This window comes from Myotis daubentonii, chromosome 3 (assembly GCF_963259705.1).
Source record: "Myotis daubentonii chromosome 3, mMyoDau2.1, whole genome shotgun sequence".
Lineage (NCBI taxonomy): Eukaryota > Metazoa > Chordata > Mammalia > Chiroptera > Vespertilionidae > Myotis > Myotis daubentonii.
The window spans coordinates 5,020,460-5,077,972 of record NC_081842.1 but is presented as its reverse complement, the minus strand read 5'-3'; the positions used below and the strand labels follow the sequence as shown (position 1 = coordinate 5,077,972).

At 53.7% G+C, this 57,513-nt stretch overlaps 1 protein-coding gene and 1 long non-coding RNA gene across 6 annotated transcripts; one reads left to right on the top strand and one right to left on the bottom strand.

Annotated features, from left to right (window-relative positions):
• Positions 1 to 8,282: 8,282 nt before the first annotated feature.
• ETS2 (ETS proto-oncogene 2, transcription factor) lies at positions 8,283 to 26,144 on the bottom strand. 4 transcript variants are annotated; one of them, XM_059686469.1, is made up of 10 exons: positions 26,011 to 26,144; positions 21,807 to 21,878; positions 19,185 to 19,296; positions 17,970 to 18,089; positions 17,460 to 17,660; positions 15,646 to 15,729; positions 14,478 to 14,690; positions 13,304 to 13,564; positions 11,286 to 11,404; positions 8,283 to 10,425 (listed from the first exon to the last, which is right to left on the bottom strand). In XM_059686469.1, the coding sequence occupies exons 2-10, from the start codon at positions 21,876 to 21,878 to the stop codon at positions 10,210 to 10,212; spliced, it is 1,398 nt and encodes a 465-aa protein (XP_059542452.1). In that variant the 5' UTR covers positions 26,011 to 26,144; the 3' UTR covers positions 8,283 to 10,209. The 4 variants fall into 4 exon arrangements, with proteins under 4 accessions (XP_059542452.1, XP_059542454.1, XP_059542455.1 ...); XM_059686471.1 differs by lacking the exon at positions 26,011 to 26,144 and adding an exon at positions 24,245 to 24,452; XM_059686472.1 differs by lacking the exons at positions 17,460 to 17,660; positions 17,970 to 18,089; positions 19,185 to 19,296; positions 21,807 to 21,878; positions 26,011 to 26,144 and adding an exon at positions 16,336 to 16,374.
• A 236-nt stretch (positions 26,145 to 26,380) lies between these two features.
• LOC132229881 (uncharacterized) lies at positions 26,381 to 47,373 on the top strand. Of its 2 annotated transcripts, none has more exons than XR_009451745.1 (4): positions 26,381 to 27,406; positions 28,072 to 28,697; positions 29,857 to 29,972; positions 44,570 to 47,373. It is a non-coding gene; the product is annotated as an uncharacterized LOC132229881 (long non-coding RNA). The 2 variants fall into 2 exon arrangements; XR_009451744.1 differs by lacking the exon at positions 44,570 to 47,373 and adding an exon at positions 40,654 to 41,254.
• Positions 47,374 to 57,513: the final 10,140 nt, after the last annotated feature.

Genomic DNA, 57,513 nt, shown 5'->3' with positions numbered 1-57,513 from the left:
GCATGCACTACTGTGAAGCTGCAATGCTGTGTCTGCTAAGGGTGGTTGTGGCATGAATGTAGAGATAGCCAAACCGGAGAGAGGTCAGTCAGAGTCACTGGAGCAGAAACACAGGCCGGGCTGTGCCTGGTGGTGGGTGCTCAGGACCCAGCTGCCAGGGATGCTGAGTCACACCTGCAGGTGACCCCGATTCCTGAGCTCTCCCCCCAGGACCCTCCTCCTTCCTGGGGGACCCATGACCCAGGGGAGGGTCTGGCGCTGCAGGGCCTCTGTGGGCGGCAGGGGGAGCAGCAGGAGCAGCAGGGCCACCTGGGGACGGCTGGGACTTGGACTTGACCTCGGCCAGCCTTTGCCTGTGGATCATTTTCTCTCCTCAGGTCCTGGAACTTCCTCTCCGTGACCTGGGCTGCCCTCAGCTCCTCTCTGCTGGCCTGGGCTCATTGTCATCGTAGAAGGTGCTTCGTCCCAGCTGCTCCTTCATGTCTCAGGCATCTCCCTGTGCACATCCAGAACCCGACTCACGGAGTTCCTGCTTCTCCAGACGTTGAAGTTTCTCCTCCATCTCGAAGCCACCATTTCCGCCTCAAACAGTTGTTTCTGAAGTTGAGTGACAGGATCTCCGTGTGCATCGGGCAGACGTGGGAGCTCCAGCTGCAGCCCTGGAATCTCATCGCTCAGGTGTGACTTTCCACGCGGCAAAGATGCTTCCTCGGTTCGCAGACTCCTTCCTGCGGCCGGCTCTTCCTTCATTCGCTTTTGCTCCCACATTGCCTGGCTGTTTCCCGATTTTCCTCATGGGCACTTTGATGGCCCTCAGTGATGCCAGCATCATGAGGGACGCCCTGGAGAGCAACTTCCGACCCATGGAGAGTGGATCCCCACCCCCTGCTCCCCTCTTTGGTGGGAATTCCAAGTCCCCATCACCCACGTGACCTTCGACGGCCCCTGCCTTCGTTTCTCCTCCTGCTCCTGGGTTTTCTGCTTCCATCCCGTCACTTCTCCTTGGCGCAGCTCTGGACTCTGGATAATGAGTGCTTTTGGTCAAATCACCCACTGGGTTCTCCCGAGGTTGTTCCCCGTCAATCCCCGATGCGTCTGAGACGGGGTGTCCATCAGTCACGTGGGGACGTGGAGGAGGTTGGCTCTTGTGCCGTATTCAGGTGGTCATCCACGTTCCCAAGTGGCAACCTGCTCAGGTGCGTGGTCAGTGCCCACAAGTACAAGGTCTGTAACAGGAGAGGCCCGGCCTCCGCCCCAGGTGACCTGAGGGCGCCCTCGGCTTCTGCCATTGGCCCCACAGTCTCACATTTGGCACAGACCTCATGGCGGGCAGAACACCTTTCACCCGGCCCTTCGCACTTCCTGGAGTGTGTGGTCTCTGTGCTCTCACAGACACCACCACCAGGGTGCCCACCGGGATCCCCCAGGGGAACGTGGGGAATCTTAGGACATTTCTCAGGTTCTCAGAAGCCACCAGCAGCGCCCCCACAGGTGCTCCAGGATCACATGGACGGTGGACGCGATGGCCGGCAGCAGGCCCTCCATGGCTGGCCGGGCTGTGCCCCTGACTGCCAGGGCCCTGCACGGTGTTCTGTCTCTAAGGTAACCAGGTGCCTAGCAACCAGGTGATCAGTTGGGCTGGGGGAGGGGAAGCCGGTAGGTCTAGAAAGCAGTCCCGAACTTGGCTCTGAAATAGGTTGGGGTTGCGCTGCTACAGGCCCAGAGGCAGGAGGAGAGCGCTGATCTCGGCCTGGAGACCCGCCACTCCTGGCCAGGGGTGGGGAACCCTTCTCATTGCCAAGGGCCATTTGGATATTTATAACATCATTCTTGGGCCACTCAAAATTATCAACTTAAAAATTTGCCTGCTTTATTCGGTCAAACATTTAATTAACTCACCCCTGATGCCCTGGCAGGGCCAGACCCAATGATTTCATGGGCCTCCTATGGCCCGCAGGCCCACCTGGCTCCCCAGCAAGCCTGGGGAGTCAAAGCAGGGCCGGCCGCGCCCCTTTCTGTGCACAGAGCCAGTCGGGGCAGACGTGGGCTGGCCCCGGATGAGGCCCATGCCCCTGATTTAACGTTTCCTTCTGCTGCGGGTCGCCCAGTGCTGCCCACGAAGGCCCCGGGGCTGTCCCTTCTCCGAGGCTCCCCCTCCTTGGGTGTGATCACTGCGGGCAGGGGCCCAGGACTCAAGGGGTCCCCACAGGCTTTAACTAAAGGGCCTGGATGCCAGCCCTAGCATCTCAGGAGGAACCCATGGAGGCTGGGCCAGCAGGTTCCCTTAAGGGGGTGACCCTGCTCCCGGTGACCCCGTGACCTGGGTCCTTCCCAGGGTGCCCCTGCTGTCACCGCCCACACCTCCCAGGTGGCCCCGGGAAGGGTCTCAGTCCACGGAGCCATCTTTACACGTGGCCTTGGGGAGGGGTGTGTCCTTCCTTTGGCTCAATTTGGCATCTTTCGTGTCATGAAACTCATGTCATTCCCCAGCACCTCTGTCCAGCCTTTAGTCTGTCCCCTGGGGTCTGTGTGACAGGATGTCCCAGTCTTTTTACCCGAGAGGAAAAGGAGCCAGCAGCAGTGAGGCCAGTCTGGGGTCCCCAGGAGGGCAGGGGTCCCCCTGAGAGGAGAGAACAGGGGATTGGTGGTGACAGGGGGAGGTAGCTGTGGTCTGAAGTGAGATTGTTTTCTTTTTCTTTTTCTTTTTTTTTCTTCTTCTTTTTTTAAATATATTTTATTGATTTTTTACAGAGAGGAAGGGAGAGAGATAGAGAGTTAGAAACATCGATGAGAGAGAAACATCGATCAGCTGCCTCCTGCACATCCCCTACTGGGGATGTGCCCGCAACCCAGGTACGTGCCCTTGACCGGAATCGAACCTGGGACCTTTCAGTCCACAGGCCGACGCTCTATCCACTGAGCCAAACCGGTTTTGGCTCTTTTTCTTTTTAATTAGACTTTATTTCTTAGAGCAATGTGAAGATTAAAGAAAAATAAGTCTTGCCCTAGCCAGTTTGGCTCAGTGGATAGGGTGTCGGCCTGTGGACTGAAGGGTTCCGGGTTCGATTCCGGTCAAGGGCACGTACCTTGGTTGCAGGCTCTTCCCTGGCCCTGGTCCTGGTCCAGGCGTGTGCAGGAGGCAACCCATCGATGTGCTTCTCTCACATCAATGTTTCTCTGTCTTCTCTCTCTCTTCCACTCTCCCTAAAAAATCAATAGAAAAAATATCCTCGGGTGAGGATTAACAGAAAATAAAATAATAAAGAAAAGAAAAATACATCTTCAGTGGAAAGTACAGAGCTCACCTGTGCCCCTGACATCCCACATGCAGAAGCCAGTGCTGTGGACACCTGGCCTGGCTGGGGTCCGGCCGCAGGGTCAGCGGATGAACCGATAGTGTGCATCGCTGTCAGCTACAGTCCCTTTACCTCAGGTTCCTACTTTGTGTTGTACATGCTGAGGTTTTTGACAAATGCGTGATGCCTCTACGCACCCCTGCAGTCCCAGGGAATAGCTCCCCTGCCCTAAAAATCCCTCGTGCTCCAGCAAGTCCCTGGCCACTTTTCTTGCTCTCTACTCTGCGATGTCTGATATCAACACAGAGATTCCAGCTTTTTAAAAATAGTGTCACATGGTGGCTCGTGTCCACCCCTCTGCTCTTACCTCACTGTGCCTTATAGTGAAGGGGTTTCTTAAAGGCAACACTATAGCTGGGTCTTGTTTTCTAATCCACTCAGACAGTCTCTGTCTTTCAAGTAAGGAATCTAGGCCATTGACATTTAAAGTGGTATTGAGATATTTGAATTCATACTGACCATATTCATTATGGCTTTCTCTTTCTTGCCTTTGTTCTGTTTATTTTATTTATGGGGTTGGAGTTGCACATGTTTCTGTTTCTGTTTATCTCCTCTCTCGGCATGATCATCCTACTTCTCTTTAAACATGTTAGGAGTTGCTCCTGAGTTTGCCCTGTACCTTTTCAGGAGAGCCACACGCACTCAGGCGACTGGTGTCTCCAGGGCCCGCTTTTGCTGATTTTGAGTTATCTAGTGTTGGGACATGAACCGTGTTCTTCCAGAATTCATACGTTGTCGCCTTAAAGCCCAGTAACTCAGCATGTCACCTTATTCACGGAGGCCCCATCTGTAACATGGGCACAATAAAACCAACCTCCCAGGGCCCCAGGGAGATGACCGACGCCAGGGAGCCTTGCAAATGGTACCACATTTCACTCTTAGTAATTACGGCTCTGCATTTTGATGAATGCGATTCGGTGGAGGTGGCCCCCATACATGGAGAAGGACCACAGCTGTGCTTGTCGCCCCCTCACTGCCATGTTCTATTCCCCAGCCAGAGCAGCCACGGGCTCCCACGGAGCTGCATTTCTGGCCTCATGCCATGCAAACACACATGTGCGTGCTGAGCCCTGCTTACATACATCAGAGCGTGTAGCCGCAGACACAGCCACGGCTGGCGGGGGCAGATGTGGCAATCCCGGGCTGTTCTGCCATCTGAACATGACTTTGGGAGTCGAGGCGGGGCCGTTACTCAGAGCACGTGGACAGAGGCCGCGTCAGTCCCAGTCACGGAGTCATCACACCAGCTCTGACCAAAAATGGTCTTCCCCCGCCGGGAGGTGCCAAGCAGCATCACATGCGCGGACACGGCCCCGCCAGGAGTTACAGAAGTTCCACGCAGGGGTTCCCCCTGGCCAGGCACACCCTTCTGTTTGGCTCCTACAGAAAAGAAAGATTAACATCTGGCCCAGATGACGGGATTCTGCATCTGCTCAGACGACACTAGCTGGCGCCAACTGTGAGGACTGCGTGTTCTTTGGGTGGGAGGCGCGTGGGTCATTTACAATGCAAACCCCGGCTGGGCCAGGAGGAACTGGCAGCGTGGGGCAGCCCGGGGAGCAGATGCAGAAGCCAACACACGTGGTTATCGCGGCCAGAGAACCTCGGGGAACAGAGGCCTGGGGTGGAGTCGCGGTGGAGCCACGTTTCTTCTCCTGGAAAAGGCGCCGTGACCCTCAGGACCCCTATTTTCTCGGCAGCCCCCCTGCCGGACTGCGTGGCTCCCGACTTCAATGGAGCCCTCAGGCCACTGACTTCCCACTCTGACACCAAGGGCTCATCACCCACTGCTTTCCAGCTACCCCACTTTAGGAAGGGGAAACTGAGGCACAGAGTTTGAGTCACCTGCCTGAGGCCACACACCAGCGCACGACAGTGATAACCCAGAGTCTGGCTCCAAAGCACAGAAAAGCCCCCTGCCTCCTGCCTGCTGTTCCCCAAGCAGGGGAAAGAGGCTGCTCCCTCCCCCTGCCCCCCGCCCCCCCACCTCCACCGCCTCCGCCCACTGCCTGCACCTCAGACACCCAACCAGCAGCCCCATCAGGCCTGCTGTGAGGTTCACCCTGGGCCGCTCACAGGGGGTCTCCGGCCTATGAGGGAGGACCAGGACATGGCAGGGGAGCGGGGGAAGAGAGCTGAAGGCAATTTAATGCTGCTGCTTCCCCACCACGTGGGAAAACCGGGGGACAGGCCACGGGCCCCTCACCGCATCCTTAGTTTTGAGTACATTAAGAAAAACGAATTTAAAGAATTGTGGTAAAAGATACAGCTTATTCCAAGTTTAAAACGTTTAGGATTGGAGTGAAGGTCAAAAAGGGCAGAGTGAAGGGCGCAGAGGACCCTGAGAGAAGCCAGTTCCCCCGCATGAATGAAGTTCATCCGCAGAACCGACGATGCTTTCGGCTGCAAATTTAAAAAAACGCTTCTTGGCCGGCTGTGAAAAGACTGGAAGCATAGACGGCGGGGAAGCAAGGAAAATGGTCCTCCCAGACTCTCTGCTTCTGGAACCTTCCTCCAAGCGAGGTCTCCAGACAATGGGACCTCTGACAGCCTTTCGGCAGGGTGTGGGGGCGGGGGTGGGGTGGGGTGGGGTGGGGGGGTGGGGGGGTGGGGTGGGGTGGGTGGGTCTCCAGGCTCAGAATGGTTTTTGTAACAATAGGACCACGTCTGGCTCTCTTGCTGGGTTGACATTTGCACTGATGGGTGTAAAAGCAAAAGCGGAAAAACCGCCTGGACCTTGGCACTCACCTGTGCTGGCGTCACTGCGAGCCTCACCTCCTGGAACTTGCAGGGGAAGGTACCAGTCTCCTTGACAATGTCTTACATGGAGCCGTACAAATTAAATTTAAGAACAAGTGAATACACATCTTCTTAATTTCCGGGTAATAAAATGAAAAGTGTACATATCCTTATGCTACTAGAGAATATAGTCAATAATATTATAATTATAAACTAGAGGCCTGGTGCACAAAATTCATGCACAGGGTGTGGGGGTCCCTCAGCCCGGTCTGCACCCTCTCCAATCCAGGACATCCCTCTCTCAATCCAGGACCGCTGACTTCTAATCGTTCACCCGCCTGCCTGCCTGATCATCCCTAACCACTCTGCCTGCCTGATCACCCCTAACTGCCCTCCCCTGATGGCTTGATCGCCCCTAACTGCCTCTGCCTTGGTCCCCACCACCATGGCTTTGTCTGGAAGGAGGACCGGATGACTGGAAGATGTCCGGTCAACCTGGTCTAATTAGCATATTACCCTTTTATTAGTATCGATGGTTACAAGACTTATTGGGGGGACCACTTTGTATGGTATATCAGTGTCTAACCACTAGGCACACTTGCAACTACTATGTATAATATTGTATGTCAACTTGTATGGGGGGAAAATTAGAAAAAAGATGCTTTTATGTTTTAATATTTTAAATTGAATATATAAAGTAAATATTTATGCTATCTTCCAAAAAAATAATTTGTTAAATTAGCCACTTTATTCATGAACACCATATTTATTGAAAGAACAACTTGACAAATTATGTTTATTCAGATTTGACAAGTATTTCCTCAAAAAATAAATGAAATGGGTCTGTCACTTCAAAGAAAAGTTGGTGTTTGTTGCTGATGATAAAATTTGAGCTTTCAAGTACAAATCTGAAATTTTCAAAATTTCTGGCGGCCACTTTGAGCTTGACCGCGTCCCAGTGCTTTGCTGATGAAACTGGTGGTAACAGTAACGAGTGCGATTGCTTGATATTGTGTATGGACATGGGCCAACACGGTGAAGCAATATTTTCCATGTGACAGAGGCACGATGTTACAAAATCGCACCGGGGTCAAAAGCCTCGCAAAGTCCCAGACAGGCCCGCGGGACTTATCACAGCCACAGGGGAGCCCATGGACATGGTTTCACTTCCAGCTGCCGTTTAAGCAGCTTGTCGGCTGTGGTGTCAACGAAGACAATACCCACCGTGATCTGAAAGTTACTACTCGCCCTAACCTTCTCCAGTTACGTATCTGCGTGAGGCCTGATTTTCTTCAGTGTGTCACAACAGACCAAAGGCAGCAGTGTCAGAAACCAGCCCTCTTCCCATGAAAACAGACATCAGTGAGATCAGAAAGCAGGGAAAACGCCACTCTCAGAAAAATGGTTATTTTTCATAACAATGTTAATATGTAGTATGTTATTTTATGTTACAGCGGATGAACTTCTAATATGGTGGACATGGATGAGCAGTGGCGTGCTGGTCAGTGTTTAACGCGCAGCGCCCTGGGCCGGGGCGCTCTCCCTCATCTGCAGTGTGTGCTGACTTCACGGTGCAAATATTCTCATCCGACCAAGTTCAAACGACCAGCTGACGCAGTCCCCGGGAAGAGACGGTGCGTGCCCCCGTGAGCTGGCTCCGCCGCCTCCGATGGAATCCGCCCAGGTTTTGTGACGTTCTCACTCATTCTGGAGCGGGGAAAGGAGCCCCGAGGACTTGGAGAGGCGGTGTCCCGGGACCGTCACCCTCCTGTCTGGTGAAGGCACCCCAGCAATCCCACCTCCGTTACAAAAGTCCTTGAACCTCAAAGCCTACTGTTCTTAAATTTGAACATCCCCAAATTCCTTCTGTGTGCCTGCCAACCCCCTGGCAAAGATGGAACCCAAATCTTCCTATTCTAGGTGCTTCTTAAATGCACTGTTCACTTTAAGGAACACTCCTTTGGGAATGTCTGCAGGGAGGGCTCCCAGCTGGGTCCAGCTTGGTCAGGATTGAGTAGGTGGTGGCCGCGTGTAAAATCCCTTAAATGGAGCTGTGACTCAAGGCCGGGGGGGGGGGGGGGGGGGGGGAGGGGGTGGTGCTGCTGAGTGAGCAGGGTCTGAGCGCCGCCTCCTCCCTCCACCCTCCCTGCTGGGGTGGGGACAGAGAGGGACGACTCTAACGCGGAGTTTATATAAACAAAATATTTTATTTGAGAAAGAAAACAGCCAAATTACAAAATCTTTATACTTATGTTCTGTTCGTCACCAGGCCAGAGGTTTCTAAGGGACTTCAGTTCCCACCACTGTGAGGTGGGACTGCCTGAAACTGCCAATGCGGTCGATGAAAACAACAGTCCCATATTGATTTCCTGTGTTCCGACCCCGTAGAAGACGAGCCGATGGCTAACATTTGCTTTGGCAGCAACGTGTCCCCAGTCACGTGTCTGTCGATGTTATAAACAGACGTCCGAGCGATAAACAGATCCCGCCTGAGAAACATCCTGTGTTTGAAGATGCTGGAGCCTGTTCTCGTGCGGGTCTGGAGGTGGCTCTGCCCTTCCCAGCGCCTCCTTCTAGCCGAGCGCACGGTCTCAGCACAAGGACGGGCCCAGTGTCCTCTCACGCTCTGGGGACGCCTGTCCGGCTCTGCGACCCCCGGGCTGGGTCACGTCCGAAGGCCAGGAAGACGCGCTGCCCAGGTGCTCCTTAAAAGCAGCTGAAGAGTCGCCATCGCCATCAAAACGTCTTCTCCACGTGACCCAGTCCCAGGCTTTCCCTCCCGCCTTGCTCAGGCCCTGGGCGTTCTGCATCCAGAATGTAAGAATAGAACAAAACGAAGTCGCCGTTGCCGCCCGGCAGGAAGGAGCGGCGTGGTATCCAGACAGACAGCCCAAGACTCGCCGGTGAACGGTGAACACGGATGGGACCCGCACGCTCTGTTCAGGTCCGAGGTTTCACAAAGGTTCCCCTCCCCCCACCCTCAGCTCCGTACAGCATGTTTACATGGAGCCGAGATAAAAAATAAAGCTTTCTTACAAATTACTTTTTTTTTTTCCAGTGAAATACTTTTACAGTAAAAATAGCTGCTACATAAATCCCTCCTGATCTCAGAAAAGGAGTTGCATATTTCCAAAAATAGTATTCTTATTTTCATCAGAGACACGTGGGGCTTGGGAGTGGGGCGTGGGTGGAATGGCTGGTCAGGAGGGTTAGCTGCAGGAGAAACACACATGAACTAGGAAGTAAGTTTTGTGTATCAACTGGCTTAAAGGCATGCGTAGGAATGGGAAACATATGCCGTCCGTCAAGAAAAATACTGCTTTATAAAGGTTGACATTACAATCAAAAGGAGAAGCCAGAGGCCGGAGGCGCCCCCAGATAATAACATTAAGTTTCTTATAAAAATTCCCAAATGAACAAAGTCCTTGCCAGCTAACAGCCCAGGCAAAGCAAAAACACACACACAAAAACAGGGATGACCCCTCTCAGACTTTCGCCTGTAGGCACAGTAAATGCAAATAAAACACGTTTTACAAATCCTCTTAGCCTGCCCGGGGCAGGTTCACGGTTTGCAAAATGCCGTAGGCGCTCTTGAAAAATGGAATACACTTTGCATTCTTATTTCACATAGTCATAGAATTATTTTAAATTACAATATACAATTTCTGTTAAATAGAACTGTTAGAGGATTTTGATAACAATTATAAGATTACAATCCTATATACAAACCAACGTCTGAAATGGCACGATCGTTTCCTCGCCCCTCCCGCCCTCTGAAACAGAGAGACCGCTTTCGCGTCCGTGATTCCCGGTTGCAAATGGCTGAAGAAAATACAAAAACGTGCCCGTCCGGGACACGATCGCTCCTCGGAGATGTCCACAGCCTCACGCGGCCGCTCGGAGCTCCGCCTCAGTCATTCCACGCGGCTGCAGCCTACACAGCGGTTTCCCGTCCGCAGGCTTCGGAAGCGACCCACCGCGCCGCTTGGGGCGAAGAGCTGCAGGTTCGGGTAAAATGAGGCCACTGCTTCTCGGCAACGTTCCTGGAGTGTGGGAGCGGCCTGGCAGGGCCCGGGGCAGTCGGTCAGGGTGGCCCCGCTGGCAGTCCCCGGCCTCAGTCCTCCGTGTCCGGCTGGACGCCCAGGATGGCGTGCAGTTCCTCGGGCGTGAACCCCAGCAGGTTCTGCAGGTCGCACACGAAGCGGTACACGTAGCGCTTGCCCGACGTCTTGTGGATGATGTTCTTGTCGTAGTAATAGCGCAAGCCCCGGCTCAGCTTCTCGTAATTCATCTTGGGCTTGTTCTTCCTCTTGCCCCAGCGGCGGGCCACCTGCGGGGGAGACACGGGCGGAGAGGAGCTCAGTTCCATCCCATCGGCAACTGCCCCGATGACGACAGGACGCTGCCGCGTGCTCTCTGGGGGAACTTGGCCGCTAAAGGACCCCTAAGGTCCCATCTGCCTTAGGACGCCAACCGGGGCTGTGCCCCTCAGCGGGCTCTCCGAGGGTGAGGGGAGGGGCGGAGGGGAGTGTGGCACCCCCACCCACAGTGCCGCCGGGCACAGGGCTCCTGCAGCCTCTCACTCAGCACAACCTCCCAGAAACCAAGGGTTCGGAGCTGGGGTTCCTGAGGCAACGGACAAGCTGTGTTCACCGCCCTGCCCCCTGGTTTATTCCCATCACCAGAGGCTGAGTGGGGTTCTGAGCTGGGTGACATCAGCGATCCTCAACCCTTCTGCTTCCCAGGGGGCGGGGGGGGGGAGGTGACAGGGCTACCAGTCAGACCCAGGGCTTCCCTAATGCTGCCCCCAACGGGCAGGGGCTGGACCTGCCCTCGGCTCTCTCCTCCTGACACGGCAGCTGCGGCTCTGCCCAGCTCAGCTGGGGGGCACAGAAGCCCAGCCAGTGTGCACATGTGGGGGTACGAGGCTCCCTCCCCCCAACAGGAACAAGCAGCTTTCCCAAGGCATTTTCACACGGCCAGGAGAGAGCCCCAGTTTACTGCTTGCGCCTCTATATGCAATGATAGAGCAAGACGGTCAGCGGAGCCGGACGCACTCCCGTGTCGGGCCTACCAGGAGAGCTCGCCTGCGTAGCCGGACCCTTGTGCCCAGGGAGCTGAGTCTGTGAACCCAAAGGGGTGAGAGCAGGGTTGGGAGCCCAAGACCGATCCCCCGGGCTCTGGCCATACCTCATCGGGGTCGGCGAGCTTGAACTCCCATCCGTCGCCGGTCCAGCTGATGAACGACTGGCAGGATTTATCGGAGAGCAATTCCAGGAGAAACTGCCACAGCTGGATGGGTCCGCTTCCTGGGGAGAGGGCAGTCACAGGTTTGTATTGATTTTTAGAGGGAAAGAGGCAGAAACACTGATGAGAGAGAAACATGGACCGGCTGCCTCCTACACACCCCCTACTGGGGATCGAGGCCAAAACCCAGGCATGTGCCCTGACCGGGAACCAAACCGGGGACGTCTTGGTTCAAGGGTCGATGTTCAACCCCTGAGCCACACTGGCCAAGCCAGCTATGGGTTTTTACAGATTTAAAACACAGCAAGACTCCAGCGGTCCCAATGAAACAGACAGGCTGCGGAACATGAGCCGGATCCTGGGTGCCAACGTGATGGTGCCACTCCAGGTGGCCAGGACAGTCCCGAATGCCCGTGGGATGAGGCTGGAACCCTACGCCAGGAAAAGAGGTCACTGGCCCCGGGTGCCTGGGTTGGGTCTTTCGGGGAAAAAATTCAGGGCCACTGACTCTTGGCATCAAAATTCCAAACCCTGTTCTTCCTGGCATCACCACTTTCAGTGCTTGTTTCTATACAAGCTGGGCTGGGCCAGGCGGGTGACGGGGGCAGATAACCAGAGGACCACGTGGTGTTTGTGGAATCCTGTGCTGTGGCTTCTGGCCACGTGACGGTGGCCCAATTGCTTAAACCAAGACTCAGTTTCCTCAAGAGCCACTCGAGCACTGGGAGTGGCCTCCACGGCCTCACCGCCTCCGTGAGCCGCCGCCCACGCTCTGCGCAGGGCCCTTTCTCGGCCAGTATTTACAACCACCACCATGTGGAGAAGCGGCTCGGCCGCACCGTCTACAGACGAGGACCAAGACGTGCTCAGAGGCCAGGGGCCCTGCCCGCTCACACGCCCACCCGGGAGCTGTTCCCCAAGACGCAGAGGCCATCGGCAGCAAGGCGTGGCTGCTGGCACCCACGGGACTGGCTGCCTGTGTGCCCAGGGAGCTGTGTCACCGAGCGCGTTTCCCCATCTGTAAAATGGGTTAATACCCGCCCACGCTGGGCCGGCCTAACGACTCCCAACGACACGCCTGCGAACCCCACGGAGCAGGTAAGCAACACTAGAACGGAAAACACGCACACCAGACCTGACCCCCGGGTGTTATTTCATCAGGCCCCGACCCTCAGGGATGAACACTGCAGCCTCTCCCTCCCCCGGCAGGCGCTGCCACACGTGTCCGTGGCTGCCGTTTCAGGTGGCAGGAAGACGCTGCAGATGCCAATACAGCCTTATTTTAACCCATCAGGGTTCGTAGTAGGTACTATTTAAATCCCCAGGGGTTCTCTATATATATAGTCAAAGTACAGGGGGGAAAGCTCATTTAAGGACACATGAAGCAATTAAATAAAAAAAAATATATCCCGGTATTTTCGCCAAAATGCTGGAAATAATCTAGTTCCAAAAACAGCTTTAATATTTGTCCCCTGCCTAGAATAGCTCTTGCCCAAACCTGAAAAATAAGAGGGGTTTTAGGAGCAAGAAAAGGTAAACAGGCCTGTGTTATTTGAGGCCGGTTGGCTGCCCCTCCCGAACCAGTTTACATTCTTTGAAATTCCTGGAGTGGGTGAGTCAGAGCTGAAGCCTCCATGGCCCAGTGCCTTGGCCCTCCTCCTCCTCCTCCTCTTCCTCCTCCTCCTCCTCCTCCTCCTCCTCCTCCTCCCCCCTGGGAAGGCCGAGGGAGCTGTGTGCCCTCCCATGCACACCACCGAGCAGCTGGCCGTTGTAGAACTCAGAGACACAGCTAAGATGTGGCTCAGCGACCAGGTGTCTGGATGCAGGGTTACCCCGCCGCTCCCGGGTCAAATGCGGGGTGCAGATACAATGTGCCCAGACCAGAACCACCCTTGATAAACAAACACGGCTGAGCCGGGCGGGCACAGGGAGGGGACGGACACCCAGAGCCGCACACTCACCTGTGAAGCCGGCCAGCACGGCCGCAGGAATGACCGGTTTGCCCTGCTCGGCCGGGTCGCTCCTCTCCTGGATGTAGTCCTTGAAGGACATGGTGGGCTTGCCGAGGCCCAGGGCCTGGCTGCCGTCGTCCTCGCAGCTCTCGAAGGAGGGCACCCGCTGCTCCAGCAGCGACGACTGGCTGCTCCAGGACTGCAGCAGGGAGTCCGCGCCCTCGAAGCTGTCCCCGCCCTGCTCGGGGGAGTCGCGCTCCCCGGGCTTCCCTGGAGAGAGAAGCAGGCACACACTGACTCCTCCGGACAGGGACATGCCCGGCCCCACAGCTAATACGCAACTGCAGGTTGTCTGGGACTCACTGGCAGCGTTGCTGCCAACCACCCCTCCCCCCGCTTCAACGTGTCCCCTGCGGTGTATAACCAGCCAGGCTCCAGGAGGCTCTTAAACCGAGGGCTGGCTCCTGGTAAGGGTACCACACAACTGCGCCTGCTTCAACAACAGAATCAATAGACCACGTGTAGCTGCACAGAGTGGAGTACTATACAGCAGTGAAAAAGGACAAGGGATGGCTGCATCCAACAACACAGATGGATCTCAGGCACAATGATGAGTAAAAGACAAACACACACACACACACACACACACACACACAAACCCAAAAAAGGAAAAAGGGTGATTCTATTTATACCAAGGTCAAGAACAGGAAAAACTATGATGACGAAAGGACAATCAATAGTTTCCTCTTGGGGTGGGGATGCTACTGATGATTGGGAAAGGGTATGAGGGCCTCCTGGGATGCTGGAAACCTATCTCCCCCTGGATGGCTGTTACACAGGTGTGCACATGTAAAAATTCAGCCAGTTGGATAGCCTGAGATCTGTGCACGGTGTGTACACACCTCCGTAAAAAGAAATCTGTTCCGTTCCTACACTGTCTCCCAAAATAGCCCACTGGGTGGAGGACTCTACTCCCAACAGCAGGACTGTGTGTTGTTGGTGCGACACCCTCCGGGCCCAGACCACAGCCCGAAACAGGCCAGGAGGGTGCTTGCGGGGGGAATGGCCTGTGAGAAGGGCCTAAGGAGCCCAGGACACCGGTGCAGCAGCTCGGGTGGCCGTCTGACCCTGGCTCCCGCAGTCCAACCACAGCTGCTCCCAGGGACGCGTGGAAGCTCCTTACCGGAACCGCCGGCGATCAGGTTCAAGGTGCTGCCGGCGAAATCCTGCCTAACAGAGCAGTAGCCCATGCCGACCGCGCTGAGCTGGGCCTTGGGGAACATCGGAAACTCCTGCTCGGAGCTGAGGGCGCCGGGCGGGCACATGCTGTCCAGAAGACTGCCTTTGGGGTAGCTCTGCGTCTGCATTCCGTACGGCGCCTGCTCCATGCCGAAGCCTGCAACAGAACCATCGACGGCGGAGCTATGAGGCGACAGACAGTCTGTGATCATCAGAGACCCTCCACCCCTCCAGCCAACCGCACACGAGCAGTTCTGCAGGCCCGGCCTCTGCAATCCCTCCGTGGACCTGGGCTTTGATGGGCAGGCTTCCTGGCCCTTTTCCGAAACACCCGCCGCCTCTGGGCCCTGGGCGCCAGCCTCAGCGTTAATGTTTCGGTGGCTCTCATCCAACAAGTGCTTTCCGCGACCCGCAGGACGACAAGGGTCACTGGCTTTCAACTTCCAAGGACCCTAAGGCTCAGACTAAGTGACACGCCCCCGCTATGTGACTCCTAAGGGGCGTCTCCAGCCCTGTCTGTCCTCGGCTGTCACCTACACTCACCGTGTCAACGACCAGAGGGAGAACCGGAATTCCCCGCCTCCTCTTTCAGCTCCCAAGTTCCGAGCAAATTTGGTATCGCTTCCCACACACTCCCTGTGCCGGCCCAGCCACCTCTCCTCTCTTGTACTAGATGGGACCCCCGCAACCTTCCCCCTGCATCCTGCCCCCCGCTCTGTGCGTGGCCTGAACCAGGTGGCCACCAGGCAATGATACGTTTTCTGGTAGCCACGTTAAACAAGGAAAAAACAAAACACAAAAAAACCGAAGGAAACATGAGAACTTTAAAAATTATACTTGAGCCTAAGGATATCAATGATCAGTTCAACGGGTGATCGATAGCTTTAAAAGTAGGAGGAGGTATTTTACGTTCTGTTTCTTACTAAGGCTCACACATCTGGTGGGCGCTACACTCCTATCACACATCTCCGTGTGGGCCAGCCCCACTGCGAGCGCCCAGCAGCTCGGGAGCCACGTGGCCACCAAATGGGCCAGCGCAGGTCTAGATAGTTCGGACCGTCCATGAACTAACAGGAGGACTTCAGGACCTGAAGGGCAGAATCCAGACTGACCTAATGAATTGCTGTTGATCCAATGGGGAACTGAGTTGAGGTGAGAATTTTCTTCATACTGATCTTCTACCTTTTCTTGGTTCTCTGGAAGAACAGACACAGGAGAGATAAGTTTGCAAATGAAGGTTAAAATGACACAAGCAGCCTGGCCGCTGCTGTTCAGTGATTAGAGCACCAGCCAGGGCACAGAAGGGTTGTGGGTTCAATTCCCGCTCAAGGGCACACGCGTGGGTGGTAGATTCAATCTTCAGCCCCGGTCGGGGCATACTTGGGAGGCAACCAATCAATGTGTCTCTCACACATCAACGTTTCTCTCTCTCTCTCTCTCTCTCTCTCTCTCTCTCTCTCTCTCGCTCTCTCTCTCCCCCCCCCCTGATTCCCTCCCTCCCTTCCATTCTCTTTAAAAAAATGAATGGAAAAAATATCCTCAGGTGAAGATTAAAAAAACACACACAAAAACACACATAAAACAGCACAAGAAAAAAAAAACGACTTTCTAAATTACGGCTATTGGGTCATTTCAGGATAAGTCAACGCATTTAGTGGCTCACATTTAACCTGACGGTGTCCCAAGCCATGACGCCTTTTACAAACTCCAGGTGCCGACTCACTTTTAATAAGTAGAGTGAGTGTCCCAACACGAATGCCATCTGGGCAAAGTTAAATTTCCCACCGCACAGATTGAAAGACCTGGATGGCGTGTCAATGAGCAGGGCGATATCGGTGAGGTGCCCCCAGCACCCGAGGCTGGGGATGGGGCAGGCGAGGAGGGCAGGCTCCGTCCCTGCCTCCGAGAGGCAGTGGCCGTTGGCTGAGACCCTGGAAGCTCCCCAGGGTGCGGTGAGCAGCTACACAGAGGGCCACGCGGGGACACATGTGCCCGTGAACTTTGAAAGGGAAAAGGTTTGCGGTTCTGTATGCCTACTCCCTGCAAACACACGTAACCACACACACACCCACACCCCCATAAACCCAGACCCACAGCCTCACACCAAGTAGTGGCAAGACAGGCCCAACTTGCCAACCTACAGACCCTCCCCAGAATCTTGCCAGGCCTGTCTTGTCCAAGGTCAGGGGGATGTCAGGCCAGGCTCCCTGGCCTCTGGGGCCACACCAACAAGGGCTGGCAGCGGACTCCCACGGTCTCCGTGAGGTGCCGCGTATCTGACGGCGTTCATTTAAACCGGGACCAGTTCCCCGAACTCTACAAAGGGGCTGGTTTTCTTCAAGTTTTCACCGAAGGGGGCCTTGCTACGATGTCTTTCTTTTTTAACTCAAGGTACTTTTAACACTGGTCGCAAGGTCTGAATCAGGACTTTCTCTCTACTGGATGACAGTTCTTGGCTGAATGGCCAGTTTTTGTAGAACAAATCAGCGTGGAGATATAGATCATCACTTCCACGTTTGTTTGAAAATAATAAAACCAAAAAATTTCTTTGTTGGAATCCATTTGGACTTGGGGGGAATTCCCGGTAACATCCACGGGGCTTGTCTGAGCAAAGGTCCCGGTCGTGGGGGCTGAGCTATTTGCTTCGGTTCTGTAAGGGGAGCCACCCCACAGGGGGGAATGTCTGTGGCCTCTACGTCTGCGACAACACGTCCTCCCTCACCAATGCCGCCTAGCGCCCGCGAACAGGTCAGTGACTAAGGCTATGGCCTTGGGGCTCTGCTCCATGCCACACACATACACACACTTATGTGGATTCAGATCTGTAGTCACTGCACGTGTGACTCACTCCAGTGGCATTCTCAGGCCACTGACCCCATTAGAAACTCTGACCTCGGCTGCACGCTCTCCCCTCCCACGCTGGTACCTTTGATCATCTGCTCCAGATGCTCCCAGAGAATGTCGCCCACGAAGTCGGGCGCCAGCTCCAGGAAACGCTCCTTGCCCAGGTTGCACAACACCTGGCCGTTCATGCCGAACCTCTGCAGGTTCACGTTCACCAGGCTGAACTCGTTGGTGGCCCAGAGCAGCCACTGGCACACCTGCTGCTCCGTCCACAGCCAGGGGTCTAAAACGGGGAGGAAGGCGGAACTCAGAGGGGGGAGTGGAAGGAGGCGGTGAGACCAGAGAAATGGCTCCTGACTTTCCCACCACGTCCATGCGGGCACCCAAGACCAGCGACGTGAGCGAGACCCCCGGGTGAACTCTAAGACGCGGACAACGGTGTCCCGCTGACGGGGTTGAAGTAAAAACCGGCGTGGCCTCCCCACATCTCTGCCAGTCTTTGGGAGCCGCCTCACACACGAGCTTAAAATACAACCCGGCTCGCCCGCCCGCACGGCGCAGACCCCGACGGCAGCTCGGCAGAGGCACTTACTCTTGGGGATGCCCAGCCGGCGCTGCTCCTTCGTGAAGCCGCTGAAGGTAGCTTTCAAGGCCTGACTCATCACGGCCTTGCTGCAGGGCGTCAGCAGGGGCAGCTCACAGCTGGCTGAGTCTAGGGAGAAACCCGGGCGGACGTTAGCATTTCAAGCTGGCGGCCGCGGAGGAGAATTTAGGGGAGGAATCGTAGTTTTTAGAAAAGAACCATTTTGATCTCAAACCATTTTGACATCATTTCCTTAAAAGAGTATACATAGGACCCCCAAACTTTTTTTTGACTGACATTAAAAAATATACATCCCATAACTTGACTTATTAAAATAAAACCACTCAAGTGTTATCTTATGACCCAATGCTTCATACAGCAGCTTATGTCTAGATGAAATGTCTACCTGACTATTTTCAGACAATCAAAGAAAAGTGCATGATCTTGGGGCCAAAGGCTCAAGGGCTTGTAAATACATAATTTGGAAGTCGATTCCATTAAAACCCAGCCACAGGCAGAGGCCCTGCGCCCCGTGATGCTGGCACACTTTGCACTTTTATTAAGAAACAGCCTTCTCTGGATCCCCTCAGCAATTCCAAGAATGATAAATGACTGTCACGTGACGGCATGCTGACGCAAGCGCACCTGCTTTAATTAATTTTCTGGGCTGTATTTTCTAGCACCTACTTCATGTGACAACGTCACGCCTGGAATGTCTCCAACTAATAACTATCCCAGTCACGGCAGAGGCACCGGCTGACATGCCGGTCAGTCCTCCAGAGAGAATCAGTGACACGAAGGAGCACAGAAGTCAGTGCAGACGGGGAGACCAGCAAGAGCCACCTGTGGCCCCAACCCCCAGGGGAGGGTCTAACTGTGAACCCAGAGGAAAGCTGAGCTGCATTTAACTGTGGCCTGGTCTGCTTTGGAGTGGCCCCGGGAAGCCGCGGGGGTGACACCCCCCTGGTGGAAACCCTGGGGGCCCCCTGCAGTGTGCCAAGGGCAGGACATTTGCTCTCCCCGGGGTGCGTCTGGCAGGGAAGACACCAGAATCCTCACACTCAGCAAAAGGGAAAATGGCCCTGCCCCAGGTCCAGAGCCTCCATCCGACTTTTCACGCCAGACACTAAAGACACGGACACTCATGGCTCATCCGCTGTCCTCTCCCTTCCCCGCGTTACTCTGGGTAATCGCGCACGACGGCCGGTCTGGGCAGCAGGTTACCGTGAGAGATGGAATCCAAGCCGGTGGGCACTTCTTGGAGCGCTTGCTTTTCATTGAGGGAGGGGAAAATGGCAAACAGGGACCCGTCGAAGGTGTCGAAGGCCGGCTGGCGCTGCAGAAGGGACAGGAAGAAAACGGGAAATATAATACTTACTTACTGAGTTACCTGTTTTCAACGCGGTCCGTGGGTCATCAGACCCCACACCCGGATTAAACCGGCCATTGTGAAGCCACACCTGGAGTGGACCCGCCGTACCCAGACGTCTCAGATGGCCCAGGTGACCACAAGGTCATTTAATCCCCCTCACACAGAGGCAGAATGACCGGGAGTTTATTTCTAGGGGCCTAAGCCACTGAAATTCATAAATGAAGACAAGACACCCAGAAACGCTAGGATCCCAGAAGAACAGTGCGGGGCGGGGCCTCAGAGCCCACCGGCTCCAGCACCTGCCTTTTCTGACATCATCGGAGAGAAATGCCATCAGGCCCCGTGTCTCAGGGAAACGAGCCTGGCAAGGCCCGCAGTGAAAACCAAAGGCAAACGATGGACTGAACACTGAAAACCAAACAATGAAGATCCGCAGAAGCACTTACTTTGAAACGTTTACAATGAAACACTGTCACTGACATGAGGTGCTTTTTTCCTCAACAATCCCAACGGCGCAGAAAGGAGTGAAACGCGCGAAAGTTCCTGCAGGTCCACTGTTCTCAAAGTAACGCGCGTTAAAAAGAACTTCCCTGCCCCACACTCCTCGCCGGGGAAAGATTCCAAAGGACTGGGGTTTAAAGTTAAACTCGCTACAGTGGAGGGGGAAGGAGAGGAGAGAGGCACCGAGAAAACTGCACACTGTCCATTTCTGATCCTCTCATCTCAGATGTATCCAAGAAACAGCCTTTCCTATTAAGACTCGTTGATAAGTAACAGATAAGGCCTTGATTCATCACTGCCCAACCAGCCAAGGAAAAAATGTGAAGAAAGAGTCTACTTTTCCAACAGGGGCTGGAACTCCCATGTTGCGTGTCATGTGATGACACGTGTTGAGTCATCAGTAAGAAAATGTGTAACACATTTACAAATAAAATCAGTTCGTGTGCTTTCGTTTTAGAAATGCAGAACAGTGGGTGACACATTACCCCAGTGGGCGGGCAGAGGTTGGAGCTGGCCCCAGACACTCAGTGGAGCCCAGTCCCCACAAAACCCAAGGCTGTGAAGTCCAACAGATGTCCCAAGACATCGACGGCACAACCCATCATCTAGTCCAGTGGTCGGCAGACTGCGGCTCGCGAGCCACATGCGGCTCTTTGGCCCCTTGAGTGTGGCTCTTCCACAAAATACTGGCTGTTCCACAAAATACCGACTTCTGCGCGTGGGCCATGAAGTTTCAATCGCACCGTATGTGCGCACCCACACGTGGTATGTTGTGGAAGAGCCACACTGAAGGGGCCAAAGAGCCACGGTTTGCCGACCATGGACCTAGTAGATGAACAAACTATCATTTGGGACTAACTGCGTAAAATAGCCAATCGACTTTTAAACCCCCCACGAGCTCTGCCCAGGTGACTAAGAAATGCCTTCGCTTCACTGACAGCAAGTTCTTTTTTTAAAAAACGAGGAAGTTCAAAGACAACGTAAGTTCACGCTGCCTCTTTCAACCCATCAACTCCGGTGACTGCTTCTCCAAACCCAGGAGTCGCAGGGACACCATCAAAGTCTTTGAATTTACAGGGCAGTTTCTTTTCTGGGGCTGTGCCTGGCAGCTTGGTGCCATCACAGCTTGTCCACGTCCGCACACTCTGAAAACGTCTGACCACACCGGCAAGGCGCATCCGCCTGAAGTGGAGGGATGGCCGCCGTAATTCTCAAAAGAGGCCCGAGCCCAGTGTTGGCTCTTTGGGTTCCACAGACAAACAACCTCCCAGCGACCTACAGAGCAACACGGGACCTGCCAGAGACACGCAGTTGTACAAAACCCTGAGCTCAGAGGAGGCCGATCGAAAACCACTGCTCCCGAGACGTGTTTACTCACAAAACCAACAACAGTCAGGCCACGCTCTCACGGATGGAGAAGCCGGCAGGGAATTACCCGCTGTGCTGCCACAGAACGTTCCCAAGAGGAATTAAGACAGAAGCCCAGGAAATGTGCTTGCTGGACAGCAGAGGCGGCGTTCATCCTTAATCTGTTTCTTGGTTCACAGATACAGGCTGTCCCGTGGGCTCGGCGGCCTCAAGGAAGCAGCAGTCCCTCCACGTCGGAAGCAGCCTTCCCCTTGTCCCGGGAAACCAGCTCCAGCTCCGTTCCACGGAGAACCACAGGCTTATCCACCGGCTCAGAGTCTCAGAAACAAACTACCAGGGCCTCACCTTCCACAAAACAAACGAGTTCCACTCTTGGAGGACAAGTAGAGCAAGCATCAGGATGCCCATTTTACAGGTTAGAAAACTGAGGCCCAGAGAGATCCAGCAAACGGTCCAGAGTCACACAGCCAGTAAGTGAAAAGCTGGGGCTTAGAACGGGTCTTCTGGGCCCCACCCATCATTGATTTTTTTCTTTTCTCCTAGAGATTGAGCTTTCCAAAGTAAAAAAGCAAAAACCCAACTTTTAGTAAGACTTGCTCACTCACCTTGAGTGTCCCTCTGTAACTGTTAGACACAGGGGCCACCTGGTCCATGTTCTTGATTCCAAAATCATTCATCTTTAAAAAAAAAAAAGAGGAAGAGGAGAATAGTCAGAGGCAAGCGCTCTTTTTTAAGGAGTCTTCACTGGCTGCAGACCCCCTCCCCGCTCCCCGAGTCAGTCCAATCCTACAACGGAAAATCATTCAGTAAAATCATTCAGAACCGAATGCCAAGGATTCTTATTTAAAAGGCCCTTCTCACAAAGGCTATGCCATTTATGTCGCTCAATAATAATGCTGATTCCCACTGAATTCCACTTAGAGATGAGGCACACCGATAAAGGCACTTTCCGGCTGGCTGCTCAGAGCCTCCCAAGGCAGCCTGTGTCCCTCCACGGGAGGGGCTGCTGTTGGGGGGGGGGGGTGGAGGGGGACCCAGAGGGATGCTAGGGGACCAGGGCTACCTCCTGTCTGCAAGAGGGGGATCCTCAGGGTTGGGGATCCTCAGGGGTGACCCCCCAGGCAGCTCCAGGAAAGCATGCTGGGTGGGGCCAGAAGGCCCCTTCCTCTTATTGGAGGAATTTCTGGCCCAGGAAGATCAAAGGGAGACCCGTGGCTTCAGACCAAACCCTCTCTCAGGGTCCCTCCTCCTCCCCAGATCCTCCGGGTCCCAGGTCCTCCCGTGTTAAATACACGGCTCCAAACACGTTAGCTCTGTGAGTCGCCCAGCTGTGCCCTCCCTCAGAGGAGATTCTAAGCGCAGACCTGCCTTACTTGCCCTGATAGCATCTGGGCTTATGCTAGACCTGCACTGCCCGGGGTGGTGGCCACCGGCCACGTGTGGCGGCCGGGCGCCTGGCACATGGCTGATCCGGCCTGAGATGCGCTCTGCATGTAAAATATACATGCAGGTTTCAAAGCTCTCACAGGAAAAAGTGAACCCTCTCAGTAATAATGTTAGGTTTACTGCATGTGTATGTAACAGCTTGCATATACTCGGCGAATGGAAATCTCCTGAAATTAACTTCACCTATTTTATATATTTAACGTGACTATGACCGCATTTATAGCTACATATGTGACTTGCAACCGAACCTTGCTGAGATAGGCCGAGAATTTATTTGGGGCCCTAAAATGTAATTGGTTGGTTATATATTAGTAAGTGAGAAGGGTACATAGATAATGCCACCAGGATGCTAGAGAAAAAAACCCAGAGAAATGAAAATGAAAATTCATTTTCAAATAAGCTGGGTTAGCATAGCTGATCGTAACCTTTACCCTACTGGCTTTCTGGCCGCGGAACTGAAGGCTTACCAGGCAGCTTTAGGGGTTGGCTAATTGCACCCTCCCGCCCCGCCCCATCTCCACGGGTGTTCCCGCCTGTTACAACTAAGACCTTCGAGCAATTAAAATATTGCTTAAAATATTGCGCAACTGATAGCACTTACTGGAGGTGGCAAATAATATATTTCCCCCTAATTGGTTTTTTTGTGCTTTCTTGTTTTTTCTTTATGACCAATGTTATAGCTAAACCAGACCTCCCAACGACTCAAAACACACACACACACACACACACCCCTCTCCTGGCTGGAAAGGCAGCGTGGGAGGTGAGTGTCTGCTTCAGGGGAGGCCAGAGGCACTGCCCAGGGCTGTTAAACCTTCCAAGTGCCGGTAATTATGGGGGGGGGCAGTAATTATCCTGGGGGGCCAGAGGAGCCTGGAGCACTGGGAATAATAATAGTGCTGTGGGGGGAGGGCCGGGGTGGGGAGGGGCTGTCCTGGATCAAACGCGGCCACATTTGCTCAACCTCCACTTGGTGAGCCGTGTTACCCACATGCACTCAGGAATCAATATTCATGCGACGGTGGCTGCACTGACAAGGCTCCTCCTCGCTCAGGGCTGGGCCTGCCGACGCTGAGGGTGGCTGTGACACAGGGCGGCCCAGAGACCTCCGGGAGCTGGCCCAGGATCACACAGCTCCGGTGGGGGCTCCTCAGGGGCGCAGTGCGGACCCCATGGCAGCGGAGAGCAGCCCTCAGTCCGGGCGCCTCCATGTGCCAGGGTAACCCACCCGGTCCTACAGGCCGGACAGCGCACAGACGTTGTGAGACCCGGCCCCTGCGTGCTACTCTTTAAGGTGAAAGGCTCCTTAATTCAGAGCTTTCTGTCACTGATCTGAATGTTAACCTGTTGATACAGACACAAGCCTCAAGCAGAAGACCAAACTGCCGATGACCCACCCAGGCCGACTCCTTTTCCACGGCCGGTTCCCAGAGGCTTGGTGACTTGGAAAATGGGAGAGTAAGTTCCCACCTTCACTGAGACGGACAGAGAATGGATGCGGAAGGGGCGATGGAAAGCCGGGCGGGGGTTTTTGTGTACAAATACTTGGGGGAAAAGGCAGTCTACCCCGCCCACATGAAGAGCTGTAATTACTCCTTACAGAACAGAATTCTTTTGTTGTCCGGCTTTTAATTTGTTTTGTAAGAACCATGCAGAATCAAAGTGGATTCGGGCAGACACAGAACTAATCAAATTTAAGTTCACTTCTTTTACTCAACATGGCTCCTTAAGGTGGCAGACAGGCCACCAGTCCTTTCCATATAAATCAATTTCAAGTGTGGGTCCCTTTGGTGTTGCCCTTTGGATCGCTGCTGGGGGGGGGGGGAGAGAGAGAGAGAGAGAGAGAGAGAGAGAGAGAGAGAGGGAGAGAGAGAGAGAGAGAAAGAAGAAGAAGAAGAAGAAGAAGAAGGAGGAGGAGGAGGAGGAAGGGAGGGAGGGAGGGAGGGAGGGAGGGAGAAAAGGGGAAAAAGAGGCAGAAATGTAAGTGCTGAGGATGGTTAAATTTTTAAAACAAGCAGAACTTGCCTGACAACCGTACCCTTCTTGGAACAAGCGATCACTTATGTGAGATTAGACCACAGGTTTGTATTCGGGCAAATTTGTAAAGAAAAAGAAAGGAGCCCCCCCCCCCCCCCCCCGCAATGTACTTTTTGAAGGTTGGTGGGCTTTCTCCTTTGAAAGTTATCCCTTTTGCGAGAGGAATGACTAATCCCAACGATGAGTGTTTGCTATTCCCTGCAGGACCCACGGTGCTAGCATTTACTGTACTGTGACATTACTCAGAATTTTAATAAACCTTAACTTGGAGATTTATCTGCCTGACGGGTGGCGGTGTGGGCAGGCAGATGGCGCACAGGCGCTGCCATTGTCCGGAACACATATAATCTCTTAGTGGTGAATGACAATAAATTACCCTTATCTCCAAGGGACTGCTCACTGCTTCACTTTCTAATAAGGAGCGCGTCCACTACTTGAGGCTACCCTGAAACTGAATACAGGCCAATATAAAAAGTGCCTTATGCTTAAAAAACAACCACACAAAACAACCCTCAAATGCACAAGCGCTGGCTGATACCTGCATAAAAAAGACTTCAACAGCGAGAAAATAAAGACAGCCCTGCGCACCCATGTCCCCACTTCCCACAGCTCTCGGCGCTCGCCTCGCAGGGCCGAGGGGCCCCATCTACGCCCGGGCGCCCTCAGGGGGTCTTGCCCTCCAGGCCGGACGCGCGGGCCGCCCCGGCTCTGCTTCCCCGCGCCTCCCTCGCCAGCCGCCCGGGCCGGGCCCCGGACGGGACCGAGCAGGTGACCCCGGCTCTGCGTTTCCCGGGAGCCGCAGCCTCCAGTAAGTCCCCCGCAAACCCGGGCGCGCCGGGGCCCTCGGGTCCCCTCTCCCGAGTCCCTCCAGCCCCTTCGCGGAATCAGATCGGCCGGGCGTCCCCTGGAAGGACCCCCCCCCCCATAGGCCCCCGGTTCCCTTTAAAAACAAAAGCAAGCGAGACAAGCCGGCGCGCACTCCCGCCCCAGCCGGCTCGGCCACCCCGGGGCCGCGGCCCAAGTTCGCACCAGCTCCGCGAGTCACGATCGGGCCCACCTCGCGCCCTGTCCCGGGCCCCGCGTCTCGGCCGCCCCCAAAGCCCCCCCGACCACCCGGCCCCGCAACACGAGCCCGGAGAGGCACGGAACCCAGACGCGCGGCGCCCGGTCCTAGGAGTCGCCGCCACCCCGCCTGGACCCCGGCGTCCCGACCCGTCGCTGCCGGCTCCCGGGCCCGGAGTCCGAATCCCCCGGGAGAGGAGCCGGAGCCGGAGGGCGCTCTGCACGTACCCCCCAACCCGCGCCCGCCCGCCCGGACCCCGCTCTTACGGCGCCGCTTGGGCAGGGCCGGCGCGCGGTCGGCGGCAGCTCCTCGAGGCCCGGGCTCCTCGGCGAGCGCGCGGCGGGGAAGATCGCGGCCGGGGCGCGGGGGGACGGGGGGCGCTCCGGGAGGCCGGGCGAAGGCGGGCGAGCGGGCGAGCGGGCGAGCGGGCGGCTCCGGGCGCTCGGGGCTGGGCTACACCGCGACCCGCACCGCCGCTGGAGGAAGTAACCGGCCCGGCCCCTTCGCGGCCAGCTCTTCAGGATCCAGCGGGGAGGAGGAGGGACAGGGGGAGGGGAGGAGGGGCAAAGAGAGGGGAGGGAGGGGCCGAGGGGCGGAGAAAGAGGAGAGGGGAGGGAGGGGAGGGGGGCGGGGGTGGGGTAGGACGGAGTCGGGGTGTCTGGCGGGACCTCGCCGGCACCCGCTGTCGCCGGGCGCTGTCCCCGCTGCGCTGAGCCGGGTGGTGCGCCCGGGAGCGGGGCGCAGAGTCTCCCCTGGGCTTCCTCCCCTTGGCCCGAGGATTTGACATCAAACGCGCCGCTCCCATTCGGCCGGGGCCAGCGGACCGAACGGCCGCAGGACTTGGTTAATAAAGGGCCCCATTCTCGGGCCTCTAAGTAGACTTTTTGTTTCTGATCATTCTTATCCTGAAAAGACTCTAAATGACATGATGAGCGGACCCTTGGCTGGGTCGCTGAGTCCGCCCGGCTCCCGGAAGCCCGGTCGCCTCCGTGCCAGCGGCGCCCCCTAGAGGCGAGCGGCGCCTTAATCGTGACCAACGTGAGCGTCTCTGGGCTAATGCGCAGGGCAGTTCTCCGCTGCGCCATTGTTCCCACTTAAACAGGGAGGGTGAAGGGGGGGGGGGGCGTAAATAACTTGCCCGGTCGTAAGACGTACAACTCCCGCTCATGGTCAAAACCATCAGTTCCCATTTTTAGCAGAAAATACTTGAGTCGGTGGCTAGAAATGTGTGCATTTCCTATGCAAATTCATGTCAAGATTCTCAATATGTTGAAGGGCAATTAGCTGGATATAAAATAAAACAGCCCAGCCTAGGCTAGGCCATGGGACTTAACATCGATGCATCTCAGGGACCCAGTGCTGTGAAGGGAGAGGAACGGCTTCACTTCTCTGTTACCAAGGTTCCCGGTTTCCATGGCAACCCTACATCCGGAGTTATTGGGATAATTGAGATACTACCGGTGCCTTAACGTTTCCAGGTACCTGAGGGTCTCCAGGTATCATCACTGCATGGGCCAGCGACAGGGTCTACACGGCTGAAACAACCAGGTGCAGAGGGGATACTGAATTCATCCCGGTGGCTTCTCAGTGTATATTCAGGCCCCATCAGCAACCACAGATGATAGGTCAAGCAGAGTTTCACAAATGGAATACAGATCCACCGTGAGTTACCATGGAGACACGGAGAGTATGCTACTTTTTATTTTGTAAGGGTAGCAGAAAATACTGACTCCTCTGGGCTGCGGTTTTAGCTAATGGGGGGACCCCCCACTCCAGGCTCCTCACACAGCCCTTAGTAGTGTCTGAGAAGCTGGGTAGTGTCACCCAACCATGGGGTCAAGTTCAGTTGCCTAATGAGACTGCCTGTCCACCTGCTCAGGGCTGAGTCACTGAGGTCCAGGGACTTTGGGAAGGCACGGTTTCTCCTTGAGGCTCTGGTGCAGACGGGTGGGGGGGGGGGCAAGGGGGGCACTTTGCTCCCCCTGGGCCATTTCCAACATATCTGAGCAGAAAGACGTCAAAAGAAAGGAGCGTGGCGACTTCCGGGCAATCCCTTCCTGACAAGCAATTTTCCTCTGCTCTAAGTGGTTAAACCTTGGGCTCCTCTCCTCCGTAGACGTGTGCTAGGCAGTCAGACAGACAGGAGCAGAGCAAGGGCAGGGCCGGGGACAGTGGGTCACCAGGGCGAAAAGCCCTGGGTGCCCAGCAAAGGGTGGGACCTCACCCCCAGGGTGACCTTTCCTCCCCTAGCATAGGGATAGTCATGCAGTTTGGACCCCTGACCTTTCCTCCCTAAAGATAACATCTCGGCCTCGGTTGTATGTCAGCTCCAGGCCCAGAAAAGCAGCAAAACCAGACCAGCGACCCCATGGCTGCCTCAGGACCAGCTGCATTGAGGAAGGACCCCCTGCCCTGGTGCCAGCCGAGGTCAATCAGCTCTGAAAGGACACACCTGGAAAGTTGCTGAATATCCCTTCCATTAGGAGCTCCTGGGATCTCCCTCAGATCTCCACCCTTAAAGCCCTAGGACTGAGGACCCAGTGCGCTTGCTCTCCCTCCTGGGAGCTGCCAGAACCTTTCCCTTTTCCTGTTCCCTCCCCATTCACGCTCCCCCCCACCCCCACCCCCCAGGCTTGTTACCATTATCATTACCTTCCTCACTCCCAAGCTCCCAGGGCTCTTCCTTTAACTCCTGACTCCTTTCCTCAGCCCGTCTCTTCTACGAATGACTTCCTCTGCCTCTGTGACTTTAGAAATAAATATTCTCTTCTAGTTGAGTCTTGGCTCTGAATTCTTTCCCAGACAGAACCCAAGTACCGAGGTTGCTGAACCCAAGTCCAGTCTGACCCTATGGGTCTAAGACCCAGTGCCATCGGCGCCGCCTGCGAGGGAAGAAAAGATGATTCTGGAACCTACATCATCAGGCTGGAATGGACACTGGACACAGAACCAAGTAGGTCAAGAATGTATCAGTGTTGAGCACACGGTAGAGAGGCTCAAAACGATCTAGCTATTACGTTTCTTTTTCCACGCTCTCCTCTGGGAGCATCTTATGAAAGAGACCCTTTGGGGAATATATATATATCCTAGTCCGTTTGGCTCAGTGGATAGAGCATCTGCCTGCGGACTGAAGGGTCCCAGGTTTGATTCTGGTCGAGGGCACATACCTTTGTTGCAGGCCTGATCCTCAGCCCTGGTTGGGGCATGTGTAGGAGGCAACCAATTGATGTGTCTCTCTCACATGGATGTTTCTCTCTGTCTCTCCCCTCCCTTCCACTCTACAAATCAATGGGAAAATATCTTTGGGTGATGATTAATTAAAAAAATACACACACACACACACACACACACACACACACTCATCCCTAACCTCTCAGTGGTGAGTGTGTGAAACCCTATTGAAAATGATGAGGCCAGAGCACACATGGCCGAACCGAGAGGGACAGGAGGCAGGGGAGGGAGCCCAGGTCACACCACCTGGACCCTTGACTCCCACACAGGCCACACCCTGAGTCCCTCATCCAGCCAGCACCCTTTCCTGGGCCCTACACTGTGGCCAATCCTGCTCTGTGCCTGGGCGGTCGCATGGTCATAGTAAAATGGCTTATCCTAGTTCTGGAGGCTAGCAGGCTTCCTAACATTTCTTACCTCTCTGTTATTAGTTGGTTTCCTAGTTACTCAGCTGCACTAAGACCTGGGCCCGGCTGAAGCCTGCGATTACTCATTGACTATTATGGCTTAATTTACCGAGCTTCACAGTAAATCAAACCCAATAAAAGTCCGGCCCTTGTGCTTCAAGATCAAAAGTCGAAGGTGTTAGGAGGAAATTAACAGTCAGAAGTCACCTGGGCTGACATGATCAGAGGCACCGTGTCCGCTGAGCGCAGAGCGGCCTCTTTTCCCTTAGAGAGAAGCCCCCAGGGGCGGGGGAAGGGAGACTGCAGGGGGGGCGCGTGCGCGCTAAAGGCCAAATGTCTAGGGAGTAAATTGCAGATAAAGAGCTCTTTAAAGTCCAGACGTAATTATTAAAAATGACTAGCTTTCCAAGTCATCCCTTAAAAAATCAGTAAAAACGTTTCCTTAGAAACATGTCTGTTTCCGTTGAAACCCAGCTCAATCGTCAACATACAGTTGGAGGTGGTTTCCCATGCAAGCTAAACAGACGTCCTGGTCTGGGCGGTCTGATGTATTCACTCAGCAAACAGTGTCACCTGCTGAGAAGACAAAGGTGAGGCAGGCTTAGAGGTAGAAAGAATTTCATTCATGCATATTTGCACCGGTGTCTGCTTCGATGCCCATTCACCCGCCTCCCTGGGTGGGGATTAGAGGTAGCAGTTATTCCACTGATACTTGTTGGGGGTCAAGGAACGGATAAAGGAAAGCTTTATACCACCCCCAACCCCCCCTCACCCCATCTCTACCTCCCACCTCCAAGTGCAGGTACAACAGGTCTAATACTGCCCATTTGTAGCCGCCACAGGGACCAGGAACCCTCAGCTGACCTGGGCGCACCTAGCAGCCTCCCAGCCCCCCAGCAGGGTGGTCCCAAACTGGGCAGGAGCAAGCAGTTCTACCCAGGAGGTCACGGTTTGATCCCTGGTCAGGGCACATGCCCAGGTTGTAGGCTCCATCCCCAATGGGGGCATGCAGGAGGCAGCTGATCAATGATTCTCTCTCATCATGGATGTTTCTATCTCTCTCTCCCTCTCCCTTCCTCTCTGAAATCAATAAAAATACATTAAATAAATAAATAAATAAATAAATAAATAAATAAATAAATAAAATTCCCGGGAATAGAGAACTAAGGTGGGACTCTCCTGGAAGTCCAACCCTTTTCCTAAGGTCCCACTGTACTCGCTTGCAGCCTCATTTGTCCCTTCGGCTCCCTGCGGGCACAAAAGCATCATCACGATGGAGCCTCTAATCTTAACCTGTGAAGGGCAGCTTGTGGGATCCGATGTCCCGAGGTCGAATCCCAGCTCAGCCTTTCACTGGCCCTGCGACGGTGAACCCCGGGGCAAGTTGCTGAACCTCTCTGGGCCTCAGTTTCCTTCCCTGTCAAATTTGCATAACAACAGTACTTTTGGGCAGGACCCCCTGAGGATGCAGTGAGTTAATGCTTCTTAAGCACTGAGAACAATGCCCAGCGTATCATTAGGCCGAGGGTGTGATGAATAAGAGGCCCCTGACGGCGGGGAACCCCTTCGCCATCCGGCAGCCTCCCTGACCTCGGCTCTCCTGCGGACCCCAGGCAGGATTTCGGCCACAGCAGGGAGCGGGAGATCAATAGGGGCCACGCCTGCCTTCACTATAATTCTCTGGCCTTTGGTGGTAAGAGACGGGGGCGTGAAACACTGAATTTTAAAACTGGAGAACACTTTAGAGCAGTGGTTCTCAACTTTCCTAACGCCGCGACCCTTTAATACAGTTCCTCAGGTTGTGGTGACCCCCAACCATAAAATTATTCTCGTTGCTACTTCATCACTGTCATGTTGCTACTGTTATGAATCGTCATGTAAATATCTGATATGCAGGATGTATTTTCATTGTGACAAATTGAACATAATTAAAGCATAGTGATTAATCACAAAAACAATATGTAATTATATATGTGTTTTGCGAAGGTCTTAGGCGACTCCTGTGAAAGGCTTGTTCAACCCCCAAAGGGGTCCCGACCCACAAGTTGAGAACCGCTGCTTTAGAGAGTTGATATATGAGACCAACTCCTGTTTGTCTAAGGCCGTGGTCGGCAAACTGCGGCTCGCGAGCCACACGCGGCTCTTTGGCCCCTTGAGTGTGGCTCTTCCTAAGCCTTAGGAGTACCCTAATTAAGTTAATAGCAATGTACCTACCTATATAGTTTAAGTTTAAAAAATTTGGCTCTCCAAAGAAATTTCAATCGTTGCACTGTTGATATTTGGCTCTGTTGACCAATGAGTTTGCCGACCACTGGTCTCAGGAAACTGAGGCCCCAGGAGGATCAGTCCTCCCCATGGCCCTGGGGCTCCCTCCTGGCAGTGGGGACCACAGTCCTCCCTGACAGCGATCTGCCCTTATAAGGCAGTCCCTGGAATATCTAGGGCCGCCCAGATCCCCCGTGTTAGTTATTAAACTGAATGGGGACAGGCTTACGGCAAGTCCCAACAACAAAACCAGCGAGAGGACCTGTTGCATTCTGTAGCATCGATAATCCCTAAATAGTCAATGCGTCTGAAGTGTGAGTCAGACCCGTACAGCTGGCCGCGTGCGTGTTTTCTGCATCACAGCATGGTTCCCAAGAGGCCCCGAACTGAAGAATGTGCAGAGCGTGGAGTTCATTACTGTCACACCAACGGGACACTCAGCCACCAGTCTTCACACACACGTACATGTACACACACACAATGCACACACACGCACGCACACAGCGTCCTCAGGGTCGCGCCAGGCAGTCTAACAGATGACTGTTATTTAAGCTGCGTGCCACTGTGGGTGACAGAATAAAACTGGGCTGAACATTTTAAAGCAGGGGTGGGAATGCCCGGCCTACAGGCCATATAAGGCCCACAAACTCATTTGGCCTGGCCCTGCGTAGGCATGACGGGTGAGTTCATTACATGTTTGACCACTGATAGCAGGCTAATGTGTAAGCTGATAATTCTGTATGGCCCTCGGAAGATGTTACAAATATCCAAATGGCCCTTGGCAGAGAAAAGGGTCCCCACCCCTGTTTTAAAGCGAAATAATGCACCAGACTTAAGCAGGCGAGTGAGTGAATCCCTAGGACTTTGAGTTGTTCACGTCGCATCCACACTTTTGAGGGTCGGCTCTCCAGCGGCTGCAAGGCTTTCCCCCACTTCTTTGCATCTGCGGATTTGGGTATCTGTGTCTTTCAGGCCCACTGAGCTATCAGCACCTCCTGTTTGTCTCTGAATAAGTCTCCTCCCTCGTGAGCTGTGCTCCAAGTTCATGCTTTCTGTACCCCTAAATGCCAAACCAAACTTCGCCACCTGACCAGGCCTCTGGTTCCGCCGAGCTGCCCTCACAGAACGAAGACCAGGGACGCCCGTCCCCTCACGCCCTCCACGGCAGCGCCGGCGTTTCTCGGTAGCAAGGAGGACGTTGGACTGTGCCTAGTGAGTCATGCCTTCCTGTCTCTATTGTCACCCTGTATGTTAGTGTTTGCATAGAAAAATGAGTAGATATTTATCTGCACAAACCCCCTGCTTAGGAACAAAAAAGCAACGGTCTGGCATTTTATTTACTTATTTATTCATTCATCCAGTTTGCTGAGATATAATTGGCATGATTTGGCATTTTAAAAACGATTGCTCAGTGTGATGTGTGAATTAGAACACTCACACTCATTTCTAAAGACTTCTAGACATTACGTCGCTTCTCAGGAGAGTAGCCAGAGGGGTCCTGTTAAAATATCAGTCAGATCAGCGAAAAACCCGTCAATGGCCCCAGTGTGACTCAGAGGAAAAGCCCAAGTCCCTACCAGACCCGTGACCTGGCTGCCCTCCATCTCTGTGTCTGCGCCTGTCGCCTGGATCCTGGACCCCTTCCAGCCACCGGCCGCTGGGTCCCCAGACACCAGGGAGGCCCTTCCTCACGCTGTTCCCTATCCTGGGAAGCGCCTGCCAGATGCCCCAGGGCTCCTGGCCTCCCTTCTGTCAGACCTGGAGGCACAGCCCCCTCTGCTGAGACCTTCCCTGGCTGTGACCTAGAAGGTCAACCACTCCCCTCTGCCCAGCGAGATTTCTTTCCTGAGGCCTTATCCCTGCTCAGCATCCATCACTACCTCCCCAGCAGGAATTCCGCCCTAGCGGGTGGGGATTGTGTCTGCTGCCCTGCGAGGCTCAGGACAGTCACAGCCACGCAGCGCTCCGTAAGTCTTTGCTGAGTGAAGGACGAACACGTCAAATGTTGGTTTGAGCACCAGAGATGGAAGTCAGGAGATACGAAGCTTTGTAAGAAAGTGAGGAATCTTAGTCCGAGTAAGAAAGTTGTGAGTAAATTTTAAAAATCGGGTAAAGAGTGAAAAGTTAAATTAGGCAGTGACATGGATCTTTGGCGTTCTCTACACGGAAAAGGGATTTATGAAATCGCTGTAGCAAACTCTCCAGCCTGGGGGAGAACATGCATTTATGATGCTCATTACACATTGGAATGTTAAGTGTGATCTTAGGGGCGAGAAGGCATCTAGAATTCATGCGAAAGATACCATAACAATGGGAAGATCAGAACTTACGGGTTCCACGTTGAGTATCAATTACATGTTAATAATGGTGTGAAGTGGTCAGTGGTCAGAAGACCAGAAGGGACCAGAAGGAACCAGAGGTCATCTTTGGTTCGCCTGTCCCTCCTCATTTCTGGTTTTTTCCAGATTGCTTCTCTGGGGTTCCCCGATGTGGGATCTGATTCGACCCCTGTTCCTGGGTTGGTAAGAAAACGGGGCTGGCCTTGTGGCCCTGCGGGCAGGGACCAGAACGCCCACAGCCAGCTCCGCGGTGTGGTGGGGATGGGGCTGCCTCCTGACCAGCCCATGTCACTGCTGGGCCCCAAGAACCCCTGGTCCCCGCTCTGTGCTGCCCCAGAACCTGCCCCTTCGCCGCTCTGATCTCTTGGATGGAGCTGCTGCCTCGGCCTCATTTCTTCCCTCCAGAGGTCTCCCCTGCCTGCTGTCCTCACCCCCTCCCTGCCCAGCAGCACGTCCATGTTCTGCCATCTCAGGACAATCCACAGAGTGACGCCCGGTCTGCCCGTCCTCTGTGCATGGTCCACACCGGGGTTTCCTTCCAACCAGCTGTTAGCAGGTGTAGCGTCCATGCGGAACCTTAGTGCTGACCAAGACCTTCTCCATCCTAGACTGTGGGGGCCAGGAGGGTGGCATCGGGGAGGCCGGCCCAGCGACTGCAGGGGGAGTAAAGGGAGGTGATGGAGCGGCTTGGACCAGGGAGTTTTTGATGAAGAAAAGCGTTTCCTATCTCAGACACCCGCACCACCCTTGACCAGCTGCTCATGGCAAGGTCCTGGGAGCCGCCCTGGATTTCTCTTCTCCCCCCAACCCCATCCAACCCCAAACAACAAACCCTGTGGACTCTACTCCCACGGCATATCTCACGCTCTCTGCTTCTCTACTCTCGCCACCATCTTGCTCACCTTGACCAAGCACCAATCTCCTGCCGAGCACCCCTCTGCCCCCGCCCTCCTGTACCCCCTCCTCCACTCAGCAGCCAATTGAGTCTTTGAAAAAAAACAAATCCCGTGATGCCACCTGTCTCCTCAGAATCCTCTAAAAGCTTCTCACTCCACATGAGATGGAATCCCGACTCCTTTCAATGCCCTGGGAGACCTGCCCTCACCTCCTCTCCCATCCTCCTCTCCTCGCTCCTCAAGCTCCAGGGCACCAGCCTCTACTCCCGCCTCAGGGCCTTCGCACTCGCTCTTCCCTGGAACGCTCTCCCCGTCTGCAAGGCTGCTCCTTCTTCTCGCCCAGGACAAATGTCACCCGCTCAGGGCAGGCTTTCTGAACCCCGATCAGAAGGTGGCCCACCTCCCCATCCCCGTCACATCATGTTGACAACGTAGTTCCTAGCGTTGGTCCCTACAAAATTTCCCTGTTAATTTGCCTTTGATTAGATGTGTCCCCCTGTGCACTTCATGACCAGCATAAGGTAATTCCTCAGGGAGAAAGTTCTGACAGTTGGGAGAGAGTAGACTTTTGCCCACCTTGTTCATGGCTGCGACCCAACACCTTCAACAGCATCTGGCCTGTTCTAGGTGTGGACGAATGTGCGTTCGGCGAGTGAATGAATGAACTTGGCTAGATTCAGTGCATCATTCCGGTCTCTCAGATCTTTATACCCCTGGAGTTCTGCTATCCAAAGTATCTTCCCTCACTAACGGCTCTGATCTCCTATAACCTTGGCAAACAAGTCATTGAACAAATAGTGACTCAGGCCAAGCCCCCGGTATGTCACCAGGACGCTCCCTCTGGGTGAGAGTCGCCTGGATGATTAACTCCTTTTGTATAACAAGCCCGGAAGATAGTAGACATTATGGGAACTATCCTGCTGAAGAACAAATAGCGACATCTGTCACAGTCGCCTTATCTGCTTTTCCAGTAAACCCCTCGGTTCTAAAACAACAAAACATTCACGTGCAGCATGGCACCGGTCCACGTTTCTGCAAATCTTCGTAATGTCCTGCGCAACAGAAAGCTGCGGGTTCTCCTATCTGCCCCCGAATTCAACCCGTTGTGTCTCGCATGTCACGCAGCTTCTGGGAATCCCACTGTACCCCGTGAGAGGGCAGGCGTGAAAGAGGCGAATACCACCTAGGAAAGTCCTTCCCAGATCCCAGCCAGAGGCTCGGGGACCCCTAGGGTTCCGGGCCCACACTTTGAGAACCACTGCTCTGATGCATCCAGTCTCATATTTCAGACGAGACAGCTGAGGCTCCCTGCAGGATAGAGTGAGTTTCGGAGGTGTCACGCCTTCCTACTTTAGCCCAAGGTTCTGGCCCCGAATAATGTGTATTTGTGGCTTGATTTTTAAACACAAAGCAAACACCCAGGCATTACCTTATGCTGATCATGAAGTCTCCACCTTTGAAATAAGTAGGTACGAGCCCAATGGCCATGCGCAGCCGCAAGGAAGTGGCGTGGGCCCGAGCGCACGGCTGTGAATGGTGTGTTTCTCGTCCGTCTATCTCTTGGGCGGGTGTGCACAATGCCCCTTTGTGCTTTCTGAAAGGCCTGTGTGTTTGAGGTGCAGCCTTCTGTACCGCGACAGGAGTCAGTACAATTACACTGACTATTCCCTTTGATGAATGGAACAAAGGTGAATGAAGCTGAGTCCCGACTGTAATGAAGGCAGGTCATGAATGAGCTGCTCGAAGCCAGCGATCACGCTTGGGAAAGCAGCCCACCTTCGGAACAGGTACCTGTGACACACCTTGATCTCCAGGTTGGCTTAATCACAGCCAACTAGTGTGAACGGGCCAAGTGCCCTGGCTCGGGGACCAGAGGGACATGGCTGCCAGGGGCCATGCGCAGTTTTTGGTTTCTATTCCGGGAAATGAGTAGAACGCCCTTGGAGTGAGTGTGGTCCGAACAAACAGTGCCTTCACCGCTCCAGGTGCCCGCCTTAGTCATCCAGACGGTATCAAGATGTAGAAAGTCCTGACAGTTGGGAGTGAGTCACTTGTCCCCAGTCAAGGCCAATGAGACAAACAGAAATGAAGTAGGAACATCAATATGGTTTGCTTCATGCCGTGGGTCTGTCTGGGACTAGCAAGCAAAGACTTCACACCAGGAAGGCGGTGTCGGGCAGTCCCCAGACCCTGCACCCGCTGTTGGGGCCCATGGGTTGGTGGGGATCTCCAAGCCCTGCCAGGACTACTACTACCCTAGTCCACTATTCATATGCCGATCTCTCAGGGTGGCCCTCCTGGTAGAATGTAAACACGTGCAACCAGTCACATGGGGGTCAGGCTGAGGGGCTGCTGGGGAGGAAAGGGGCGGGGACATTGTAAGAGGAGGAAATGGGGTGCTCTTGGGAAGAAGAAGGCCAACTCCAGAGAATTTAACGTTTATTCGTTTAACAAACAGCTTTAAGTTAGAACCAACATTTTAAGATTCTTGTTCCTTATTTTTAGACATTTTTGATAGCATAAAATAATTGGGTGGACAAAGCTTTTATGGCCATTACAAACTTGAATTATTAAATATTTACCATGTTTCTTAAGACTCTGGAGTAAGTTGAAGGAGATGTGTAATGTACTATATTCTATAAAACACACAAAAAAATTATCTTCATGTTTTCTCTTTCAAATTTTCAACTCTTTCATTGATTTTGGCCATAAAGCAACGTTATAATAGGCATGGATGGAAAACCCTGGGCCTAATACTGTGTCATGACAAGGCTCGATACTATTGCCAACTTAAGAGTCCTTGCTCTAAAACCTAGAGAAACTATAGAGACAGAAGTTAGAATCTGTACATAGTTTTACAGCCTATTGACTGCTAACATTAAACGGTTTAAAGAACCATAGGCTTATTCCTATGGAAATGACACTTGAATACCCTTCTCTCTCTCAGAATAAGAATTTGACATTCTTCTTAGTGACCCACCTTTGTCACTCATCTATTATCACTTACGATGAGTGACGCTCACTAAGCTAACATACTGATGTTGGGCTCTCTGTATTGGGCCAGTACCGTGGGTGTGGGCAAGAGGGGAAGCTTTGCTTTTGTGATTCTGACTAAGTTTTTGTCCGTTTTCCCAGGTCCCATAAGGACTTGGACCCCTTACTCAATCTGTCATATTCATCCGACCAGCCTAGCTCTACCCGAGTCGACACACTGTTTTCCCAGGGGTGTGACGGAGTGAGGGAGAAAATGCAGGCTCCTCGGGGATGCATGTTGTCCTAGTTCTCCTTTACCTCAATCCGCTCAGCAGGTATGGGTGCTCAGTAAACAGGAACAGATGCAGAAGAAAGAAGAAAAGGTATTCCGATGCCATTAAACCACACCTTTTATGAGGAAATCCACATCTTGATAGAGAACACTGTTCTTTTTAGTGGTTGCTTTGCAGTGGTCTCAGACTTATCAGTGGGGACAGTAATTGCAGGAGAAACTTAAGAAAAGACACAGACACAGAAGCTGGCCCTCCCAGGAGGAGAGGGTAGTCATGCCCGGACCTCCATCGCCCAGCCTCAGGCCGAGGGTGACCACTAAACTCACAGCTGTTGATATACTTTTTAAAAATATATTTTTATTGATTTCAAAGAGGAAGGGAGAGGAAGAGAGATCTAGAAACATCAATGATGAGAATCACTGATGGGGATCGAGCCCGAAGCCCGGGCATGTGCCCTGACTGGGAATAGAACCGTGACCTTCTGGTTCATAGGTCAGTGCTCAACCACTGAGCCACACCCACACAGCGGTTGATACTGTCGACCTAAACTCCTAGGCCCAAGATGGAACTGCTCCTGCCCGGGGTGCCACGTCAGCGAATCGGAACAGATGGCTTCCGTGTCCCTGTGAATGCTGTGCTAGACCAGACACACAGACTCCAGGCGGCCAACCCCCAAACTCAAGCCGATTCCTGGCTCTGTGCTTACATCCTGTGTTTCCTTCCTAATCCCACCAAAGCTTCCTGCCTCCCGCCCATTTTGCCGCTCTCTGAGTGCAGACTGTCTGCTTCGTGACGGGTTTGTGGAAGTTTGTCTCATCTAAATTGTCTTCTTTAATAATTTTTAACAGTAGCTTTGGGGCCTATTGAAAGGTAAACTGAGGCGTATACAATTTTTAAGAGTGGATTTGAGCAAAAATCATTTGCATTTGGCAGTGCCAAGCAGAAGGGGAGAGGAGCGCTCCCTGGGCAGCCCGGGAAGAAAGAGACTGTCAGAGAGAGTGCGGAAGGAAGTTCGTGATTGGCTGTGACCTAGGGCTCGCTGGCTGTTTGTCATCAGTTGCCCTGGCATCCTGACGTCCTAACCTTGAGGCATTTACAGGCGTGGGTTTTGGTTTCTGACCTAGGCCTCCATGGCAGGGGGATCACCTCCGTCCAATGGCCTCCTTGTTTAATTAATTTCACAGAGCTAAGCTGCCCAACTTGGCATTGGAAACCTACAGAAACTGAATTCTAGGATCCCAACCTTAAGAGAAATAGTTGGCCAAATAGAAGCCACATTTGAACAAAAATACAGTAAGAGGGCACATTTTTTATTTTTTGACAACTAGATATTTTAGTTTGACAAGTGTGTGAGTCAACTCAGTGTCAACCCAGTGGAAGGAAATACTCGCACTAGACCCAGTGTGCGTTCTGTTTTGGATGGGATTCTGAAGGCAGCCAGGCCGCGTGGGCTCGGTCCTGGCATGGGTCAGGTTTGGGCTCTGCCATTCACTAGCTGTGTGACCTTGGGCTAGGTGCTGACCCTCTCTGGGCCTCAGCTGTAACATGGGAATCATAGCCTATACGGCAATGATGCTGTGAGCGTCAGTAGCCACCTTGATGCTCGATGGATCTCTCTCTCTCTCTCTCTCTCTCTCTCTATATATATATATACATATATATATATATATATATATATATATATATATATATATATATATATATATATATATATATCACCTATCTATCTCCCTCTGTACACCAGGCCACATACGCAATGTGTTGGCACAGTCTGTGTTGGAAACAGAAGCTCTGTGATTGGGTATACCATATCCGAAAATAATGGAATTTGACGCTTTTGGATAAAATAAGATAGTTTCCTTCTCTAATTTGAGAACCTGGTAGAACATGAGAGTTTGGGAACCTAGTACCATGTAGTGAACATCGGAGAGTGAGCAGAAATGGAAGGGATTAGCTTTCTTCTTTTTGCCGCTCTGCTGTGTAATAGAACGGACATGACCTTTCAAAGCTCAGGCTAGTCCTACCGAATGATGGCTGGAGTCATCTCGGGAGCAGCTGCTGAGCACACGGCCTGTTTCTCACTCTGTAACAGGGAACTCGTGTTCTGAGCCCCCTGTCAGGGCTGCGGGGAGGATCGGAGGCAAGGTTTGCTCAGAGTCAGGCGGGAGCAAACACTTTCAGCGAGACCTGCCCCTTGCTCCTCCGAAGGCCTCTTTAGTTCTATAAGTACAAGCAGCCCTCCTTCTATTGCACTTCGCTTTACTGCGCTTCACAGATACTGCAATTTCTTACAAATTCAAGATGAGACCCTCTGCCACTCGCTAGCTGAGGGCTCAGATGATGGTTAGCATTTTTTAGGAAGAAAGTATTTTTTTTAACTTAGGTATGCACATTGTGCTTTTAGATATAATGTCATTGCACTTGACAAACTACAGTACAGTGTAAACATAGCACTTATGTGCACTGGGGAACCAAAATATTCACTGGCTACTGGCTTTATCACAGGATTCGCTTTATTGCTGTGGTCTGGAGCCGAACCTCCAATATCTCGGAGGCGCGCCTGAGACACTGAGCAGAACCTGATGCCTGGTGAACAAAGACTTGAGAAGTACCCTACCACTTTCCAGGTTAAGAAACAACTGGGAATGGAGGTTGAAATCACCCAGGCAGCTGAACGTGTGGCAATCATAGAAGAGGCTCTGCCTCCTCCCGGGGTCACCGTGGGCACGTGATCAGAACTATTTCCAGCCCCTCACTTGTCTCTCGTGAAGACGGAAAGGGTCATTCCTCCAAAAGTCAAGCATGGAGGCGCCACAGTGCCCGGCAACTCCGCTCCTAGGCGGAACCCGAGAGAAATGAAAGTGTTTGTCCACACGGAGACCGTCCCTGAGCGCTCCCAGCCCATCACTCGTCACAGTCAGAAGGTGGGAGCAACCCAAATGCCCGTCAGCAGACGAATGGATAAGCACATTGAGACTATCCACACCACAGACCCTCACGGGGCCATGGAAGGGAATGAAGTGCCACCACCTGGTGTATGATTCCATTTGTAGGAAATGCCCAGGATATCAAGCCTCTAGATTCAGAAGGGTGACTAGTGGTTGCTTAGGGCGGGCTGGGGGCGGGGGGGGGGGGGACTGGAGGGGGAACTGCGTGATAGCGAATGGGAACAGGGTTTCTTTTGAGGTGATGAGAATATTCATTAAAAAAAAGAAGCCAGACACACAAGGTCACACATTGTATGATCCCATTCGTATGAAATGTCTACAGGAGGCAACTCCGTAGAGGCAGAAAGCGGATGAGTGGCTCCTAGGGGTGAGGGGAGTTATTGTTTGATGGGGACAGGAAATTTTCCAGGGGTGAGAACAAGACTGGAAACTGGACGGAGGTGTGGCCACACAACGTTGTGAACGTGCTAAGTGCCGCCGAATCATATGCTTTGAAATGGCTAATTGTAGGTTATGTGGGTTTCACCTCAATTACAAAACGATGAGAGCGACCACAGCACACGGTAAGTGCGCAGTGACTGACCAACAACCACGGAGGCCTCTGTCCGCCACACCGGCATCCGTCCTGCCCCGTTACTCACAGGCCTTTGTGAGGCCCGTTTGAGACCCTCCCTCTTCCAGAGGCACCACAACGTGCCGCATCACATACATTACAATGCACCACATCACATCTTAAATATTTTTTGAATGTAGACTAGATTTTTTAAAAAAATGACATTGTTTTCAAAATTAGTTGGCTACGAGGTGCTAATTTAATCTATTGTGCTACTCGAGGATTCTGAATTCCGGTGAATGGAGAAAATCAAGCTCGCAAATTGCTTTCGAACGTAGTGGGATTTGCACCTATTCAGACTCCAACCATCAGTGAATGGAGACAGCGATAGTTTGTGCACATTTCACGAAACAATTTTGACATCGTCCTTTTCCTTCCCCATCTGGGCTTTCAAACATTTGCACACCCCGCCCACAGCATTCTAAGCTGAAAGCATAGCCCTGGATGCCTAACAGACAAACCAGCCCCCCCCCCCCCCCCCCAGCAAGTGCCCTTTGGGTTCCTGTTCCATTATTTGCAAATAACCTCAACAGAAGACGGAGTCCAAGCAGCGTTTCGGTGTGTAAGGCCACGCTGAGCTGTTACTCCAGCTCTGAGGGCTTGGAGGGTCTTTAATGGGGGAGGAAGCTCGCTGAGGAGTGGGGAGGGTCATGGTGTAACAGGGCAGGGTAAGGGCCCATCGGGAGGCTTTAAGGCAGATTCTCCGAAGAGTCGGAAAGTCGTGGAGAAGAAACCACCCTTGATGCTATCTATTGACTAGTGGGATCCTTGGCTGTTTATCTCAATGGCTTTTTCTGAGAAGATCCAGTAATTAGCACCAAAGTTAGTGTCTTCTATTTTCCCGGACAAGGGCTTCTGGGAATAGCAAAGCCGTCGAGGAGCAGGGGGGCGGCGCAGCCAGCCGTGGAAGGCGGCTTGAGAGTGAAGCCACGTCCACGTGGACAGGAAACTGTGGGTGTAGACAGTTTCTGCTCCTGAAGGTAATCCGAGGCCACGTCACAGAGGTTTAAATATTTGCAGGAATTAGGGTTTTATTTGGAGGAAGATGACACAGCCAGAGCTTGCTGTGGAGCACGGACGTGGCAGCGGACCAAGGACCAAGAGGCCGATGAGGCGGATGCTGAAATAGTTCAGGCGAGAGGGATGGAAACTTGGGCTAGAGAGATTGTAGTATTTACTACCCACGAGCTCATTCACCCCGAAAACACTGAGCTGGGTTTCGTCTGAGTGGCAGGCACTGTTCTCCACGCCGGGCGCTCGGGGACCAGGGCGGGCCAGGACCTGTTGGTGTGATGCGTACCTGAAGCTCACGCCGTGCACACGTGTGGGATGAGTGACGTCATGCCTGTGCTCAAAGGCCTTCTGAGTCCCAGACTCGGACGGTTTCAGGCGAAAGTCTCAGCAGCCTCCAAGGTGCAGGCCTCCGTGTTAGTGTCCCGTGGCTGCCCTAACAAACGACCACACACGTAGTGGCTGGAAAGAACACAGGCTTATTCTCCGCCAGTTCTGGAGGTCGGAAGTCCTCCTGTCAAGGTGAGCAGGGCTGCACTCCTGGTGGCGTCTCTAGTGGAGAATCTGTTTCCTGGCCTCTTCCAAGTTCAATGGGCCACCTGCATACCTCGGATAATGGCCCCTCCTCTGTCTTCAAGGCATAGTGTCATGCATAGCATCTTGAAACCTCTCTCTCTGACCTCAACTTCCATCACAATAGCGCTTTCTTCGAGTCAGAAGATTCTTGTGGTTGTATTTAGGGCCCACCTGGATAATCCAGAATAATCTCCCCCTCTCAGGTCCTTAACTTAATCACGTCTGCAAAGTGCCTGTTGCCATGTGAGGTGACATTCGCAGGCTTGGGGTCCAGACTTGGACCCCCACGAAGGGCTATTCGTCCGCCCACCACACTCTCCATGACTGGGTCTCACTCTTCTTCTTCGTGACCCCTCTTCCTCTCTGTTCCCCCGTGGAAGTTTCCACCCCAACGAAACTGGTTTTCTCATCATCCTGCCCCACACTCATACTGGCTTCCAGAATTCTCTCCTAATATCCTAACCCTTCTCTTGACTCTTCCAAATTCTCACCATCTGTGAAGGCCTCTCAGACTCCTCTGGGAGGCCCCCTGGGAGACTGCAGGCCACCTCTTCCTGTGCCACCGACCCTTCTCACTCACCGTAAATGTAAGCTCCTGTGAGCTTGTTTATGTTTCTACCTTCTCCTGTTGAGGCAGAGACTGAGCCTGGGCCATTGCTGGTTGAATCAGATGCATTTAAGAGCAATACATTCTTTTACCTAAAGAGCAAAGAGCGAGGAGAAATGCATACCATGTCAGTCACCAAGTAAACGCACCGAATGAATGAAACCACAGTGTGGGAACTACGAGCAGCATGGGAGGAAGGAGTGGGGACCAGGCATGGCCTGCCAGTGGGCTTGGACGGGAACTCAGAAAGAACCCCCAGCCCCCGAGTTTTGAGGCCCTGGGTGGAAGCTCACGGGTCCGGGGTATTTTCCAGGCTCCCCTCCAGCAGGCAGCCGTGCCTCGATTCAGGGAATGAACGGAACAGCCCTTTCAGCTCCCTTTTGCTCTCGGAGTCGAAAGGGAATTGGGTCTGGGGTGAGCATCCCTGCATCTCTTTCATCCTGCTTCTCTTTCTCTTCCCCAGTGCCACCCTTTGGGACTGATTTTGAATGAACTATACACCTGCTCAGGAAAATGCCCCCAGACAGGTTACTTGAAGCACCCTGCTCGGCGGTATCTATCTGTACTTCCCAGAGGCTAGATGCATCGTCAGGATACTAAATGCGAATAAACAATCTCCAAAGCTCAGTGCCTTGTAATAAAGATCTGCTTTTCCCTCCTCCACAGGCTGATGCCGCCGGGCAGCCCCCTTGGGCTCTCCCCCAAGTGGAAACTCAGGGATCCCGTCGGCTCACACCTTTGAAGCCACCGTCTTTACGTAGGACCCTCGGGTCCTGATGGAAGAGGCACAGGAGCACCGAGGGTCCTGCAAGGAGCTTCATGGACGAGCCCAGGAGGCGCTCCCACCCCTTCTGCCCACTTTCCCTCAGTCTGGACCCAGTGAAATGGCAGCCTAACTGCAAGGGAGGCTGGGAAATACCCCTCCCATGTGCCAGGCAGCGGGCACGAGGCCGGGATGTCTCACCTTGCCCAGCTCTGCTATAGCGTGTCTAGACAGACCAACCATCGCCTGTGGCTTCACCCAACTGTTTGGTTAATACGGCATTTCATCCAATACTCACAGATGCCTGGCAGCGTGGAGACGAAGCCTTCAGGTCAGCTGACTGGTGATGGCATCATATTGACGCGGTCACAGACTGCTTCTGCAGCCCCGGCCAACGTGCCCGGCCGGTGCGCACAGTCCAGTGGTAATTTCCTAGGAATAAAAAGGCTCCGTTTCGGGACGAGGATAACATGCGTCCTAAAGTGATTTGTGACTGGGGATTTGTTTTGACTTTCTTTTCTAATAGTTTAAGAAAGAACCAGGCAGGCCTGGCCGGCGTGGCTCAGTGGTTGAGCGTCGACCTATGAACCAGGAGGTCACGGTTCCATTCCTGGTCAGGGCACATGTCTGGGTTGCGGGCTCGATCCCCAGTGTGGGGCGTGCAGGAGGCAGCCCATCAATGATTCTCTCTGGTTTTCTCATCATCAGTGAAGACTGAGGGTTTTGAGGCGATGAAATACAATAGTAAATGTATAATCGCCCGTCTATAGTGTGACTCTAAGGCCCACAGGCAGGGACTGTCTGAGGTCACTCCCCATCGGCTGGTGTGGAAAGAGGCCTGTGACATGCATTCTCTCTCCCTTCCTTTCTGGAATCAATAAAAATATATTTTTTTAAAAAAGAGAGAAAGAACGAGGCAGACGGTCATTTATAAACAGAGCACGGCCACCTTGCTGACCTCTTAAATGCCTGGACACACCTTGTGGCCCTGATGGCCAAGGGCACCAGGCTCCTCTCTGTGGATCCGGCCACACCCTGGGTGGGTGGGGAGGGAGTCGCCAAAGGTGACCCCCAGGCCAGCTCTCCAGCCTGTTTCACCTCCAGCACCGGCACACCCAGCTCAGTCGGCCCCTCCAGGGGCTCTAGCCTCCTACTGGGGAGAGCTTGGTCTGGGGTCGGGGGCTTCGCCGTGCCTCCTGGTAGGAAGGGGTGGCCGGCGCTGGCAGAGTCTGGTGGAGTTTTTACCATTTAAAGGGGAGTGTGGTCAGTGATGCACTTGTGCCCTCTCTATATCCCTTTGAGGTTGAAAATATTTACTCTTGTATTCAGCGAGGGAATGTCTGTGAACTGCCTCCTGGTGCCTCACATGCGAAAGAATGTCCATCGCTCTGCTTATAAAAGGCCTTCTGCCTGGTTGGCGTCTTGTTGGTCATCTCACTGAGGTGCCCCCACCACCCCCCGAAATGCACATTTGTTGATCATCTTTCTGGTCTCGGGTCCTTGCACTGAAAGAGAATGAGGGGCAGGCCTGTTCCCACTGAGAACCCCTCTCACTCCAGAACCTGCCGGCTCCTAACTTTTTCTCCCGCTGATGTCAGCGTGGCCAACCCCCAGATTCCAGTGACTTCTTTCCCAATGCCTCCCACTTGGCACTCCTTGAAAAATAGTCGGAGGCAGGCTGAGTACCGGAGTGTTTTGGAATGCTCTTCAGTAAATCGATGAATACCATGAGAATGTTTGCGTGAAGGACGTATCACGACACAGGGAGTGGGCGCTCTCTTTGACTGTGTTGTTCACACACCTGCTTCCCAGGGCGCAGCGTACCTTCCTTCCCGGAAACAAAATGGTCCCTCTTCTGCTCCTGCGGCCCCAGCCCGGCCAAGATTCACCGACTGGGCAAGAAATGAAAGCCACGATGTCTTTGAACTTAACTGTTTTATGTGTTTTCGTAACATGATGGTCTGGGACATCTGTCTTTGCTTAAAAGCTCATCTATTTATATCAACAAGCGTTTACATTGGGCCCCTGGACACGGAGTCACACAGACGTAGCACGATGTGGGCTTTGACTACAATCCACTTTGAAAAATATGTGGCATTTGCTTCGAACCCACTCCTTCCCCAATAAAGTTAAATCCCAGAAATTTGTAAACTGTACAGCTCCGTGTACGCAAAAGACATCCTTTTAGCTTTTGCATAACACGTGACTCATGTGATTGTTGTGATGGTTGAGCGAGTGAGTCATTTTCGTACTAGGAGGTCTGGAGGGCTGTGGGCCGGGGGAGCCAACTGGCTTAGAAGGCTGGCAATGGGATTACTCATTCAAACAGAGACCCGTGGAGGCTGGGAGCCACGGCCCAGATGTTTACAGAAGCACTGCCTGGGCGTGGAGCACGGAGCGGGGGCAAATTGGAAGTGGGTGGGGAAGACGGGGTTGGTGTTATGGAGCACAGCAATGCTAATGCGTGAGACTCTGAAGGACAACTGAGGAGGAGAAACCCAGGCTGAAACCACACTCCACCGAATTCTCTGCCCGCTCTGCCCATCCCACCCATTGGTGGCACACAGGAAATGTAACCCTACCCAGCATGTATTTGTCCGTATTTGTGCCTAACCAGAGTTCATTTTGATGGAATACAATTTGTGAAGTCATTTCTTCTTTAGTCTATGAACTGACATCCGTAAGTTATATACTCAGGGAACTCTTTCCTTGGAGATTTTTTTTTTTTACACTGAATAAAGCTCATTTAAACTGAATGTATTCAGGATGGGGAACATGATTTCATAGGCCCTGTGGGGGGAAAGTGTGGCAACTGGAACGTCATCTTGGAAAATAAAACTAAAATGATGGCAATAAGTGTTTTGGTTTCCATGAATGAATCTCAGGTTGTAACTGCAGCACCAGGCCTCACTGTCCAGCGAACAATTCCAGCTGTTCCTCAATCATGCTCTCTCAGGGTGTGAGACCTCATGTCCTGGGCAGGATTGGAAGTTTTGCTGTGTCATTAGTTTGCTTCGTTTTTGCACCGTGTTTTCAGAGGGTCTCAGTCCCTGCCTGTGCATGAGACCGGTGTTGACACTGACCCACCAGCCTGTGGTCAGGACTGGCATCCAGTGTGGAGGGGTTTGAGTGCCACTACTTCTGTAAAGGGTCAACTCATTACAGAATATTTGAGAATCATGGTAAGTTTGGTTTGTTATACAATGTTATCATAGTTCTAATTTTAGGAGAAATACTCTAATAAAATACTCTAGTAACCTCTATTGGTAGTTACTAAGGGCAAGGCACTTTATCGCCAATAGTTCATTTAAACCCCATGATGACCCAATAGTTTAAGCATGACTGTCCAGTTTTATAGATGTGGAAATCAGAGGCCCAGAGAGGTTAAGTAACAGGCCTGAAGTCACACAGCGGCTAAGGGAGGCGTGCCTGCTTTCAAAGCCTGTGACCCTAACCTCGCCTCCAAGTCCACTGTGCTGGGTGGTTACTTATCTAAAGATCACATTTACCCACAGACAGTAAGCAGGCCTCAGTTTTCCAAGCTCTGAACCTCCGGCTTGACCAAAAGGAACCTCTCTCAACGCAGGTGAAAGGCAAGGCCAATGAGGAGGCGCTGGCTTGGTTATGATTTTAGTTCCATGCAGCTCGGTTACACTCCAGGGCCAGCTCTCCATCGGGCCACGGGGCACCTCAGTGGCATATTCCCACGGAACAGGTTTCCAAACCATAGAAATCCTACCCGGCAAAACCCATCTCTACAGGTCATGTGCTATCTAAGACAAAGGCACTGCAAGGGCACACAGACATAACCGTTTTCAGACACACCCTCCACCCGTACCTGCAGCTTCTTTGATGTCAACCAACGGATCCAGCAGTGTGCAGGCCGGGACAGTTTTTATCAGCTCTTCCCGTGTTCCCGGCAAAACGAGAGACTCTTGCAAAAAACGTCAAATCCTTCGTGGGTGCTGAGCGTACCACGTGCACTGCCAACAGGCAGGGGGAGGAGAGCAAGTGGAGGGAGCTGAGTCCAGGTGTTTCCTATGGTGGCTGCTGATTCGCTGCTGGGCCGGTTGCCCCGCCCATGGAGAGTGATGCTGTGTGACCACGTGATGGCTTGGACCAAGGAGACCAGATCTCCAGGACAAGGAGGACCAGTCGGAGGCTTGCAGGTTACCTCTCAAGCAGGTGCCTCCTGAGCCCAGCAGCCCTCCGAGGTCTCATGCCGGCCAGGCCATCTTTCCAAGCTCAGCGTCCTCGTTTCTGATTTGCAAAAAATAGCCACGCCGAGCGCGGGAGGTACTGGAGGAGCAGATGCAGTTTCACTGGGGCAAATAGGTGAGTGTTGTCAGCGATAAAAAGCTGATTTCTAGGGAAGGGCTGATGAGGAGCAGCTGGCTTTGCACAGAGGTTAATTTCCCCCCTCAGTGTTAGTGCTCCTTGAGTGTAAAGGCACGTGGCCATGTCAGAAGGCACTTTGGGGCATGAAGACATCTGGACCTACAAATCCGAAAGGAAATCCAAGCCAGTAGGGTCCAGCATCGTGCTTGAAGGGGGCAAACCTGTGGACTTGACGGCTCTCCGAGCACCTCATGCGGCTGCTAGGGGGTGTCCTCAGTGACCCTAATACCCAGCCCTGTCGGCCGTCATAGTTATCGGAGAAGTAATGCACGTGCCATGTTTGGGTTTGAGCGCACGGTCATCCCATGGCAAGCCTGGGGAATGCGCCGGATTCCAAGCCCCGCTACTCATCGGTGGGGGGGCGCACAGTTGGATGTGACTGCCTGCAATTAGGCCTCATTAAAGCCGCCCACCTAGAGCATGCTGCAAGCCTGGCCTTTACACATAGGGCTGGCTAATGAAGGTCATTAATAGGCACGGATGACGTAGTGGATGGCTGCTTAAAAAACACATCGGGGCCAGCAGTTTTCTCATTTCTAACAAAAGCGGGGAGGGCAGCTCGAAGCTTATTTGGAAGGAACCCCTCACTGGGCCTCCTGGCTGGCTGTGTCAGGCTGTTCAGGCCCCCTGCTGTGCCCTGGGGTGGGGGTGGGGGTGGAGGTGGGGGTGGCGTGGGAGGAAAGCTCCCTCCCTGGGCAGGACAAACAATGTGGGGCGGGGGTGGAGGGGGGAACTAGAGTCAGTCTCCCCAGAGCTCTGAGGCTTGGAGCTCAGCCTGACCAGGTGGCCACGGCCCTCCTTCTGGGACTGAGTCTTCGTTGTCGCTGGTGCTGTGGTTGCTGCTTGGGTTTTTCTAAGGCCACGGGGAAGCTGTTGCCGAAACTCCGGGCTCCCCTCAGCCTGTGACTACCTGCGGCACATCAACAGTCCATGTGCACGGGCCCCAGGGATGCCCCACATTCCTCGCCCGCTGGTGGGCTTGGAGCTTCCTTCTCCCTGAACAGTGGGGACCTTCAGAGCAGGTGCGGGGCAGCCACACGCCTCCCTCTGGCAGCGCCCCAGCCGAACCCGGGACTCATCGTCCACACAGCTGGTGCCTGGGTGGGGTGGGGTCTGGGGTGGTGACAGGTTAGACGCAAGCAGGGCCCAGAGGCTAATGTGTAGCGGCTGGTGCCGGTGAGAGAAGAAAAGGTGTTTTCTGTCTGTGACTCTCCCCCAACCCCCAGGCTTGAGCTGCATTTTATTCACAAAAAGTCAAGAATAAGTGTGTGTGTGCATGTGTGTATGTATGTGCGTGTGTGCGTGTGTGTGTATATATGTGTGTGTGAGTGTGTGCGCGCACATTACCAGGCCACTAACGACTAAGAGGGTGAGTGTCCATCCCCTCCCTGTAGGCCTGTGCCCCAGGCTCGGGGGCGGCATGCTCAGGCTGTGAGGCCGGGGTGCGTGGAGTAGTTGCGTGAGGGCTGCCCTGCCCGCCGGGGCCTGGAACCGCTACTGCTCCGCCCCTCGCGGTTTCACAGGTGAGGTCAATCCCGTGCGTGCTGACTCCCACGTGGGTTTTTCTGGGAGGAGGGGCCGGGGAGTGACTTGATTGGTTTAGACGCACGAGAAAATTATGTGACTCTGTGTTTCCGATGTGCTTCTGAAGTTGGTGAGAGAGGGGTTCATGCCCATTAGAAAGCGGAAAGCAAGGCCTGCAGCAAAGCGGCACCATGGGTTCCTGCCTCAGCACGGCTGACAGGCTGGGCCGGGTCGGCGTTTGCTGCGGGCTGTCCTGTGCAGTGGGGGACGTTTGGCTGTGATTTTCCTCCCACGAACCCCTGGTCTCCACCCGCGAACACCAGCAGCACCCACACCAGCTGAGACAATCCAAGATGACGCCCCATGTCCCCGGGGGGTGGGAGCTGATGGTCCCCCTCAAAAACCCAATATAACAATGAATTGGGGTGCAATGAACTCTGCCCCTGCGATGCCTCAGATATCTCGAACACATTGTTCTTTTCTGGTTGGGTCGGTAGATACGCTATGATTGCTTCCATTCACCACACGAGAGAGCCGGGACTCAGGGAGCCGAAGTGGGTTTGCTCAGGGTACACAGCTGGTAAGAGGATCAAGTCTGCAGCATTTCAATTCAGCGCTTGCCCCCTTTTGTCAGGGGTTCTCCACCAATGGTCCTCAGAGTCACTCATAGGGGTTCAGGAACCCTAACCATGATGAAATAACACCTCAGGGAGTTACGGCACCACGCATGCATGTACTGCATGTAATAAAAGACGAAATCCTTTAACATTGTTAATGGACTCGCAGTGCCTTGCGCCAGTATAGTTCTTGGTTAATGAAGCAGCCGCACAAACACGTATGGAGTGCCTACTATTGTCAGAAGCTGGGGACGCAGAGTGAACAAAACAGAAAGAGCCCCTGTCCTACACAGGCCATGGGCTACACTCACGTACAGGCCATTCGCATGGGGCCTGTTATAATGACTCATAGGTCTTGGGCCCGTGGTCACAGCCAGGCCTCCACATAGCACTGCCCACACCTTCGTCGCCTCCATCACCGTGGTCCGCCGTCGCCAGCGTTGCAACAGGAGCACGTCTCTCTTGGGGTCTGTAGACCATCCCACCTGCAAGAAAACCCCGTGTAGGTTTTTCTCAGAGCTCATTGTCTTGTGAGGAGAGAAAGACAACACACGAGTCAAGTAGTAACACAGTTGAGGGGACACAGTGTGAAAGAAATACAGCAGCTTAAGGGGGCGTGCGATGGTGGTGGAGGGAGGGTGCTGGAGACCTTCCCTCCTCCGGACGCGGAGAATGCCGCCACCCAGCCTCGCCCCGGAGCAGCTGATGCAGAAAGAGGGTTTTATGAAAGTCCTCCTCCTGCCTGGCTGGCGTGGCTCAGTGGTTGAGTGTCAACCTATGAACCAGGAGGTCACGGTTCAATTCCTGGTCAGGGCACATGTCCGTGTTGTGGGCTCGATTCTCAGTAGGGGGCCTGCAGGAGGCAGCCAACCCATGATTCTCTCTCATCATTGATGTTTCAATCTCTCTCTCCCTCTCCCTTCCTCTCTGAAATAATATATATTTTTAAAGTCCTCTTCTACTCGCAAGATGTTCCCTCCACAGGGGCTGGGTGGCAGGAGGGAGGTGTCGCTGGAAAAGTGGTTTTGTTCACAAAAGCAGCGAGAAAGGGCGTGAAAAAGCATTTTATTTCCGTGATGGAACTGGGATTTTTATAGCTGGAAGAGAATGAGATATGTGTTTACTAGAACGGCCGTTTACGGGGGAATATGATCATAATGCTCTTAAAGCACAGGCAGTTCTCAAAATTACTCTGGGCGCTGTGGACGATGACTGATTTTGGAGACAATATGTCATCGTTCTAAATTTAAGACTTCGAGTGCGCTTTAAGGAAGGAAACCTGCTTAACAAAACGTCAACACTTACAATATTTGACTTTCTTACCCAAGAAACTCTCTCACGTTCCCATCAGAATGATTACTTGTGCGCCGCCCGAGTTGGCAAGATGCACGTGGCGGGCTGTGGAGGAGCCGACAGGCACCCAGATATTATCGACGGAACAGATCCATTTCAACGTTGTTTAAGATCAACAGACCTTCCTTGCTTTCAGCTAAAGATTTCTCCTCGCCAGAAATTTCTCCAATTACATAGCGAGTGATGGGTGGCTCGGGCTCAGGTGATTCCCACATTCGATTTACAGGCTATAGCTTGTCTTCAAACTGTAAAGCACATTCGGTTGTAAACCGAGGGCTGGGAACAGAACGTTCTCTGGGCTTGGAAGCTCTATGTACCGCACCTTCCTCTTTTTTTTAAAAAAAAAAATATATTGTAGAACTTGTCTAAACAAATTTAGCCCAGTCTTGAACCAATCCTAGTTAAGACCAGGGAAATGATAAGCGAGGGGGGGTGGGGGGGGGGGATGAGATATTACATTTTTTAGCAAAATCAACTTGATTATTACCCCCAAGGTTTTCATGAATTGTCCATTATGGGAAAGGCGTGGATTCGTCATATTTGCTGTTTTCAGAAGAAGCCGTGCGTGGCTGTGGGCCCCCCTGCCCCCAGCACCGCCGCCTCTCCTCCCTCCTCCCACTGAGAACTTCTCGCTTGCTGCCCTCGCCAATGGCACTGGCCATCAACTGTTTCAAAAACAAAGAGAATTTACTTTTCCCAGAGACACAAGCAGTGGAATTGTATGAATTATGGAGTCCACTGTGGCCGACTGTGCGTTCCGTGTTGGGTGTGGTTTTCCGTGTTTTGCCCAGGAGGCCAAGTTGTCACTGGGGCCACCGAGAAAGTGCGCCCCCTCCTGGGGGAGGTGGGGATTTGTCCTGACCCGACCTACCGGGTCAGCAGCTTCCTGTCCTGGGAACCAGGCCTTACTGGGGTGTCAGCAGGGGCACAGAGGGGAAAGTCCCAGGATTAAGGAGAGTCATCACTTGTACTTTCCTTCTCCCTGTGCGGCTCGTGTGGAGGTTTATCTGCGTCTGTCAGGAGATCCTGGCAATGACACTGGAGGAGACCAAGGCTCTGGGGTGGGGGGGGGGCGCGGCAGGGGGAGGGAATGGCTGCCTGAGGGGGAGAAGGGGAGGAAGGGGATCCTGCAGAGGCCATGTGAGTGCAGAGTCTGGGTCACTTATGTGTCTGCTGGCTGAGGGCCCTCTCTCCTCTCCCATGTGACGGGACCCCCCACAGAGCCCAGCCATGGAAGGTTCTGGCAAACGCACGTTCCTACCCTCCCTGCCATCCCTACAAACCACTCCTCTTGCTTACAAGGCCTGGAGTGGCTCCCATCCTGCCCGGGCAGCCTTCCCTCCAGATGGGAGAGACACGCAAACCGCAGCAACTTGACTCCCAGTAGGTTGTCAGGATCAGATATCATGGCTTCCAGCCCAAGGATCGCTTTCCAAGATGCTTCCACTGGATGGGGAAACGCTGAAGTGTGGGAACAGGTCTCAGCAGAGAGCAGCGCAGACACAGCAGAGGGGAACCGCGGAGGCCAAGGGCAGGGTCCGTTCCCAGCACGCTGGGTGCACCCTGGGCGGGGTCAGGCCCGGAGGGAGGCGGCCTGACCGTGGGAAGGACCAGGGGCGCCTGCTCTCATTGGCCAGGGCATGGATGTCCTCTGTCTGGCCCATGTGTCTTTAGTTGCCACAATAGTGGCTCCTGGGAGAATAAGAAAATGGCTCTTTGTAGGAGGAGAGGGGAGGATGGATGAGAGGAGGTGGCCGGGTGGGACGGAGTTTGGGGATGCTGTGATGGGCGGGCCGGATTCAGGGGACATAGATGACACGCGTGATCACAGCAGGGAAACGTGAGCCACAGACGGAGGAGTCATTGGAACTGTTGAAGTCGGAGGAGAGGCGGTAGGTGACATGGACCCAGTAGGCTTCCAAGAATGTGATGAAAGGAAGACAACAGGTCCAGAAAGAGACGAAAGAAGCAGAGAAGAGATAAGAGCAGACCCTTGAAATAGTGCAACAGAGCAAAGCAACTCTTGGTTTGCTAACGTCATCTGATTCCTACCTGTCAGGAGATCCCACACCCGCCCGTTGGGGGGGAGGGGGAAAGCGTCCGGCGCCCTGGCTTGTGGCTCCAGGCACGTGACTTTGAGCTCACAGAGGCCGCATCATGGCTCACGGCTTCCCTTGTGGGTGCGTCCTGAGTGGTGCTGAGTCTTCCTTGAGGTCCATTTAACACTCTGTAAGCAAGAGCCCTCTTCTTTCCTTCCTGTGTGGTACATCTATGGTGGTCCCCAGGTCACACCCTCTGGGTTCTTCAGACCACATCGGGTGCTCCCGTCTGTGATGGACTGAACTGTGTCGCCCCAAATTCTCATGTGGGAGCCGCACCTCCACATGGGGCTGCATGTGGAGATGGGGTCTTTAAGAGGTAAATGAGGTCGTTAGGGTGGCCCCTAACCCAATCTGACTGGTGTCCCTTCTAAGAAGAGCAGAGCCCGGCTGGCGTGGCTCAGTGGTTGAGCATCGACTGTGAACCAGGAGGTCCACAGTTCAATTCCCCGTCAGGGCACATGCCCGGGTTGCAGGTTCAATCCCCGGCGTGGGGCGTGCAGGAGGCAGCGGATCAGTGATTCTCTCTCCTCATTGGTGTTTCTCTCTCTCTCTCTCCCTCTCCCTTCCTCTCTGAAACCAATAAAAATACATTAAAAAACAAAAAGAAGAGCAGATTAGGACAGACACACACACAGACGGACGACCAGGCGAGGACACAGGGAGAAGCCAGCCACCTGCTGGCCAAGGAGAGGCCGCGGAAGGCACTGCCCCTGCTGACACCTTGATCTTGGTCGCCCAGCCTCCAGACGGAGATGCAGCTGTCACTGGCAAGCCCGGGACTGTGGCACTTTGACGACAGTCCTGAGCACACTGACCCCCATGCAGAAGCACAGCGCGGGGGGCTGCAGGCACAGGGCTGCAAATACAGACCCCGGGCCTGGGGAACCCGCTTGGGACCAGCTGCAAATGCTGATGCTTGAGACAAGAGAGAGTCATGTTGAGGTTCTGGACTCTTCTTTTTCTAAAGAGGGGGCCCCTGTCCACATCAATCACAATTTAAAATATATGTTTTTATTGATTTCAGAGAGGAAGGGAGAGGGAGAGAGAGAGAAACACCAGTAATGAGAGAGGAACCCTTGATCGGCTGCCTCCTGCACGCCTCCTGTTGGGGATCGAGCCTGAAACCCGGCACGTGCGTGGCCGGGAATTGAACTGTGACCTCCTGAGCAACCGGCCGGGCAAGTCACACATTTTAAAACGCAGCCACATCTCCCCTCACATCTAGACGAGTTAGACTCTAAGATAATTTGAAACAATTGTTACATATTTATTTAAAAAATGAGTTGTTCCGTGTTTGGCTAAGGAGCTAGGCAATCAACCTGCACCCTTACGGATGGCTTCACTTTATAAAATTGAACCTACACGTTACTTTTAGGAGGAATGGGGCGCGCCTGAGTACCATTAGCTTTTTAAAACGTTGATACACACCATGTTGTGTGCACCCCGAATGAAACAGATTGGTTCTGTTTTTACAGTTTTTATAGTCTGGAGACTGTTGATGTTCCCCGTTCACTAAACCTTACACATCTTCCGTAGTCTTGTGAGAAGCCGGTGCCCAAGGCCTAGGTTGGCTCTGGGTGAGGGCCACCCGGGCAGCCAGGCCTGGAGGTCGAGCCCGTGGGTCCGCAGCCAGACCCCAGGGGCGTGTCCTGCTCCACCCCTTCCTGGTGACCTGAGCAGCTCGCACACCCTCCTGTGCAGAGTTTCTTCTGCAAAATGGGAGTGACACTGACGTCACCCCCTGCGGGGGGGGTAGGGGGGGGGACAGGCTGAGTTACCGGAATCACAGGCGCTCGCTCTCGCTGTGGAATAGGAGGGCGGGGAGGACAGCCCGGGGGCACCCAGGGTTCAGGGCTCCAGGAGGAGAGGACCCGGAGAGCGGGGACGCCCCCAGAGCGGGCGGGAGGGAGCGCGCGGCCTCTGGAGATGAAGGCCAGCGGCGGGGGGCGGGGGGCGGGGGGCGGGGGGGGCACCTCTGCAAGTGGGAGCAGGAAGAATCGGCAGGGGGCGGGGTACGCGGTCACCACTCTGCGCCCGTGGGGAGAGATGAGCACACTGCGCATGCCCGGACGTCCCTCCGGTTGCATGGCTTTTGCCCGTTAGTGAGAGACCATAAGCACGATCTCGGGCCGTGCAAAGCCGTCTTAGTCACCAACGGGACAAATTCTGACTGTTCGGAGACCTTTAGTGCCTTTTGTCAGAACATAAATGTTGTCGCCGTGTAAACGTCCAGGGAAATGTGTAGGCTGCAAGCGCACGTTTATCTCAAACACTGCGACAGACATTGGAAACATGGAGCATCGGTGCCCTGTTTCTTTGTAAAGAACCCCCCAAGGGCGGCGAGAGCAGCGTCCTGGCCTCCTCACCCCGAGCGAGCACCTCTGCAGACCGCGGGCTCCGTGCTCCGTGCTCCGCACAATCAGCTTTCAGCCTCGGCGTTCAGTGCGGTGAAGTGCCGGCGAGAGTCCCACCGGGAGGCGCTGTCTGCTGGCGTCACTTCCTCGGGGACCCTGTCCCCCCTTCGATGGCACCGCCGTCCTCATTGACGCCGTTAAGTGGCCGTCCCTCCCCCACTGGCACCTGGAGTCCCCGGGCCAGCGCCCACGTTCCCGCGGCCAGCTGTGCCTTCTGTGAGGCCAGGCACGTCCCATTCAGAATTCGCTTCCAGCGCATCGATGTTTGCCCTTGGCCGCCCTCTCTTCCTTTCATTTTTCTGGCTCTTTCCACGATCCATTTTGTAAATGTGTGGGCTTATCAGTGGGATGCAAAGCGGCGACACGGTACGTGCTGTGTGTGTGTGCGCGTGTGTGTGGGTGTGACCTGAGCCACAGCTGTGCAGTGACCGGTCACCGG

Coding starts and splice junctions, on each gene's coding strand:
- ETS2 (XM_059686471.1), bottom strand. CDS start 24,295: ATGGTTCTTACAAAACAAATTAAAAGCCGGACAACAAAAGAATTCTGT. Junction 18,090..19,184: donor CTTGGATTCCATCTCTCACG/GTAACCTGCTGC, acceptor GTTTCTCCCTAG/ACTCAGCCAGCTGTGAGCTG. Junction 14,691..15,645: donor GATCAACAGCAATTCATTAG/GTCAGTCTGGAT, acceptor GTTCTGTTGCAG/GCTTCGGCATGGAGCAGGCG.